This window comes from Taudactylus pleione, unplaced genomic scaffold (genome assembly GCF_031769625.1).
Source record: "Taudactylus pleione unplaced genomic scaffold, aTauple2 ptg000006l, whole genome shotgun sequence".
Taxonomy (NCBI): Eukaryota; Metazoa; Chordata; class Amphibia; order Anura; family Myobatrachidae; genus Taudactylus; species Taudactylus pleione.
In genome coordinates this window covers 14,594,237-14,666,325 of record NW_028284409.1, presented here as the reverse complement: position 1 = coordinate 14,666,325, position 72,089 = coordinate 14,594,237, and the positions used below count along the sequence as shown (strand labels likewise).

The 72,089-nt window shown below is 43.7% G+C and overlaps 1 protein-coding gene across 1 annotated transcript; it reads right to left on the bottom strand.

Moving 5' to 3' along the window:
- Positions 1-25,295: 25,295 nt before the first annotated feature.
- Positions 25,296-60,415, bottom strand: CCDC28A (coiled-coil domain containing 28A). The gene is made up of 6 exons (XM_088453826.1): positions 60,331-60,415; positions 45,797-45,990; positions 41,607-41,767; positions 40,902-41,056; positions 38,784-38,806; positions 25,296-29,545 (listed from the first exon to the last, which is right to left on the bottom strand). The coding sequence occupies exons 2-6, from the start codon at positions 45,952-45,954 to the stop codon at positions 29,491-29,493; spliced, it is 552 nt and encodes a 183-aa protein (XP_088309952.1). The 5' UTR covers positions 45,955-45,990; positions 60,331-60,415; the 3' UTR covers positions 25,296-29,490.
- Between the last annotated feature and the right edge of the window lie 11,674 nt (positions 60,416-72,089).

Sequence of the window (72,089 nt, the reverse complement as noted above, 5' to 3'; positions counted from 1 at the left end):
GTGGCTGCAATCATAAATAAAGAGGGAAGTCCAGGAGCAGAGCAGTTTGTACCTGATGGAACAGGTCATGTTCAGAGCCGTAACTAGACTTTTTGGTGCCCTGTGTCAGAGAGAACATTGGACAACCCCCCCCCCCCCATTTTTTAAATAGGGACATAAGATAGCACACCTGAAAAAGGGCCATGGTCTCATGGGGAAGGACCAGGGAAGAGATAGGGGAGGCCAGGAGATGCTGGACATAAAAGAAGAGGGAGCTACAAGTGAAAATGATAATAAACAGGAAAATTGACAGCTCCAAACAGCGCGCCCTGTGCCATGGCACTGGTCGCATTACCCTAGTTACGGCCCTGGTCATGTTGGAGGGGCTGACATGTATCCACCGAAAGAAGTTTGGTGATGAAGTGGTAACTCGATAAACATGACCCAGGGCTAAGGAAGAGGATCTCCAACTTGACTGTAAAAATAATTGGGGTAAAAGGGCAAAAGACAGAGGGGCAGAAGAGTAAAAAGGGGATAATAGCAAGATATAGGAGGGGAAGGAGAAAGAAAGAAAGAGGGGTTATAGAAATAAGGGAGATTAAGTGGTTAGAGCAGGGATGGGCAGGGGCTGTACACCAGCCCTGGCAGTCCGCCATGTGCGCTTGCGAAGGGGGCATGGTTTAGCTACAAGGGGGGCGTACCGCGAGTCACAAGGGCCTGGACTCACAACACGCCCCCCTCTCTTCCCGGCTCACTGTCACCACCCCTTCCCTCCCCCTGACTGCATATGCTGTATCCGGCAGTGTGGGGTGGAGAGCGGGGGTATTTCCGCCCTCCTCAAACCGGGCCTGACACCATCAGCCCTTCTGGAGTGTCAGAACGAGAAAGGCAGAAGGGGGAAGAAAGAGATAGCACAGGATGACAGATTCTAACTGTAATTTTACAGGAAGTGCTTGAAATATGACAGGAGCTGTTTGGTTGGGACTTTGTCTCTCTCCACAGCTTGATACATCTCTCCTCAGAAAGAGGTAAAAAAAGAAAGCCAATAAATAAGAGTGCTGAAGAGGGAAGAATGAAAGAAAGAACAAAAACAGGCAAAGCCAGGGATATCTAGTATTACATATAGCACAACTCTCCCCAATGGAGCACTGCAGCCTTATAGAGCTCAGAATTTTAAACGCAAGGTTTTCAATTATTTCTAAACATTTCTTTACTGATGCACAGTATTGTTATAAATATGTTCTTCTTCCAGAAGTGGAGGTATAAGCAGCACCTATGATTAAGTATTTAGAAAAGTGTTTACCAGCTCCAGTGACACAGTATTATTGGTTTGATACTTTAATATGCTAGATTTTATTCTTACTGGTGAACCACAACTTTATAACCAGTAAATGTCCCTTACTTTCTAGTCCGCCTGGTTTATTCTCGGAACTTGTATCTTTACTATCCGCTTTCTAAATAATGCCTCATTAACATTAACACAATTATTTGTGTGCAATGTATTACGTTTAATGTTACAAGTTCAAGCCCAACGATACAAAAACGAAAGAAACAACATCTGTACTGTACAGAACCAATAAAGTGCAATATTCATGTTTTGTAAGCCTATACTAACACATAATTAGTGAGTTCCATGCAACCTGTAACTGCACCCGTACTATTATACTTTCTGCACAGGCTGCCCTGCTGCTTGCGGATAGGACATGCCTCTGCCAGTGCCAGCCTTACCTTGCTCAGAGCTGTGTGTGTACTACAGGGGGCGGGCGGCATCCTGTTACCTAGGTGACGTAGGAACAGCTTCCAGATACGCCCCCTGTTCCAGTGCCGGCTGCTATTGGTGTTATTATAGCTGTGATTACAAGATCGTGTTGTTGCCAGGGTGATCAGAAGCAGCCATAGTCTGTCTATACAAAGAAGTGTGCAAACCTTTTGGCTCTGCAGTCAAAAGATAGGATAACTTTTCTAACAACTTTTTATTGTATTAAACATTTGACAGGGAAGTCCCTTTGCAGGGAGACTCGCAGTATATATAAATTAGCAATGCATGGTGAAGAAAATGTTAGGTTGTTGGAAATTAAAGTTTTCATTAAACACCGCTTTATTTTGATAATAACTAGTGTTACTGCAACTAGGGTGGCTTATTTGTTACAGTAATGTCATATGAGCACTGTATTGCCTCTGAGCATGGGAATTGTACAGTTGTTTTTCTTTTTAATAATCAGGCCACATTAAAAAAAAACATGGCCAAAAATTGATATTGATTAAAGTGTAGTGATTGCTGGCACTAAAAGGGAAAAAAAAAACATCAAATCAAATCCCCAGCAAAGTGCATCTGTTTGCATATTTGCATATGTGTGACAGTGTAAAGCTGGCCACACACATAGCGATATTTTACCCGATCTGGCCGATTCTGACACATTGGAACGACAGATCGTGTAATATATGGCCAAATTGAGAGTAAGGCTGGGTACACACCTAAACGTCCGGCAATCGTGCTGATGTACAGGACATCGCATAATTGCCGGTACACACTTGAAAGATTTAATGAAAGACGGAACAATCACTGTTCCGTCCTTCATTAACATGTACAGGTTCATATGCGATATCATGTGATTGATTGTGCAGCACAGCCAATCGCACGCGACCGCAGGAACGCGCAAATTGGGCACACACACTTTATTATATGCCCAATCTGTCATTCCGATTTGGCTAAATCGGTCAAATCGGGCCCGATATCGTGCAGGTGTGTATGCACTCTAAATCGTGAGTCCCCACTCATGATCACAATGCGATGCGTGTGTACATTAGAAAATGTGTGTACATTTGTATGCACGATTGTGTACAATGTGTGTACACACATTTCTACTCACAGCATCCTGCCCGTACCCTTTCACCAACATTTTGTGCGTCTCCATCGCCGATTTACCCAATTTAAAGCAGGACTTAATGTTGTGTCGTTGCTCCATTGCTCTTGGACGCACACTGCTCGGGACACTCTGTTGAAATGAATGCAATGGCAGTGCGGTGGCGGCCTCGGGCAAACCCCAACTGGGGGAAGGTCCAAACATGTCCATGCAAGTTAGCGCGCATGAGCAACCTTGTTGCAAGCGTTGCATACAGGTATATCAGACCATTCACCAAACTTTTTAGACTATATATATAAGTTTTAAATAGATCTTCTTGACCTTATTCAGTCATAAAAACCTGACAATTTCTGAGAGGTTTTTGGAAAAAATATTAGCCAGTTAAGTGGTTAATAAGTTTAATTGTTAAAATGATATTTTATCCACTATTTGTTGAAAAAGGCGAAAATATAAAAAAATATATATAGAAAAGGTGATAAAGATTGAAATAAGTGAAATAAAAACACTGGAACTGATCCAGAGATGGATGGTAATGCAATCGCAGCTGCGATTTTGTATGTAATGCAGCTGCGAAAATATGGTAATAGTTAATAGGTGCAAAGATTACCAGAGCACCCACTGCTGCCTTCTGCGTACGACATGGCGTACCTGCATAAATATCGGTAACATCGACGCACATCAACCACCCACAGACACTGCAGCTCTCCTCGAACGCTGAGAGCTCCCATGCTGCGAATACAATCGCAATGGCTAATTTATGCATGTCCATGAAAAGGCATTCAAACGGTCAGACACACCTGCGTATTTCTGACCACTCAAAACAGAAAAAACCCCAAGCGCTGCCAGAGAGCTGCTAGTAAAAAGGGGATGTCAGCCCCATATAAAGGAAAACATAAAATATAAATATGAAAAACCAGCACTAAATAGATAAGGTGATCACTAAATAGACAGTGGGTCGTGAAAATATTACAATTTAATAACACTAAAATCACAAACACAAATAATGAATGATGAATGAAAAATAAAAAATATATTAAATTAATTAATATTCAGTAAATAGACCTGCACATATTAAAATATGTATGAATGTAATATAGCCACATTAGAATATATAAAAATCAACACTGCTGATCCATGGTAGATACTCCTTCCAAACAAATGAAAACACACAGTCATATGGCCTCACAAAGTCAATTAGGACTTAATCCCTCTAGGCATAGAGTTTTACCAGATTCCAAATAGGTATAAGTCCACAGTCCCTGGCAACCTGCAATGGCCGAATAATAAAGATGGGGCTGCTGTCTTCCTCCGGAGTATGGTAACTCACCCAAATCAGAAGGGGTAACTTGTAGTCCAAGATGTATGGTAGCCCGATAGTGGAAAGGAGAACCTCCAAGTGTCCAATAGCTCAACGCATTTTGCTGACCCAGAAATACATCCAGCTTCTTCAGGAGCATATCTCAGAGTGTTCCAGATAGAGGTATATATATAGTTGCCAATTAAAATAATTAGTGGCATATGTGTGGCTCAATTCATCAATTATATCACAAAATCAATAAATACATACAATAAATACATATCAAACAACCACTCCCCTGTTACCACCCCCCAAACACTGACTACCTGTCACTCACTTTGCGAGTGAATCCTCTGAACGAATGTAATGACAAAGCAATCGCAGCGCATGTGCATTGTGACTTATACGCATGGCAAACAATTGCTCAAGCTGCATAATTATCACTATTGCGTCTTTCTCTGAATCAGGCCCACTGTCGATGTGTCAATTATTTATGTCTAGTTGTGTGTCCCCAGTTCATCTATTTTCAATTCAGATTCCTGTATCATCCACTGGAGTGTTTACTTGTTATATTTCTAGCAAAAGTTGTTGCTATTTCTGATATTTGATACAAGTGTAATACAGACAAGTAGGCTTGTGTGTCTTCTTTCTTCTTGTGTCTCTGTGGGAATTATTCTCTTCAGGGGTTTGGGGATTTAAGATGTAGTTGGTACCTAATAAATAATGATTAATGATATATTTATTTATTATATTTCATACATGGTACCACCAAACATATCATTGAGTGGGGAATCTTTCTTTTATCCCCTTGTTTATGTGCTTAAATCACAATATATCTCAAAGATATTTTTGTCCGTGGGCAAGAGTATGTTCTATATTTCTAGGCCTGATTTAGTTATTCCACAATGCAGTATGCCAGTGGTTCTCACTCGGTCCTCGGGACACTAAACAGTTCATGTTTTCTAGGTCACCCAGCAGGTGCACAGGTATATTTAATAATCACTGACACATTTTGGAAGATCCACAGGTGGAGCTAATTATTGCACTTGTGATTCTTTGAGGAGATCTGGAAAACATGCACTTTTTGGGTCCTGAGGACCGAGTTTGAGAACCTGTGCAGTATGCAATTTGTAAGTATTGTACAAAGAGACTGGAATTAGAAATTTGAGTACTAGGAGAAATCTTTCCCAACATGATGTACCAAAATGATATTCACATGCAGGTCTAACAGATATTAGTTATTTTACCCCTGTACTACTACAAAAGGCGCCCACATATAATATGCCATGTTTGTTCCAGGCAAGTCATATGAAAACATAGACAATATTATTATCCAAGCGGTCTTCAAATCCTATTAATGGCTGATACAAAATGTAATATTGCCATATCCTCTATTTTTTTAAATACTAATATTTTCAGGGAACATATTGGAGCAGTATATAGTACTATACATAGGAACTATGGGGCACATTCAAGTAGGTGCGAAAAGTCCCAGACGCTCGTCCCCGCTTATCCCCGTATTCAAATCGGCGAAAACGGAACCCAGCGAATTCGGACCTGGCGAAAAGTCCTATCAGATTTGGGGAAATCAGCCTGACACCCCCAAAAGATGCAATGACATTGGGGATCACTAGAGATACCCCCAAATAGGCCTACTGAAGGTATTTGGGGTACTTAAATTATCTTAATAGCTGCTAATTAGTGTATTTGCAGAAGTGGTGAAGAATAGCATTTAGCCGTTTTTTTGGTAGAAAATAAGTAGTCCCAGCAAATTTGGGGTACATGAAAATGGGTGTTAGCATATTTTGAAGTTGCTAAAGTGAAGTTTTAAAAGTCTTTAAAAATCCACCTGCCGCAAACACTAGCAATCTTAAAAACACCCGGGGCATACTTGGGGACCCCCCTGGTGTCTATTTCACTAGTTTATAAGCTTGTCTCCCAACTTTGTACTTTTTCACCCCCTTTTTCTAAGTCATTTTTTGGGGTGTTCTTAAGGTTTTTTTAAACTTTTTTTTTTTACACAGTTTACCTTTGGGAGACTGTCCCAAAGGTGCTGGGTGGTTCCCGCATGTTTGTTCCCCAAAACCCCAATTCTGCACTTTTTTTGACAGGTTTCATAGGTGAATCTTTTTCGTCTACTCCAATGCATTGACTTTCCGCACCTGCGAAAAGTCTTGGGAATTAAATACGGGGAAAAGTATTTGCCTGTTTTTTTGCTTTTATGCAGAAACTGACTCTTCGCACCTAATTGAATACCCCCCTTATGTTTCCACAATTATTCACATAAACACATACCATTAAGCAAAAATTGGGCCAGATTCAATTAGCGGGGTTTAAACCTCTGCCTTTAACCATTCAATTAGTGTTGCTACCCAGCAAGGTAAACCTAGATGGTGCACTTAACGCAGATTTTCCTTGCATCCGCAGAAGCTGCTAGCTACCGCACAGCAATCCCTTAGATTCCAGGGCCAAGCACTTAAACCAGAATCTATGGGTTGACATGCGGTAGCCGCGGATTTACTGTGTGGGGAAATTGCCTAATAACTGAATAGCTTAGAGCGTTAAACCTGGAGCTATAACCACCGATGCTAATTAAATCTACCCCATTGTCTGCAAATATAAATGATCATTTTACATTTTCTACCCAATCTATACTATTAATTTTCTAAAACTGTCCAAAAGTAGAACTGTTTTTGGCAAATACTGTAATAGTGGTGAAAAACCCTCTACATTACAAAACCCGCCACCAGATTACTACATTAATAATATTTCACATTCAAATTTTAGAAATGTATACATCTGCAGCACCTTGTTCTTATAGCTGCCCTTGCTGGGAAGGCAGGACAGGGGTCTAATACAAGTTTGAACATGATGTTTTGGTGTTTCCTACAGTAGCTCTCATAAGTCTTGTCAAAGTCAAATAATTGGTTATGATCGTTGTGCAATTATTATCTGATGATCTAATCGTCTATGGTCTGATGATGTTTTTCCACAACGCTACTTTGTGTCGCGCAATCCGATGCGCTAAACTGCGTATTCACAACACACACTGATGCACATAACACACACACATATAAATGTATATATACTTATATACATGGACGCTCATATGCGTATACACATACTGACACATGGACGCTCATTTGTATATAGTTGATTTTTCAACACGCGGACACATATGTGCAAGATGGTTCCCGCACATTATAGTTAATAACTAGAGTTATTAAAGGTATTTTTAGCTAATAATTATGATGTAATATGTACTTAAACGAGATCTAAGGTTTAGAATATAGTGGACATGTCATGTTTGGTATCATACTAAATCCCTGTTTAATTGCAGACATCTGTATCTATCAGCAAAGAAGTCGCATCATGCGTCCGCTAGTTATGGATGATAGGGAGTTATTGGATAGAAATGTTATAACATGGGGGGCGTGGCCTGACTGGCTTACTGGACATCAGCACTTCTTTTGAGTTCCTGGTCCTTGTGCTCTAAAGGGCAAATAGACACTGCCTCCTGCCTCCCTGAGCCTCCTCTCACCTCCAGTGTGTGCCCGCTCTCACCCTGACCCGATTCCTGCACTCTGGCACCATTCTGCGGGGTGCGGGGTTCAGAGATCTGTGGCCTACTGCAGCTCCAGAAGCCGGGGCTAAATTTTGGAGCCCACATTGCAGTACCTGGGTGCTGCCTGCTGAGACCCTGCCAGCTCCTGTTAATGTACAGCTCTCATGTCTCCTCTCTACTCCTGCACCCAGGTTGGTGATTGACTGTTTATTTTTCACTTGCCTTTCTGAAAGGCTGTGATCCCTTGCCTCACCATGCTGTTCTAGTGATATTATGTTACCCTCCCCCATGAGACCTCTTCAGCTCCGGCTCTTCTGAACTTCTGTTACTACTATCCTCCTAATGTGATCTACAACACTCCATACCTACTTGCCGACATATATATCCAATCTCCTCCCTATATATGACACCATAATCCAGCATCTCTAAAACCAACTAACGTGCAGTCTCTATTTTTCTGACACCTGTGCCTCCAACCTCTGAAGACCGTTATGCCTGCCAAACGAGGCAAACTCTCTACCCTTGCACCCCTTATTAAATTTGTTTCACAAAAAACTCCTGACGCTATATCTGCCAGGAAGACCTCGGTAGCGTCCACCTCCATGGCCGCTTCCCCATCCAGTTTGGACCCCACTACTGACGCACCACTTACAGTCCATACGCTCCATCAGATGCTCCCAGCGTTCTGGACAGATCTCACCTCTGACTTCCAAACCTCAGTTAAACAATTATCTGCTAAAGTAACAAATGTGGGTGACCGCACTAACCATTTAGAAATAAAGATGCAAGAACTTCTGTCCTCCCATAACGATATTCTCACCTCCCATAATTCTTTCCTGATGGAATTATCAGCGGTTAAGGATAAACTCGCTGACTTAGAAGAAAGATCCAGGAGAAATAATATTAAGATAAGAGGGGTCCCGGAATCTGTGCTTAATGATGGTCTCCAGGACTTTGCCCTGACCCTTTTCCAGAAATTATTACTGTCTGCTGAGGTCCGCGACCTCTTAATTGACCGCATCCATCGCCTCCCTAAGCCCCGCACAGCCCCTGGCAGTTCCCCCAGAGATGTCTTGCTACGCCTTCATTTTTTCCATATTAAGGAAGATGTCCTAAGAGCTGCACGGTTGGCAGAAGACACACACAGAGGTCCTTAATAATCTCCAACTATTCCCAGATCTCTCGATCCATACCATCAACAAACGTAGATCTTTCCAACCTATCACCAAGGCTGTTTGTGATAATGATATCCAATATCGCCCGGGTTTCCCGGTGAAGCTCTTGTTACGGAAAGATGGCTCCACATTCGTCATTTTGTCTTTGGAGGCCGGTGCAAAATTGTTATCAAAGTGGAAAATCCCTGTCTCTATTGCATCAGCGTCTCCTAATCCCATTCAGTCGGAATGGACTCAAGTTAGATGAAGATTTCCTGGATTTATACAATCTCATTTGTTATTTTATTGGTTGAATCATATGCATTTTCCTGGACTGGGTTGCTACCCGGTAGCTTATTGTAGCACCAACAATGTTTGACCCTTCCGGACGAGACATTCCTATTGTTCCTGTTTCTGTTGGTCGCTCCGCTCCGGGACGCTATGCATTGGTCTTCTTAGCTGCAAGTATATATAGGTTTTAGACCTTGATTTATTGATTACTTTGGCCTATGTTATATCACAGGATTTGCGACTATGGTGCTTGTTATTTTATTACATCCTATTTGCTATAGTAGCTAGGATGTCAGTTTCACGTATAGGTTTTGAGAAATGTCTTATATGTTGATATTGTACTGTTTATACTGTTTCTATTTTATTTCTTGTCCTCGGCAGTACTGATAGTTCTATTTTCCATCATATATGATATATACTGCTAATATTGTATTTTCTGTTTTACAATGTTTGTATGTTTTTATATATGAGGTCTCTGGGTGGGTATTGGAACAGTCCACCCCCACATGTTAACCATTTTGCCGTTTTTTTCCCCCATGGCAACTACTGTGGCCCGATATACTGGGCTGTTTGATTTGATTCTGTTTCACCCTTTTTTTTCTTTCCCTTTTCTTAAAGATATGTTTTTTCTTTATTTCTTTTGTTTTTCATAACAGCTATATCCACGGTGCTCACACAACTGTATGACTATAAATGGTTAAGGTTTTTTCCCTAAATGTCAAGGGACTTAACTCCCCACATAAACGTCGATTGGCTATCTCCACTTTTCATCAACATAGAGCAAATATTGTGGCCTTACAGGAGACGCATTTCTCTTCTGCTGCGCCCCCCATATTTAAAGACCATAGGTACCCTACCCGCTATACCGCTAATGGCCCATCCAAACTGAATGGGGTCGCTATTTTATTTCATGTAAATACCTCATTTGTACTACATAGGATAATTGAAGATAAAAATGGGCGTTTCCTTATACTTACTGGCATTGTTGAGGAAGTTCCAGTTACCCTAGTCTCTATATATGCTTCCAATTCTCGCCAGGTCCCTTTCCTGAGAGAAATGTTTGAAGAAATTGCTAAGGTCCGTCAAGGCGCCCTAATACTGATGGGTGACTTTAACCTAGTCCTTGACCCCAAACTGGATCGCTCTTCCTCGCAGGGACACTCTTCTTCCCCCCTTGATGTGGGCCCCTCACTTGCTTTTAAGAAACTGTTAGCTGAGTTTGACTTGTATGACGCCTGGCGCACCCTTTCCCCAGATGAGAGAGACTATACTTTCTTCTCTTCTGTCCATAATAGCTACTCCAGAATAGATCTTATTCTTCTGGATAAAAGGATCCTCCAGTCCACTAAGAAAATTTAAATTCTCCCTATCACTTGGTCCGATCATGCTCCCCTCCTATGGTCCTGGAGTACTGATAAACATTTTCCCCCTACACGCCCTTTTCGTTTTCCTGACTACCATCTGCATGATCCTGAGATTCTACAGGCTCTTACGGATTCTCTTACGCTATATACTCAAACCAACTCGCCTTCGGACACTTCAGTTTTTACATATTGGTGTGCCCTGAAGGCGGTACTTCGCGGCGCCTCTATCCAAAAAGGTGCTCAACTTAAAGCTCGCTCCCGTAAATCACAAATTGATTTGGAGTCTTCCCTTTGATCCTTGGAATCTCAGAATCAGGTCCACCCTACTAGGTTGTTACATAAACAACTGCAAGAGGTCTGACAGCAGCTCCAGAAACTGTTTATGCTCCGCATGCACTCAGCCCTTACTCGATTACGTCACCAGTTCTATACTGCCGGGAATAAAGCTTCTCGCCTTTTAGCTCATAAACTCCGCGGTCACCAAGCCAAATGCCTTAATCCCCTCGACATTGCCAATCTGTTCTCAAAATACTATGCAAAATTGTATAACCTGTCTGAAGATCCCTCCACCCCTCAACCCACAACCCCTATTATTTCTTCTTTTCTAGATAGTTTGGTTCTCTTCCTACCTTAGATGCAGGTAGCCTGGCATCCTTAAACACCCCTTGGTCACTGGAGGAGATACAGTCTGTAATTAGGCAATTCCCTAAGGGTAAGGCCCCAGGCCCAGATGGCTTTATTAACTCTTTTTACTCTGAATTCAGAGGCGTCCTTTCCCCAATCCTTTTACAGCTATATCTAGAGGCTTCTAAAACTGGCTCCTTTCCAGCCAAAATGGTGGAGGCACACTTGTGACTATCCCGAAGCCGGGCAAGGACCCCTCTGACTGTAAAAACTACAGACCTATAGCACTTCATAACATGGACATTAAAATCTATGCTAAATTAATAGCTAATCGTCTGAACCCACTACTTCCTTAGTTAATACACCCTGACCAGGTGGGCTTCGTTACTGGACGTCAGGCTCCCGACAATACACGTAGGGTTCTGGACCTGGTGGAATGGGCCTCACATAATAAATGACCACTTCTCCTCTTATCATTAGATGCTGAAAAAGCATTCGGCAGACTCCATTGGGACTATATGTGCCAGGTGTTTTACAGGTTTGGACTCCAAGGTGATATCCTTAGCTCCATCAATGCTCTTTACACTGGCCCCTCATCCCGGATTTTTAGCAACGGCTTCCTTTCCTCACCTTTCCAGATATCTAAAGGCACTAGACAGGGATGCCCTCTCCCCCCACTAATCTTTGTATTGGCTATAGAACCCCTCGCCCAAATGATTTGCTCATCCACTGATTTCCCTGGTCTCTCAGTAGGTAACACTTCTCATAAATTGTGTCTCTTTGCAGACGATGTTTTATTGTTTGTGACTGACCTGGAGACTTCGTTGATTCCCCTCCACAATATTTTAAACAACTATAGTGCTGCTTCCTATTACAAATTGAATACAACTAAAACGGAAGCTCTACCTATCAACATTCCCCCTACAATACTTCAATCCCTGAAAGGACGTTTTCCTTTTTCTTGGAAGGACTCCTCCCTATCCTACCTAGGCATTTCTATCCCCTCCTCTATTAGTAATGTTCACATTGTTAATTACGCCCCTCTGCTGATACAGTTGACAACTTTAACCACTGCTTCGATGAATCATGAGGTCTCCTGGTTAGGCTGTCTAGCGGCATTCAAGATGATGTAACTGCCCAAACTGATGTACCTGTTCCGTGCTATACCATACGCAATACACCGTAAAATGTTACAACAAATGCGGAAACTGATGATGTCTTATGTATGGAAACACAAAGCTCCTAGAATAGCTTATAACCGTATGATACGCTCTAGACAACAAGGAGGCCTCAATCTCCCTGACCTACCTAAGTACCATGAAGCTGCCCTCCTTTCTCAGCTGTGTGATTGGTTCCCCCCCCACACTAAGCCCTGGGTGGACCTAGACCGTGCCCTTTTTCAAGAATTCCCTTTATCGGACCTTCTATGGTTACCTAAACAACTACGCCCACAATCCCCATTACTTCCTAAGTCTGCCCTTGATACCCTAAAGATATGGGATGTTAGGCTCCCAACTCATTTTAATTTCACTCTCCCTACTTGGACCATATCCCTCCAAGCATTAGTTAATTTGTTTCCCAATCTCCACATGTTTTACTGGATGCAATTAGGTATTCAGTCCCTAGCAGATTTTCTTTCCCCATCCTCTATTTTACCGTTTTCTGATTTATGTGCCAAATTTGAATTGGGCCCATCAGCTTGGTTTTATTATCTTCAACTCCATCACTGGATAGCTCAATTTAATACCGGCCCCTCCATGCTCCAAACACCACCAGACCAAATTCTAAATAGACTATCTAGATCCTCTTCCTGTGGGGCCATCTCCTTTTGGTACTTACTGTTATCTCCTGCTGACCAGACAACCAAATCTTCTGTTCAGCTTCGATGGGAGGCTGATCTTCAATGTGCCTTTACCCTTAAACAATGGGAATCTATCCATTTAGCCTCTTTTTCCCTATCTAAATGCACTAATCACGCTGAAATGCATATTAAACTCCTAAACAGACTATATTTGACACCTACTAAACTACATGGCATATGGCCATGGTTTCTAAATTTTGCTGGCGTTTATGCCACTCTGAAGGTACGATTTTTCATATTTTTTGGGACTGCCCCTCTTTACGCCCTTTTTGGACAGAAGTATTTACCCTTATACAGGAAGTTTTAGGTCTCACATTGCCTCTAGATCTCTCTCTAGCCCTTTTACATTGGTAACCTCTCACTATTCCCAAACCTGCTCATTATGTTCTTGGTCATATTTTAATATCTGATAGGGCTACAATAGCCCAACATTGGAAGTCCCCTTCCCCCCCATTTGCCAAAGTTGTTACAAAAACTCAATTTAATTTCAAAATGGAGACTAGGGATGCTAGTTACTCTAAGGCTCCATCTTCACCTATTGTAAAGTGGTACCCATGGCATATCTATGTCACTGATGGAAGAGGTGCCCCCCATGTGAGAATTAGCCCTCTGGACCCATTTTCCCCTTGTAATCTAAATGAACCTCCCTAGGGAGATTCAGATGTTTAGTCTATCCATTTGCTATATTTTGTATTGTAGTAATTGTTAGATATTTATGGATGTCCTGTTCATACCTTATAATTTTCATTGTTAATGTGTTTTCTTTTACCCCCTATGCCCCTTTCTCCTTTTTCTCTACCCCATTTTTTTCTATCTTTATCTCAATAAAAAATTATTGATGGAAAAAAAAGAAATGTTATAACATGCATGTAGTGTTGTAGCCAGTATTAACCAGTTGTTCGGCGGGAAGCTACACAAAGTGACTGTTGGAGAACTGAGCCATGCCCCTGATGACACCGTATGAACCGACCAATGACCAGATCAACCAGAAGCAAGAGTCAATGGAAACTTGTCAACTAGTCCCTTTGTTAACTCTGAACTCTGTAAGGTATATAAGCTGTGTCCCGATCCCAGTGTTCAGACATCCTCTTTGATGATCACAGGCTCTGGCTTGATGACTGTATGCTGGAACCAGTGCGCATGCATATGTATCGGCTTGTACTTTATTATTGCTTTTTACTCTAATTGTTAAATCTTTCACCGTGTTATTTTTTCTTTACATAAATAACTTTTTGTGCTTTGGAACCACACGATCGGACTGGAAAGCAATTCTTTCTTAAGCGACTTGCAGCACTAAATAGCGACTAGTGACTATTAGGAATCAATAGATGGGGGCTCGGGCTTGAAGTCACGCTACTGGAAATTACTCAAAGCGACGACCGGATTTCGATTCCTCAACAAAGAGTGGACGCGTCACATACAGGTAGGAACCTGTTTTGTACTCAGTGTTGTGAAATCAAATATCCGTTCTTTGGGTGATCTAAGGAGCACTGATTAGAATCCAGGGACAAGAGAGAAAAGTCTGTTTCTTTTATTGTCACATTTGTGCTGCAATAGGCGATTCGCAAATAGCATATGCGTCTTCCCTGTATTGCTGCCATATGTTTAAACAATCGTTGTAATAGATAGTCTTGTATCACTTGTTAAAATCATCTGAATAGGTATTGCCACTAGGGAAAGCATTTTTCTGGCCAGAAAACAAAGGTATATGAATGTGAACGCATTCTTGTGATGTGATAAAGGAAAAACGGAAAAGGTTTTTGATTGTTGAACTGTTGGTAATAGACAGGGCCGGCTAAGTTGTCCAAGAGGCTGATAGGGAAAGCTGAAGCAGTATACATAGCAGGTATAACTGAGCGAGAAAACGAAGGCACTTTTCTCGGCCGAACCCCCAATAGAAATTGCAAAGTCCATTGATAAATTGTAGTGTGTCTGGGCATGCAATCGGACCGCATGGTGGTGTAAACCATGACTGTGACTTGGGGGGTTGTGGGAGAAAGTCACTGGCAAGGCTAAGTGTTGAAATACTTAGATGCTACCAGTGGAAAGTAACTCAAAGTAGGAAGCGGTAGATGAAGCTTGGTGTAATTGATCTGGAAAGCAGAACTATAGATTTTGTTTCCTCATTGTGTAAAACTGATAAAACATGCTTAGCGGTCATTTGTACACAGTGGGTGGAAGTAAGTGGACGCAGCATGTTGTAATTCGTCCACCGGTCGAAATCTCTAGCGAAAGTAGCCAAAGCGTTGTCCCAGAAGGGTGCTAAGCAGTCACTAGGGATGGTCGATGAGATGCTGCTTATGAATGGGCCGACCAGGTCAGCAAGGTATATAATGAATGTGAAGTATGGAGAGTACGCTACTGCATACTGCGACATATGAGTCAAGATGACCAAAGGATGTGTGAAACCCTTTCTCAAAGTTGGCAGTTTCGATTCGGAGGTATTGAATAATGTCAGAGATAACATATGTTTAGTCAAATCTTTGAAGAAAAGAGTAAAGTATAATGATTGTTTAAAGTTATGGCAGCACGAGGGGAACACGTGGCACGGTGGTGTATGTGAGTCGTGAAGCAGCGTACTCACACCGCTAGGCAGTGTGCACACACCACAAAGTAGCATGTTCACGCTGCAAAATAGCGCACACACGTGGCATAGTAGCACGCTGCAAAACAGCATACTCATGCCGCAAAGCAAGACATCGCCCAGTAGCATACCCACGCTGCGAGGTAGCGTTATCGCGCATAAAGGAGACAGCGCAAGCACACCTCAGCTGCCATATGCGAACGCAGGTGAAAGTACAGCCGATACCAAAAATAATAAAAAAATCATAATAAGTAACTTGTATCCTGATTTAAGTCCCCTCAAGTAAAATGTTTTGGTAGAAGATGATGAACCTACTGTAATTGCAGCCATTACACATGCTGTTAATATATTAGATGTTCCACAGAGAGGAAAGGCAGAGATCCAACCAGCAGGACCAGCAGCTGAAATTGGTGAGACTAGTGGAGAACGTACTAGGAGAGGTAATACCCATAATACCGAAACAATTGTTAATCCTGAGCATAGTGATGTGGTAAGTGCACATCCTGTCTGTACAATTGCAGTTCCCAATGGGAAACCGGCCAAAGATGGTATAGTTCCCATAAGGAATGTAGAAATGCATTGTCCACGGACGAGAGCAGAACTACATTCATTTATGTCAGATTTCCCTGACCCTAGGAAAGAGTTAGCCAAATGCCAGAAATTTGTTACAAAGATTTAGGTAATGCTCATGAGCCAACTAATAAAGATTGGCGAGTGGTGTTAAGGGCCTGTCTCCCCTCCAATACTGATGTGCAGAAGTTTATTAAGGATTGTATATTGGAGGAGGATGAATCCTTGACGGATGAGGATAACCAGGTAAATATAAAACGTATAATAACACAAGCATGAAAATACCAGCGCTTCACGATTAAAAATTACATATGATGGACGGTAGAAATAAATTAAATTTAATACAGAATATTAAAACATATTTAGCACATTGCGCAATAAATGATTTACAGTTGTATATAAAATAAATGGATAAAAATTCCAATATAGCTATTATAATCCACTTGGAAACTCATGTATTAGTTAGAAGGTGAATTTAGGGCTCCTTCCACATAGTCCCAGATGAAAAGTAATTAGCAGCAATGCAACTTTACCAATAATGGCTGAATTAGCTGTCAAGGCGTCCTCTGGCATCCAGCGATAGCGCTGTGAAGGCTGGAGCACAAATCACTAGGAAAACAACCGTGGCTGCAAAGAAGTAATGTATGGGATGGTGGGAGTCCAAATAAATATCCAACAAACAGAAGTCCAAGTAGATGGAGTTCCTCAACGCGTTTCAATGAGCAATGGCCGCTCAGCTTCCTCAGGAGTGTGTGGAGTGGATCAAGCCAGTGGCTTTATATACCAATATATAATTGGAATGTTGAATACACATGTAGTCAATCAGACAAAACATAACAAGAAAAAAACATAAGAAAAAAAAAAACTGTCCATCAAGTTAAAACCTACTATATTATGACATAGAGAGGCAATCCTATTTAGTCCCTATAATGGGAAGTACAATAGATCGTATAAATCATATGGTTTAAATACATCATGTCTTATCCTTAGATTGCTGATTAGATCAGCTGTATCGCAACCCTGATCCCGGCACAAGTATCTAGTGATACAGCCAGGTCCCATGATCCTCATGTGAACAGTGACGCGTTACTAGAACGCTCCACCATTTACATGAACTCCGGTCATGTGAGGATCACAAGTGCAGAAGGAGTGGAGGGTGATAATGATCGTGGGTTGCTAAGGAACCCAAGACACAATCTTAATGATATAATGTGGTCACGTTGTCGGAATACATAAGACTCCGGTCACGTGTTACCCAAGTGTGCAGAAAATACAGAACAAAACAAAAGATAAATAAAAAATATAAGGAATTGTCAAAGCTACCAGCCTTCACAGCGCCTTGACAGCTAATTCAGCCATTATTGGTAAAGTTGCATTGCTGCTAATTACTTTTCATCTGGGACTATGTGGAAGGAGTCCTAAATCCACCTACTAACTAATACATGAGTTTCCAAGTGGATTATAATAGCTATATTGGAATTTTTATCCATTTATTTTATATACCCCTGTAAATCATTTATTGCGCAATGTGCTAAATATGTTTTAATATTCTGTATTAAATTTCATTTATTTCTACCGTCCATCATATGTAATTTTTAATCTTGAAGCGCTGGTATTTTCATGCTTGTGTTTTATATCGTTTATTGGGACTGACGATCCCTTTACCAGCAGCTCTCATTTTCAGTGCATCCCACCTTTCTGTTTTTTAGTATAATAACACAATTGGCTATATATTTCCCAGTGGTAGTTAACTGGAGTAAAATATTCACTATTAAACAAAAAAATAGTGAATCTGCAGCAGATTATTTTGCCTGAGCGCTGCTAGAAATAACCCGGTACACTGGGATAGCAGATGTAAAGGATGATGTACACCACATAGAAGTAGTTGTTACGGTACATATGGATGGTCTCAAGGATAATCTAAAAACTAGAGTGCAAACCTCTCTACCTAACTGGAGAGGAATTACGGTAGATGCACTTAGAGAGTCTGCCATAGAACATGACAAGAACATTTGCAGGAAGAAAGAGGCACTGAGTGAGAAGTTAATGGCAGTGAGCATTCAGGCTCTAAAGGGACCACATACATAGCCAGTCTTACAACACATACCAACAACGGGGTAATACAGTAAGGTGTTTTAATTGTAATAAAGTAGGACACATACAGAAGTACTGTAAATTGAGAAATCGGAGTTCACCTAAGAAGGGAACACCTAGGTACACTCAGAGAGGGCACTCACAAGATTCAGGAAATTTCCAACAGTTCCCGACTCACATAGTGACAGCAAATGCTCTGCTGGAGGATGATAGTCAGTGCTAGGGGTCAGGTCATACCTGTAGTCTACAGCCAGTCAGGTTAACTGAGCATACTAGGGAAGAACCTACAATGACAGTTGATATATCTGGTACTAAATGCACTTTTCTTTTAGATACAGGGGCAACCAGATCCGTGATAACTTCTCCATTTAATTTACAGGTTACCAACAAGACCATAGCAGCAGTGGGAGTAACGGGGATGGTACAGCATTACTCTCTAACCAGATCTGCAGAAGTTACTATCAGGCCACTGCACACCAAGCATTCCTTTCTCCTGGCAGCGGCGGCTCCTACTAACCTGCTGGGAAAGGATTTGCTGTGTAGAATGGGATGTGTCATATACTGTACCCCTGATGGTATATTCCTAGATATACCGGAAAAGGTTGCGCATGAGGTACAGGATATATTGGATACACCACAAAGGTTAATGTTGCACTCTGCCGTTTTAGAACAAAGCACATCTCAGGTAAAAGAAATGTTAGTGCAAATACCGGGTTCCCTCTGGACCAAAGATGGACAGTACACTGGATTGATGGCAAATTTAGCTCCTGTAATGGTTAACTTGAAGAGTGGTAAGCAAGCTCCAAAAATCCCTCAGTACCCATTAAAACCAGAGGTGGAGCTAGGGGTGTATCCCATAATTGAGAGGTCACTGCAACAAGGGATTTTAATTCGTACAGCTAGTCCAGCCAATAGTCCCATTTTTCCAGTGAAGAAGGCTGGGGGGAGGGGCTATAGATTAGTACATGATCTCAGGGGGTTAACAAAGTTGTTGAAAGCCAATTACCCGTAGTGCCCAATCCAGCTGTCATCCTCATGCAGATTCCACCATCTGCAACCCACTTCACTGTCATTGATCTATGTTCTGCTTTCTTCTCTGTTCCTCTTCACCCCGACTGTCAATATCTGTTTGCATTTTCCTACAGAGGGGTACAATATACATGGACGCGATTTCCCCAGGGTTTCATAGATAGCCCCAGTATTTTCTCTCAGGCTTTAGATGACTGTTTGCAATCTTTTCAACCATGTAATGGGTCTGTCCTCATTCAATATGTAGATGATTTGTTGTGCTCTGATTAATTTACGTCATGTTTAAATGATACTAAACTGTTGTTGCTTCATCTCTCACAAACAGGGCACAAGGTTGCAAAGGACAAATTGCAGCCATGCCAGACCAGGGTCAAATACTTGGGACACTGTCTAACACAGGGGCTACGACACTTGACAGCTGACAGAATACAGGCCATACACACCATAACACTGCCGCAAAACCAGCAGCAAATCCGTACCTTCGTGGGCATGTGTGGAAACTGCAGGATGTGCATCCCAGGTTTTTCTATTTTGGCATTACCATTGCAGGAATTAGTTTTATCCTCAAAACCCGACCGTGTCATACACACTGAGCAGACAGAGCAGGCTTTCCTTAATCTTAAGGATAGTCTGACAAGAGCACCTGCCCTGGGAATACCAGATTATGAAAAACACTGAGTTATTTTGTACAGAAGCTGATGGCTGCACAGCAGGTGTCCTCACACAGAAACATGGTGATGCTAGCAGATCTGTAGCATACTACAGTGCACAATTGGACACTGTAGCAAGATCACTTCCAACGTGTTTAAGAAGTGTAGCTGCAACTGCTCTTCTGGTAAATAAGAGCGAGGATGTAGTATTAGGGCATGATACAACTGTCTATACACCACATGCAGTACCTGCTGTTATATTCTGCCCAAACCAGACATGTCTCTTCAGAAAGGTTCACAAAATGGGAACTAGCTCTAATGGCACCTGCAAATATTACCATTAAAAGGTGCAATATGTTAAATCCAGCAACGTATTTACCATATGTGCCTCGAGATGCACAAAGGGTGGAAGGAGGTGAGTTTCTGGTTGAAGGTGAGTTTTGCAGGCATACTGACACACGTGATTGTATGGAGTATTTGAATCAGACCTTTACTGCAAGACCAGACATACGTGACACACCATTAGAAAATGTAGATATGATGTTTTACACGGATGGGAGTTGTCACAGGCAGACGGACACAGGAAAATTATGCACAGGTTATGCTGTTGTAAATGACGAGGATGTTGTAGAAGCTGAACCAATTGGTCCACCTCACTCAGCCTAGGTGGCTGAACTGGTGGCATTAAGGAGAGCGTGTGAGCTGGCAGAAGGTAAATCAGCTAATACTGTATATACACTGACTCCAGGTACACCTTCAGGGTAGTACATGATTTTGGGGCTCTTTGGCGTCTTAGGAATTTTATGACAGCAGCAGGCACAACAGTTGCACATTCACATCACATAAAAGGACTTCTGACAGCACTCCAGCTACCAAAGGCAGTAGCTGTCATCAAATGCAAAGCCCACACATGCGAAGAAGACCCAGTGTCAATGGGCAATAACAGAGCAGATGAAGCTGCCAAATGGGCAGCAGGATTACGCATAAATATGACAACTAACAAAGTGATGGTCTTCCAGACAATCGACACACAGAAATGAATTGAAATGCCAAATTTGTGTTCCCTACAGGAAAAGGCAGTCTGGAGATCGAAGGGATGTGTTCAGGAGTCCTCCGGACTCTGGGGAGTTGGACAAGGTAGGCCTGTTGCTCCCAAGGCATACTACCCAAGCCTGGCTGAGGCAGCGCATGGTCTGACTCACCTAGGAAAAGAAGGTATGTGCAAGATGGTCAGAGCATATTGGTGTGCACCCAGCTTGTCTTCTCAAGATGGAAAGAGAGTGATGTCTTGTCTGACTTGTTTGAGGAAAAATGTCGGGAAGACAATACCTACCGAGCCATCCCATATCACTCTGTCAGATGGTCCTTTTCAGGTAATACAAATTGTCTTCATTCAATTACCACCTTGCAGGAATTTCAAGTATTAGTTTGTACTGATGTATTTTCTAATTGGGTAGAGGCATATCCAGCTGCCACTAATACTGCTGTTTTTACTGCTAAAAAGATTGTTCAGGAGTTTGTATGCAGATACAGTATCCCTAGAATCATAGAAAGTGATAGGGGTACTCATTTCACTGGTGATGTTTTCCAGAACATGTGTAAGCTTATGGGTATCAATAGTAGACTTCACACCCCCTACCGACCACAAGCCAGTGCCAAGGTGGAGAGGGTGAACAGTACTATTAAGAACAAACTGAGTAAGATCATGGCTGAAACTGGATTAGGATGGCCAGAAGCCTTACTGCTAGTCCTCCATAGCATTAGAACCACTCCCAGATCTCCTCTTAATCTGTCCCCCTTTGAGATACTGTTTGAGAGGCAACCTCATTTGATTATAAGTCCACAGGATGATTTAAAGAGTAATAATAAGGTTACTGTAAAATATCTTATAAAAATGAGTAGGCAGTTGACACAACAGCAACAGAAATTGAAAATGTCGTCACCTGATATGCCAGAAACAAACTGTCATGATGTTGAACCTGGAGAATATGTTAAAATCCGAAATTTCTTATGCTCAGGTTGTTTAACAGACCGGTGGGAAGATCCGTATCAGGTGTTGATGGCAAGTACCACATCATTGAAGGTAGCAGAAATGGATACCTGGATCCATTCCACTCACTGCAGAAAGGTCAACCACCCGAAGGAAATACAAGGCGGAGTCGAGACAGATAACGTGGACCTGTCGATTGTGAGCCTGTTCCGGGAGAGCTAGAGATTGCAGTGAAAACACCTGAGCCAGAGATGTGTGCAGACCACTATTCCAGCAATGGAGTAGCGGGCTGTTTTTGTGTCTTTATTTTATTCCAGGGTTCTCCTTATCCTTGTTTCGGGATTTCCTATTTCTGTGACGGAGGACAGATAACGGAGAGGGAGGTCGATAGTGATGTCGATGGAGTGGAGTCGGAGGAGGGAGCAATAAAACAAAACAGGGCACCCTATGGTTAAACTCAGTTTAGGAATTGTTAAGAGATCTGTTAGCCATGTAACTCGGAGACAGTGTGAGGGGTTATTGTCTGATGAATATTGTATTTGCGAGTACTGTGGGTCCCTAGAAATGCATCCAACGATGCCAGTCCAAGAGTAATCTGGGCGAGCATCCTGTAGAGGATTACCATTCCTTAGTGGGTAAGGTTTAAACCAGACAGAAGGTTGGGTGTGCTCACCTCAAGGACAGAGTAAATCGGGATTAGTGCCATACCCATTAAAGTTAGCAGAGGTACTTGAATTACATGGGGGAAGACCGGTGGACAAGAAATTTAATATATCTAAACCCCCTAGTCTTAAGCTCCACCAGCACCAGGTCAATATATCCCTGGTATGCTTAAATATCACAAATTTCAGAAAACCAGGAAATTGGGAGGTGACCTGGAACAATCAGACAATGACTTATTCACACCGAGCAGATGAGTCTATCGATTCTGAACTTGTACACAGAATTGTTGCAACTGCAAGATACTTCCGGTATAGGTACACACATAGATACGATACAGTAATGGTTGGCAGAGTATCACTAGGGTACTGTGCAAATATTATACAAACAGAAACATGTACAAGTCAAATGGGGGAAATGGGAGCAGGATTCTTTGTAAGAATGTGTTCAATGATAATGATGCATTCTGTTACTTACGTTCTCCCAGATGATGTGTATTTTATATGTGGAAGGAAAGCGTACAAGTGGCTCTCTCCAAGTTCTGAAGGATTATGTTATCTTGGGAGGGTATTACCAGAAATCATGACCCTTACACATGATGAAATAATTGGTATCCATAAAACCGCACCACCTCCATACACACACACACAGTATGAACATCGTGACAATAGTGAAACAACTGGCTTCCAAGTTTTGGTAGCATTAGATCCCACCAGGATCACTCGGGGAACTTTAAATTTAAGATATATCCAAGACCTGGCTAAATTAATAAACAACATCACCGAGATGTATGATGACACTTTCAAGTCTGCAGGTAGGGAGCTACAGGCTTATAAAAAGGAATTGGTACAACATAGATTAGTGTTAAACTACCTGACAGCTGTTACAGGTGGATATTGTGTCACTTTGGCCACCCAATTTGGTGTCAAGTGCTGCACGTACATCACCAATAATACTGATGACCCTGAAGAAGAAGATGATACTGAAGAGGTGATAGACCGGAAAATGGATGAAATCCTACAACTGAAGTGGGAATTTTGGAAGGACCATAATACTTCCTTGTATGAGACTGAGGTAAAGGTAGAGAAATGGTTCTCGTGGGTAAACCCGGTCAAGTGGTTCACCGGTCTGGGAGAGTGGGTACACGAGATGGTTGCTAGTGTAGGTAAGCTTCTTATACTTGTCATCTTAGTAATTGGTTTATGTGTCAGACGTGTTCTTACTGTGGTATAGTGTGGAAAATGTAACACCAAGGTAAATCGTGAAAATTAGATCATGATGGTGGTGAGTGGTGGTGGTATAAGTACTAAGGTTAATGAAGAACTGCATTACAATCCTGAAATTGAATGTGCCATCAGATAAATAACATGTGAATAGGCTTGGTCATGTATGATAAAATATTGTAAAATGTTCCGTTAAACATCCTAGATAACGTAGTCTCAGTTCCCCCAAACTTCCTTTATAGGTTCGATGAGGTCCCACATCTTATCAATGGTCCCCTATAGATCTGCTGAGTGCGTATAAGGGTTGTTTTACCCTTTCTTGAAACACATTATCGACGGTTCAGTTACCAAATTAAGTCACACAGTCTAGAACATTGAAGAATAATTTTGCATGACTACGTAGGTTAAGAATAGAATGTGATAGTGTTTGCTATCAAAGGGTGGACTGTCAAAGTCAAATAATTGGTTATGATTGTTATGCAATTATTATCCGACAATCTAATAATCTATGGTCTGACGATGTGTTTCCACGATGCTACTTTGCGTCGCGCAATCCGATGCGCTAAACTGCGTATTCACAACACACACTGATGCACATAACGCACACATATAAATGAATATATACTTATATACAGACGCTCATATGCGTATGCACATACTTACACATGGACGCTCATTTGTATATAGTTGCTATTTCAACATGCGGACGCATATGTGCAAGATGGTTCCCACACATTATAGTTAATAACCAGTGTTATTAAAAGGTATTTTTAGCTAATAATTATGATTTAATATGTACTTAAACGAGATCTAAGGTTTAGAATATAGTGGACATGTCATGTTTGGTATCATACTAAATCTCTGTTTAATTGCAGACATCCATATCTATCGGCAAAGAAGTCGCACCATGCGTCTGCTAGTTATGGATGATAGGGAGCTATTGGATAGAAATTTTATAACATGCATGTAGTGTTGTAGCCAGCATTAACCAGTTGTTTGGCGGGAAGCTACAGAAAGAGACCGTTGGAGAACTGAGCCATGCCCCTAATGACACCTTATGAACCGACCAATGACCAGATCATCCAGAAGCAAGAACCAATGGAAACTTGTCAACTAGTCCCTTTAACTCTGAACTCTGTAAGGTATATAAGCTGTGTCCCGAACCCAGTGTTCAGACATCCTCTTTGATGATCACAAGCTTCTGGATTGATGACTGTATGCTGGGACCAGTGCGCATGCGTATGTATCGGCTTGTACGTTATTATTGCTTTTTACTCTAATTGTTAAATCTTTCAGCCAAGTTATTTTTTCTTTACATAAATAAACTTTTTGTGCTTTGGAACCACGCGATTGGACTGGAAAGCAATTCTTTCTTAAGCGACTTGCAGCGCTAAATAGCGACTAGCAACTATTAGGAATCAATAGTCTGAAAAACAGCTGCAGACCTAACCTTTGTTTCAAATGTGCATCGACATAAACCTACTGAAGTGCATGAATAATGGAAAAAAATCTTTATTTTTAAAAGTACAACAGATCTGATAAAGACAACAATTATACAACATAGAATGTCCTGCATAAATAACATGGTGGACAGGTTAATCACAAAACAGTTTATGGTGTATTTGTTCTTCTTGGCCTGCAATGTGTAATACAGCCAACATATGTGAAGTCTAAGAAAATACACACGTTGGTTATTAACACTAGTATGATTGGTCAAGTAATACAGTACACATATTGTAAGTCATTGTCCAAAGAAACAGTAGCACAATACATAGGCTTGGAATTTATATTCAGATGCTCATGTTCATAAATGTTTGCTTTACAATGCACCCCAGATTACTTCCTTCAGGGAGTTGGTGATGTTCTGTACCTTAGAATCTCTGCAGATAGTATGGACACGAAATAAACTAAAAAAAAAATCTGTCTGCAAAGATCAGCACTAGGGCTCAGAAGACCCATAACTAGGCACAGTGTTGACTATTTCATGTTCTGGCAGTAACACTTTTGGTGAAGCATTAAACTTCCAAAGAGCTTGAGGGAAAAAAAAAAAAAAAAAAAAGGATGCCACATTTTCAAAATAACCATAGATGAATATCTTGATATTTTCTATATATAAACTTTTTTTTGTTTTACTGAGGATGAGCTTTTGAAGACATAGGGGATAATTCTAATGTTTTTTGCACACCCATAAGTAATGGACACCTGACGGAGCTATTAAATTGTTTAGCCGATGGGCATGAGTGCCGCAGGCACCCATTATTTATCATGCACATACAGTATGTACGGGATTTAGACACAAAGTGGCTACATCCATCTAAAATCCTGGTTGGTAGAGAGTGCCCAAAGGACAATTTGGGCACCCTAAAGACCGACAATTTGCGGATTTCTGCTCGCCACATATTATGAGCAACATAATTACCCTTGCAAAGCAAATATGTGAGTTATATTATAAACGCATAACAAATAATAATTGACAATTCTTCAACAAAGAGGACCTAAGACCAGACCTGACAGATAAATTGTAATCAGAAAAAGAGAATACATTTTGGTATACACTTATACAGGTAGCCAGGCTATTTAACAAAATATTTTGGCTGGGAGAAATACATTTCTGTTTTCATATTTTGCCTGTTCTTGCCTATATGATGAGTAATAAGTGGTTGTTTAATTGAACACCAAAAGAATGCCCTGTCTGTCCTGAAAAAAAAAAATCAATGGGTGCACTATGAGATTTGAAAGTTAATCTCATTTTAAGAGGTCTGTTTAGTATGAAGTGCTGAGAAGAAAGATTTTCTATTGCCGCTTAGAACAGTGAAAGGAATGTAGTAGTGCCGCATTTATTTAACAGATGTCACCGCGCCAGCTGACTGATACTCTGCTACATGGCAATACTGGTTGGCAGTGGTTAGGAATCTTCCCATTTCACCAGTCAGTCCTGCATCTGTGCGCATGTGCAATGAAAGTAATTATATTAATCTTAGGAAAAATGCTTAATATTAATCCCCTCCCCTCGCCCATAAGAGTCTTATACTATTGCCATCCTGAATTAAAAACAGGAAGCCGGTGCCCGGCGTTACTTATTATAATAAACAAGCCTGTAGGTGACAAACACGAATGCTGTGAAATATTCTCTAGTTATAAAGCTGCAAAATACCCACAGTCACTAAGAGGTGAAAACCGTCTCCAAGCTATCTGTAGTAAACACATATAAAGATATAGGTGCATAAAAAAGTTTCTTTACTTATCTAATGCTGGGCATACACGGCCAGATAAAATGCCTGTCAGACCGACAGACATTTTATCTGGCCGGCTGCCAGCCGCAGATGTCGCCGACATACACTGTGAGATTTCTCTCACAGTGTATTCGGCAGACATCTGCGCTCCGCCCCCGGGGGAGGAGACATTTCCATGTTCCTTCCGTAGGAAGGAACACAGGAAATGTCTGTCTGTCGCGGCTGGGCATACACTGCCCGATGCGGCCGACAGTTTACCGGGAAATATCGCATCGGACGGGCATGCTGGACAATACGGCATGCCTAACCTAGCAATATTTAACCCTCGGTCGCCGTCCCACACGCAGCAATTACCGATATCAGGCGGATCGCCCCGATAATTGTAGCGTGTATGGCCAGCATTAGAATTAAGATGAGCTTAAAGCTGTATGACTGCAACATAATATTAGTTACCACAGATTTATTAAGTAGCACAAGTGCAAAAGCTGGCATCTGAAATATTGGATTTTATTATAAAATGTTTACAGGTTGGCATATGTTAATTTATATCATAAAACATACCTAAAGATCAAGTAAAAATCATTGATCATCTCATAGTAACAACTTAAGACCCAACATTTTAAATAGAACATTCAGCAAGAATGTAAAATTATTGTTTTTATTTTGTGACCAATATAACAGTTATTCTAAAATATGTTGTACATCACATGAAGAATAACTATGATTGGTATCCAAATAGGTATCACAACCATTGATATTACCTTTTCCCCCCATTACTAAAACAGCCTTTGCAGTAAATTTTATGCAAATTAAAGCCTTTTAAAATCTTGCAGTTTTCACTCCAACTATAGATTTTACATATATTTGGCCAATATGATCAAAGATTAGAGTCATTTCACCATATTGGCATATTTTGCAACAAAATTAAATATATATTATCAAAAAATTTATTCGAAGCAAATCACATAAAAAATATATACTTTTTAGCCTGCATACACAAACTATATACAATGGATGCATAGAACATTTTGTTTAAAAACGTACAGTCCCACCCACACAAGAAAATATATTAAACACAGTAGCATTTCGATTGTCAACATGTAAACAATGAAGATAAATAAGCTGGTCAGTGTACGACACCTTAATTAATAAACAAGGCAATAACTTTGGAGCATAACATACATATAATAATAATAAAAGCATCAAGTTTAACAAACCCTGAAAACTTCACATATTTGGACAAGTTACCCAGTAGACCAGGCCTGGACATCCAGCGCCTCTGCAGGGGGTATATTTACTAAAGGTCAATTTTACTTGATTTAAAATTGATAAATATCGATGTTGTGTTTCTGGGGCTAGATCACACATTTAATAATACTTAAAAAAACAAATAAAATATTGTCTGTTAGTAAATGTGTGATATGTACCCCTTTCAGACAGAAACACAAATTACCAGGTAAAACATTTCAACCCGGTAATTTGCTGATCAACACGGGTCATTTTTTTGTCTGAAAGGGTCTACCCAGGTCGAAAATCCCGGATTTGACATAGGAAGGAATTTACCAGGGTCGGAGACACAGGAATTTCAACCTGGGTAGAACCTTTCAGACAGAAGAAATACCCGTGTTAATCAGCAAATTACCGGGTTGAAATGTTTGACCCGGTAATTTGCTCTTCTGTCTGAAGGGAGTACTAGCAGGGACTGACAAAACAACTCGGCATGCAAATGCCGGGTAAAAGCCGGGATTTCTGCTTTATCCTGTCTGAAAGTGGTATTAGGGGTCTATATACTAAGCCTTGGAAAGAGATAAAGTTGACTGATAAAGTACCAACCAATCAGCACCTGTCACTTTACATGCTGTGTTTGAAAAATGACAGGAGCTGATTGGTTGGTACTTTATCTCCATTCACTCTCTCTCTCTCCCCAAGGCTTAGTACACAGACCTGTTAGCCCTAGAAACACAACATCAATTAAAATCGACCTTTAGTAAATATAGTCCCAAGTGTTGTGAAACAAGTTCCAGCAAAACCTACCATCTGGCTCAGCATGCTGGGGCTTGTAGTTTCACAGCACTTGAAAAGCACAGGTTGCCCAGGCATGCAGTAGACTTTTCCAGTGCAGTTTATTGGCAACGTAGACATGTAATTTCTTATTCACTAATGAGATAGGAATGGTATTAAATGGGTTTCAGAACAGTCAAGGGAAAAAGTTGTTTTAGTTCTAAACAAGCCATGTGCTAGTACAAAATTTGCAGGCTTAATCCACAAACATTTTTGACTGCACTTCGATCGCGGATGTTGAGGGGTGCCACAGTTAACCGCCCACATTACCCCGACTTTCTGAACCTGGAAATGAAAACGGCAAAACCATAAAATCTATTTCACAAATGTGAAAGTATGAGGTATTGAAGATGAGAATGTGTAACGTCACAAGGCAGTCATAGGCGATAGCGTCTCTTCAGTTAGCTGTAGTTTTTGGGATATCTTGGACATCTGCCAGGTGAAGCTTTTGTCTGAATCATACTGTTAAGGTTATTCAATAAATATATATGGTTATGTCAAATCTCAATGATGATGGGACACTGGACCTCATTCAGAGGCGGTCGTTAGTTGCAAGCGTTCGCCCTGAATCAGGGCGGCCGCTTGCATCCTGAACGACCGCCTCCTTGTCGATCGCTAAGATGCGGGTTAACACCCACAGCTCTAGCGACCATCGGGGCTTACTACCAGACCATAAGGTTGGGTGTGGGCACTCGTAAGCCCCAGGGAGCTTCCTGCTCTGATCGAGCAGGAAGCTGCCCACTGACATCAGCAATTATGTCAATGGGGCCGCCCCGAAACGGCAAGCGTTCTGGCGGGAACGCCTCCATTTGGGCAGGCACGCCCCCTGCACGCCTCCCAAACAGGGCGAGCTGTCACTCACCACTGCCAGCTCACTCCGTCTGCTGCGAGACCCCTAGCAACGGAGCGTCCGTTGCTAGCCGGGTCTCGCACATGCGCACAACAGAGCCGGCTCCGTCGTGCGCATGCCCAGTGGGGCAAAATCGAGTCGGTTGCGAGCGCTCAGCGCTTGCGACCGACTCTGAATGGACCCCACTGTACTGAACAGCTCTCCAATATTGCATTGTATGCCATATGCAGTGCTATAACCAGGAGGAACCATTGAAAATACATTGCAATGATTCCCAAACTGGATGCCCTAGGAACCTGGAGCATAGCAGTGTATTTGCAGGGGTGCCATGGATAGTTTGTTCCAGTCATCAAATGGGCTGGCATTTTTGTAGACTGGGCAGTACACTGCTAGTTGATTTACAGAATGGCAATACAGGATTATTTACACAAGCTGCGCTGTTTAGGTTTAAGCTTGTGCATCCCCACCTACTCCTGCACTTCCCCTCTATTCTACTCCTCCTCTGTATGGCTTCCTACACACAGTAATACAAGTAGGGTCCTATCTCTTCCATTCTTATCCACATCACCAAACTGTATGTGCACCGGTCTCTCTTTCTCCCCATGTTGGCCTTTCTTTCTTCCCTGTGTGACTGTATAAGTCTCCCATTGTCCCCCCATTCCATCTTTTTTCTATTTATTTTCTCACATTTGCTCCCACAACCCACTTGCACTACACCTTTCCCTCCATACAGGGCCGGATTATAGGCGGGACAGACATCCAGCGGCCTCCACACATTGTGGGTCCCCACACTCAGCAAACATAGTACTGAACTGGGCCACTCTGGACCCTCCCTGTTCCGGCTGCTGGCAGCATCACAGTGTCACTGACGAGGTGGACTTTTGATTGAAGTCTTTCAAGACGGAGACAGCTTTTCTCCGCCTCTGCACTACAGTGGGTGGCCGGGCAATGACTGATATCTCTAAGCCCAGCACCAATAACACTGCATTTCGCTGGTGTATGGTAGCAGGCAGGGCCTAATGCAGTGACCTGCCCCCTGGGTGTGAATGTCACATTATGCCCCGCCCCCTACACCCGCAAAGTGGCATCATCAGCGTGGGGGTGGAGCTTAGAGATAATCAGTCACTGCCCAGCCACCCAATGTAGTGTAGAGGCTCCTGTCTTCCTGTCAGGAACATCATGAAGCTACAGGTAGTGTGTATGCTCGCGGTCTCACTCTCTGTCTCCCTCCTTTTTCCCCCTCTCCTGCCCTCTGTCTCTCTCCTTCCCATGCCTCCCTCTCTTTCTATCTTCTTCTCACCTTCTTTCTCCCTATCTCCTTTGCCATCTGTTGCTCTCCCTCTGTCTCTCCCCCCTTCTCTTTCTCCCCCTAGGTAAAGGGCATAATAGTGGCTGCGGGGGGCCGTGGAAATTTTATTGGTAGGGGCCCCACAAGCCTTAATTCGGCCCTGCCCCATGTCTTCCTCTTCTCCCCTCTTCAGAGTTTTCCTTCCTGCTCTGACTCAGTTGGTGGCTGAAAATCAGAAACTAAGTGGACAAACAGAAATGCAACCATGTCCACTCCCACATGCTGAACCTAAAGTTGGCAGGTAAGAACAACTGTTGTAAGATTATTATCACCTCCTCCGGGAACATGGACAACTTAGACCTAAATAGATTGTAAACCCAGTAATGGAAAATAGTGTATATGTATACCAGAGTATTTCTAAAATAAAAAAATATTAAGTTGCTTTCGCTGATTATGCAGAGCTGTGCAATATAAGTGAATAATAATAATAATAAAGATGTGCAGGTTAGGATTCCTGGAAAACTAACACACCCGAACTTAGAGGGTCTTTCCGCTATGTTAGGATCTCAATACTAGGCAAAACGTAATCTTCCTGGCGTTGGATCTCGCGTGTTTTGGATTGCATATTAAAGTCCCTCCCTCGTCATCGGGCACCATTTCACACTTGAGACCAGAGGGAGGTGGTGTGTGGGTATAGGGGCACTGTAATAAAAAAAAAAACATTAGGAGCACTATTAAGTTAGGGGCACTGTGTACTGTGGGCTTGGCTGCAGCACTCTGAGGTACATACAAGAAAAAAATACACCATAGGAGTGGACTGCAGCACTGTGTTGTTGTTCGTTACTAAAACATAAGCCTATTGGGGCACTGTAGGCTTTAAAAAAAAAAAAAACTTAGGTGCACTGTAGAGGCACAAAAACCGCCACAGGAGTCAACCGCAGGACTGTGTTACTTAAAAAACCTACTGGAGCACTTTTTTTTTTTATTAAAAAAAATATTATAGAAAGTCATCATTACTACTAGGGTGCCACCCTTATACTAGGAGCGCTGTGAGGCAGTTTGGTGTGTGCTCAGGCACGGTAAAAAAAATGTTTAATATAAATCTTGTGTTAAAAAGTATAACATCATTAGTATGGTGCCACCCTTATACTAGGAGTTGAAATGGATCAGTCGATAGAAGAGCAGGAGCAGGAACCCAGTATTAATAATGCAGCTGCTGCCAGCAGTCATGGAATTACTTCAATACCTACTAAAGGTGGTCCAAGGGAAATAACGTTCAATAAAGGGCATCTGAAATCTAAACTATATTTTACAATGTTAAAGTAAACATCACCTCTAATAAGAAAATGAAAAATTACTGCGGAAAGACGTCAAACGATCATACACCACACGCATTGGAAAGCCTTCCTTTGCGAGTGGTGGTCCTGCTACTGATGTTTCATGCACTAGTATTCCTATTGCGGAAGCCGGGACCAAACAGTCAGGCATCTTCCGAAACCTCACACGAAACACCTTCTCACTCTACAGCTACATGTTCACCTTTAAAACAGACAAAATCATCAAAATTCATCAAAACAAAACGAAGGCTGAAGAACAAACTGTGGGCCTGATTCAGAGACGGACGCTCTGAAAGAGCACTCGCTCTGAATCAGGGCGTTATTTTTTTTTTTTGGAGCGGCCTCCCGGCCTCTCACATAGCTGTGGGTGATCACCCACAGTTATAGTGAGCGGCCAGGTTGATGGTCGCGATGGTCAAGATCATCGCGACCATCGGGCTTGCGACGAGACCCTTGTGGTAGGGTCTCATGGCCGCAAGCCCCAGAGAGTTTCTGGCTCTAATAGAGCCGGAAACTCTCCCACTGACATCACTGGTGATGTCAGTGGGGCCGCCCACAAACGGCAGGCGTTCACTTGGGAACACCTGTTTGCGAAGCCACCCCCCGGCCACGACTACCAAACGGGGGAGCTGTCAATCACCATCGACAGCTTGCCCACTTTAGTGCGAGACCCGGAGCAACGGAGCACCCATCGCTAGCCGGGTCTCACGCATGCGCACGACGGAGCCGGCTCTGTTGTGCGCATGCCCAGTGGGTATACATCGACCCAGTTGCGAGCGCTCAGCGCTTGCGACCGGGTCTGAATCTGGTCCTGTGTTCACACAAGCCTGAAGAGAGTCACAAGTGTGTCCTCAAGTGCTGTGTGTGAGTGATTTCTGACACTGTACTCTTAGAGAAACCTCCTTCCACTTTTATCCTTTCCCCCTGATCTCCTCCACTTCCTCCTCTGTCTGCCTTCCTCCCAATCGTCTCCCATTACTCCACTTTCATTCTCTTATACTCCACCGGGGTCCTGCTACCTCACTGCTAATCTTTCCACTCACCCTCCTCTCCATGTCACTTTACCCCACCTCCATCCACATCTCAATAATCTACCTCCCTGCCCACCTTCTACAGGTTCCCTTCCAACCAGTACACCTCCAAGCAGCTGTCATTTACCATCGCCCTGGCCCTCCCTCCAAGTTCCATCCCAGCTCCCTCACTTTCTCTCCTCTGACCTTCCCTCCATTATCCTAGGTGACTTCAATATTCCAATTGATATCCCCATAGAACCATCTGCCTCCTAACATCTTCATTTGGCCTCTCCCAATTGCTTGATCTGGTCTTCACTCACCATTGCAATATTTCTGATTACTCCAATTCCCCATTCCCCCTTTCTGACCATCACCTTCTCGCTTTTAACCTGTCCCTCTTTCCTTCTTCTCCTCTACCTCCAAAAGCCACCATCACTAAGCGTAACATTGAGGCTATTGACACTTTCTTTTTCTTCCCAGCTTGACTCACTTCTGTCCCCTATCCTCTCTCTCTCCCACCCTGAACAAGCTGCTTCCCTTACACAATGTCTCCCTTACTTCTGCTCTGGACTCTGTTGCTCCGGCGATCACTACTCACACTCGCAGATCCACTCCTCAACCCTGGCATTCCAAATGCACCAGATACCTGCAAAAGTGTTCACGAACCACCGAGCGACAGTGGAGAAGATCACTCTAAGGCAGTTTTTCTCCATTTCAAATTTATGCTCTCTTATCTACAGTGCTGCCCTTTCCCTCTCTAAACAGTCATATTTCAGGAACCTCATCTCCTCTCAGTCCTTTAATCCACAGAGTCTCTTCACTACTTTCAACTCCCTCCTCCGCCAACCCCCTCCCCGTCTTCCCTCCTTGCCCTTGACTTTGCTACCTACTTTACATCCAAAATTGATTAAATACATCAGGACATCATATCCAACCAATCTCCCAGCTCTACACCTACTCCTTTCCCGGATCACCCCTCCCCATCCACTTTACCAACTCGATTATTATTATCCTCCTTTATTTATATGGCGCCACAAGGGTTCCGCAGCACCTTACAAAGTACAGAAACAAATGAGCACACAAGACAACAGTTATTAACAGTACAGACAATGCAGGACAAGTACATGATTTATAAACAATGCTGCATAACACCTAAATAAGCAGCAGGGTGTCAGTAACCAAGTTTTAGGTGCCATTGTAAATGAAAGTAAAAGTAAGGCAAGAAGAAGCACGTGAGGGAAGAGGGCCCTGCTCGCGAGAGCTTACATTCTAAAGGGGAGGGTCAGACAAACAGGGGTGACACAGATGGGCTAGATAGTGAGAAAGGAGCATAGAGTAGTGGGTTAGGATGAGCCCTGGAAAGCATTGCGGAAGAAATGGGTTTTGAGAGCTCATTTGAAGATTAAGAGCCAGGAAGCCAAGTGATGGAGGAATTTTGAGCGAAGGCCAGGAAGAACTGGCCATCTGGAGAGGAAGTCATGGCCCTCATCTGGTCCCCCCCCCCCTTCCATCTTCCCTCTTGATCCTGTCCCCTACCGCCTCCTCCGTTACCGCTCTCCTTCTGCCTACTCCAATCTTGCCCACCTCCTTAACCTCTCCCTCTCATCAGGCTCTGTCCCTTCTGCATTCAAGCATGCCCGTGTCTTCCCCATTCTTGAAAAACCTACCCTTGATCCTAACACTGCCTAACTACCGACCCATCTCTCTCTCCTCCCTTTTGCCTCCAAACTCCTTGAGCGTATTGTCTACAGCCGCCTTACCGCTCTGCTTACCTCCCACTCCCTCCTTGACCCTTTTCAGTCTGGCTTCCGTTCTCTCCTCTCCACTGAAACTGCTCTCACGAAAGTCAGCAACAACCTCCTTACTGCCAAATCCGAGGCCATTAGTCTCTGCTCATTTTCCTTGATCCGTCTGCTGCTTTCGACACTGTGGACCACCCTCTCCTGCTCTAAATCCCTCACTCACCTATTCTCCCTCTATACGTCCTCTAGGTGAACTCATTAGCTCTTTTGACCTCCATTATCATCTCTATGCTGATGATACTCAAATCTACCTTACATCCCCTGATCTCTCCCCCTCTCTTCTGGCTCGTATCTCCAACTCTCTCTCTGCTATCTCTTCCTGGATGTCCCAGCGATTTCTTAAACTTAATATGTCTAAGACAGAGCTGATAGTCTTCCCACCCTCCCACATAATCTCACTTCCCACTATTTTTTTATCAATTGGTGGCACAACTATCTCCTCTAGCCCCAAAGTGCACTGTCTTGGAGTTATCCTGGACTCATCTCTTGCCTTCAAACCACATATCCAGAACCTCTCACAGTCCTGTCGTTTCCATCTCAAAAATATTTCCAAGATCAGACCCTATCTCACCCAGGATGCTACTAAAACCCTCATACACTCACTGGTCATCTCCAGATTTGGCTACTGTAATCTCCTCCTATCTGGCCTCCACAAATCCCACCTCTCTCCTCTCCAGTCTGTCCTCAATGCTGCTGCTCGGCTCATCTTCCTCTCCAAATGCTCTACATCTGCCTCTCCTCTCCTACAAGCCCTCCACTTGCTCCCCTTCCCTTTCAAAACCCAATTTATGGTTCTCAAGCTCGCTTACAAAGCCCTCAACCAATCTTTTTCCATTTACATCTCTGCTTTCATCTCCCTTCACTCATGTCCGCCCTCTTCGTTAAATTAATGCACGCCGACTTTCATGCCAACTTATTACTTATCCCACCTCCAAGATTTTGCCCGCACTGATCCCCACCTTTGGAACTCTCCCCTTCTCCCCATCAGGCTCTCCACCTCTACAATCATTCAAACGGGCTCTCAAAACCCACTACTTCATCAAAGCCTTCCAGCTGTCATCCTAACTCGCAGCTACATGCTCCTTCCTCCCAGTCTACCCTATTCCAGCCAAGGACCATCCCCAGGGCATCACACGAAAAGGGGAAAAAAGGTGATAGTGAAGTGTAAAGGATAGATGTGTAAGGATAAATCAATAAGTGTTAATGAAATGTGAAAGAATTAAAATGACATAAATAATAAACAAACAATTAGAATGTAAGCTCTTATGAGCAGGGCCCTCTACCCTCTTGTGCTTCTCCCTACTTTCATCTACTTCTTACTCACCAATAGGGCACCTAACACTTGGTTGCTTATGCTTGGCTGCTTATGTGGTTGTTATGGTTGCTAATGTAGCTATGTATATTATCCATGTCCTTGTCTTGTCTTGTTCTGTAAGTCACTGGTCACCTTTTTGTTTATGTACTTAGTAAGGCGCTGCAGAAAACTTGTGGCGCCATATAAATAAATGATAATAATATACAACATATTGGTGGGTTGGCGGGCCCCAAGAACAATTCCATCGTGGACCGGTTTTCATTTCATTATGGGTTGTTTAGGGGTATTGGTGATGCGCTTTTATTTTTATTGGTTAATGCTTTAAACACATAACTCATTTGCAACACATTTTAACCAGAAATGTGGTGCCTCACAGTATAGAAAAATGTACAGAATTATGAAGCATATTTAGTAATATGAACAAGATGATACAAGGCCAGGTCTCATTTAAATTATTTTAATTGATCAATCGCTCATTCTATTTTACCTGCCTTCCATTACATACATCACCTCCATTTCCCTGTACTTCCCTCAGGCCTCTGAGCTAGCTCTCGTCATACTCAAGTCTCTCTGGTGCACCTCAAAAATGTACTACAGGGGTGTGTTACCCAATTATGAGGGGGGGGGGGGAGTAGTACGGCCAGCTACTTTTGCAACCCTTTTATGGCTTTTTTTCTTTTTTAGTTGCTGGAAAACAGCTCTTGCAAGGTCACCTATCAAAACTTTCTTTAAATCAATCAATGCTTTACCTGCCTTCCACTACATATTCCACCTCCATTTCCCTGTACTGCCCTTGGGAACCTATGGGGTCATATGGTTTATTAAACTGCCATCCGGTCTTCCACTGCTATGCTGCAATGTTTCATAGATGCGCTATATTCTTTTAAACTGCTGTGTGTCTGTGCCGCTGCTCCGTTGCTTAGTTTAGCCTTTGGACAATATGGGTGACAACAATATTTTGAGCTGTGAGTGGTCAAAATTGACTGGAAATGACTGGAAATTAATGTTATTGAGGTTCATACTGTAGGAACAAAATCCAGACCAAAATACAGAAAACCAAAACACGTGAGGGTGGTTTTGGCAAAACGAAAACAAGACAATGAAATAGAACAAAAGACAAAACACGGGGGTCCACGCACATCTCTAATAATAATGATGCCTAAAATAGTGCACATGGTTGTCTATTCTGACTCCTTGCTGATAAGTGGCAACAAGCAAGATGTGGATCTTGAAGATTTCAGCTATGAGGACTGATGCAGAGTTGAATGTATGTTTGTTGTCAGAGCTTATCGTGCATATTTTTGTACTGCAAATGGTCCGGAACCTAGCACATATAGGAGATTGAAATATATATGACTTTCAGTCACTGACGACTGAAGAGGTGGCACTGGGCTGTACAGAGACAAAGTTCATGAACGACATGGCAACACAGACCTGGGTGTAGGTGTACATTTGCCTAGTTCCAGACTTGTATTTTGCAACTAGTATAGGGCTGTGATAATGTAATGTAACAAACCAATTATATGGATTTGGGGCGGGTGCAATGCAAGATGCGTACAGCTCTGCATATGAACAAATATATACATTTCTTTCTGTGCACGCAATATGGGATCACGGGCTCCTGATTTTCATCCAACTGAGTATCAGGCCGATGGTATGCACTACTTCCAAGTGCTAGCAACATATGTACACAAAATGTGTGTGTACTATACTATAAAGATTTGAGTTAGAAAATCTAATGCACACAAGGGGGAGAATATACGAAGCAGCGGCTTCTGTAAGCCGCTGCTTCCCGGCGGGTTACGGGGCCAAAATTAAAATGGCACCTGCAATCAGTGTAAAGCCCGGCGTGCTTAACACTTACTCTGGGTGCTATTTAAAATACTCACTTGCAACCCACCGGGAAGCAGCGGCTTACAGAAGCAGCTGCTTAGTAAATTCTCCCCCTTGTGTGCATTAGATTTTATAAATCAGATATTTATAGTATAATTCGTAAATTCTCCCCAAGGTATGGCAAATATAACAAAGAAAACATACAAGGTAAGACATTGAAAACAATATGGTTCAAATTGTACAAAAGGATACATAGAAGAATTTAGCTCTTCCAGCTTCAAATAAAAAGAAGTACAGTAGTTAATACACAACACAATCCAAATTAATGTCATAATGATATCACCAATGAGAATAGGCTATGAAATTTGTTACTAGCAGCTAATAAGACTGCATATCAAGGTTTTATATGAAATCACAGGAACTATTCTACTTGTTTGTTTTCCATAAGAAGCAACTGTTCGTAATCGGTTTATACTGATGTTTTTTGTCTTTAATACTTGTTAATGGCAGAAAATATGAATTAAGATCCCTAGTAACTTGGAATATTACATAGAAAATAGACTGAAGCTGTGGCTATTACTACTTTGGGAAACTAAAGGGCCTATAAATATTCGTGTGAAGGAGCATTTAAATAAGGTCTCCAATCACAGTCTACCTAGACATTTCACTCATGCGCATAATTCCAATTCCCAGGGCGCAATTCAATGCGAATGGAGTAGCGCTGGGAAGGAGCTCCCAGAGTTTTGTTGGATTTCTGCTCGCACCCCAGGAGCGCACTCAATTGAATAGCTGCAGGAGCTCTTTCCTGGCGATATTCATTTTGCGTGAATTGAGCCCCCACTCCTTTAAGTTTACTGTATTGGAACATATACCACCAGATTATTACGATATTTAATATTTTCTAGGAAAGAATCATATTGGATATACATGTATGATACCCGCATTTGGTTGTCTCATGGCCAGTGTAACAACACTGCTTTCTTTCTGAGCCAATAAGAATACTTGTTCAATATTATTGTATTTTGCATTCTCATTTGATGGTTTGATTAGTTACAGTGCATGTAAATTGGTGGATGACATATTTACACACACACACATATATATATATATATATATATATATATATATACACACACACACACACACACACACATACATACATATACACACACTCTACTGGAAATAATAATGCTTGTTGGATATTTTATTGGATTTTTAGAAGAATAATGGAAAATATTTACTTGAATATGGAAGGTGCAACCAGAGGCTTAATACTGTGACATGTACCAATTATTGGCTTCAGTCAATAAACACATTTGGTGTGACTTTTAATTCGCACTATTATTACATCATTAGCATTTTTAGAATATATGTCCACAGCATTAATGGACATTTTATCAATAATATAAGCAACTTTTGGTGTTTATGAAAAGATTTATTATTATTTTGCTTTGTTATTCTTTCATACTTTTAGTCAAGATTCATTATAACTTTATTTAGTAACACTAACACTTAAAACATAAAATATGTAACTAAAGGCGGACATTTTCTTTGGCGTCTTATTTCCTTTTGTTAGTAGTTTTATTTGAAGTCATTATGATTCTCATAACCAGGAGGGTTTTGATTGGCTCTAGTTGATTAATAGCCCTATTTAAGTACCATCATGAGCCCATGTATCAAATTCTTGAGGAAGTTTGGTTCAAATGAAATGTGTTGGATGAATCTGTGCTTTGATTTGTACACCCCAATCCAGGAAGGACCATGGTGAATAGGAGTACCCACTCTATGAGTGCAACCCGTGATGGATAAAACATCTGTTCCAGTCCTAGGATTCTGGTTATCATATTATTGTTATCTAAATTTTATGTGCACAAGTTTTTAACAGATTTGCAATATACTAAATATATTAATTATTACATTGAGTTTCTTTGGTGCTGGGCTATATTTCCAGATAAAAAGATCTTTAAGGATAAGCTCATCAGCTTTGTCATCCAAGAACACTTTGGTGAATTTTATATTTGGAGTGGAGTAAATTCAGATAAGTGCATTATTCTCTGTACTAAGTAAGTTTAATACCTATTCATTTTTCCATTTAGTGGGGTCATATATACTACACTATGAGTGCCTTCTTGTCTGGTTATATTTTAGGTTTCTTAGGTCCATTCTGGCGAGGATCATACGAGCGGAGCAGTCACACTAATCAGTTTATGGTTTTATATTGTTTCAGACATTTAGAACATATAGAGTTTGTGTTTTTAATATACTTTTTGTTTAAAAGGAGTCAGTTCTATTGATATCAATTAATACACAATTCCACATTTGTAATCTATATTACTAAATAGATTTTGATATATGCACATAAAAACGTACATCAGAAAGGAGACGGTCAAGATTGGAATCCCTGGCCATTTTGCGTTTGTCTTCAGTCATTTCCTCCAGTTCACCGTACAAGTCTAAGTGCAGACGAGCAAGCTTCTCCTGCAGCCCCCGGACATGTTCCATCTGTTCAATGGAACATTCATTGCCTACGAAAGCAATTGTACAGAGTTCTGACACTTTAGCTTATGTTACATAAGATCTGACACTTAACTCTGGCATATAAGAGCTGTATTTACACAGCATATCAAAATTTAGAAATACAAGCCCAGTCTTCTCCCTCACTATCAATTAGATGTATACTGCAAGTGTTGGAAGCACAGTCTCTGTTGTATTTTCATTATGTGAATGTACATACAGTAAAAGGATTGGAAAAAACAGAACTAACCTTCACTCCCCAATAAATACTATCTGGAGAACAAACTCAGGATTAATAATATCAGATGTATTAAAGTAGCTCTATCACGGAAGCCATCATTTTGTGTGTAGAACTAGCATCAATTCTCCTGGAACCAGTGCCTTGTTCTTACAGATGCTGCTAGTTCCTAGTGAATGTATAAGTTGTATTCCTATGAATATTGATTCATCCCACAGACTGGCCGTCTCCTGGGTGTAAGTGATTCAACTCTTAATAGTAGCAGTATTCCAAAGCATTTCATATTCATCATATACAAAAATAAAAAATATATTTCTTTTTACCAAAAGCTTGAAGTTTGCCTGAGTGGAAGTCATTGAGAAGACTCAGAAGACCTTTCTCCATCTCCTGCACATCAGACACATCTGTAAGGAAAGAGTGCTGAATAGGGGCAGAGGAAGCGCCTTTGCCTTCTCCCTGAGATTTAGATTTTTCTTTAATAGCTCTTCAAGGAAAGAAAACACAGAAAATTATGATCATTATACATTTAGCAATTTGTACCATATCGGATCCACTTGCACTTACCAAAACTAGTAATAATACTCTATATTTACCAACAGAACCGTCACTAACGAGACCTATTTTCGCTTGCAGCAGTATCACTGGAAAATGTTTTGTTTTTAAAGTAACACTAAAATCCCACCTTTAAAAATTCTAGATATTAACAATGAAGATAAAATACATGTTGTATTTTTTTTATCTACTACAAATCCTTTCATATCATTAGTCAAAAATAATGGTACAGCTCAAAAAGCCGAGAAGTCATTGACGTTGCTGTACATGAATATTTCAATCCACACAGTGCATTTCTGCATAGCAAATCTGTCTAGTAATAATATTGTGCCATTTAATCTAATTTAGCTTGGATCAAGTAGTACTAGCTTCCACTGGAGACCAGATTCTATTCTCCCATTCATCTATCAGGCATGCCTATTCTGCATAACAATCATTGGTAAGTATAACCAGTGCATTTTTCTGACGGTACACACATTATGCTGTCAACTTTTTTTTTTTGCAGAATTTTTAATTCTTATAACTAGTTCCGTAAACAGGAAGCTTGCAGTTATATAAGTACATGTGGCTGAGCGTATGTGAAAATATCTTCGGGAAACATGTGAGATATTAACCACTTAACTGGATAATATTTTTTCCAAAAATGTCCCCAATATTCTAAAAAAAAAAAAAATATATATAATCAAATTCTGTAAATTATACCTATATAGCGTTCCCATTAGGCTGTTTTAGCGGGGCGCGGCGCCCTGCCCTCTTTCTGGAAGGCAAAAAGCGCCCTGCCCTAACAGCCTGCGGGAACTGTCTTCACCTGCGGGTCACAGTGTCCCGCAGGTGAAGAAATGTGCGGTGACCCGGTCACCACCGGAGAATAGACGCCGGGCGCATGCGCCCGGTATCTATTCTCCCTGTCTGCAGGGCTTGGGGGCTGCCCGGCGTGTCCGTAAGTGCCGGGCACGCCCCCAAGAGTGACGAAAAGGGGACGCACCTTATAGACACGCCCTCTTTTCGATGACCACGCCCCCTTCTACGGCGCGCGCACGAACGTGCCCTCTCTAGCTCCGGCGCCCTGCCTCGCGCCGGAGCTAGAGTGAACACTACCTATATAAACCTGATTTAGTGTAATTTCAATAACAAATACTCAAATAAAATTATACTGAACTGGGGATAAATAGATATTATTTAAATAATTTGATCACTTACAATAATCCACAATTTTGGGACGTTTTTTTTTCGTAAAAGTTTTATACAGTTAAAAAAAAAAAGTAATTTATATTTTATATTATATATATATATATATATATATATATACACACACGCACACATATATACACTGTAAACTACAGATGTGCCCCCTTTACATCCTTGCTAATCGCGCTACAGACGTGCGCACGCATCACGCCATGCGATTACCTGAACCAATCCTATGAAGTAGAGTGTGCCAACGCAGTGCGTTTATCTACTCGCAGGCACACGATTTGCGCCATGCGTGGACCGACATCAAAGATGTAGGACACATCTGTATTAGATTTTTTTTTTTTAAACTATATAAAACATTTTACCCACACTCTCACTCCACGACTTACAGTTCCTTGAGCTCAGGGTAGCAGCAGTTGGGCAATCCTTTTAGGCACTGTTGTGCTGTCCTGCGCTACAATGACAACAGGACAGACAGATGTGGAGGTACCCTAACAGCAGATGCTGCTTCTATCTACTATCTGAGAGCCATTGTGCTCTCAGAAAATAGATAGCGCTCCACTCTTTTACCTATACCACTATTCTGACACAAGGCTAAACATGTTATTTGCTAAGCACTATTACACTATTAAATGTGATAAGTGTTCTGTGTGTGTTAGCAAATGTATATGTACTGATTAAGCATTACTGTATAAGAAATAGATCCTGATTATAGACTACTCTCCTGGTAGGCCAAAACCTGGGATATACTGAAAACATGTATTATCTACTACAGACAATATTTTGTGAACGAAGTGGCATGCTCATACCTGGGATATACTGAACAAATACTTGTGATTTACCTGTGACTCACAATTGAAATACGGTAGCACAAACCTTTGATATACTGAACACCTGCTTTATGTGCATATATTTGGTCCTAGTTGGTTTAGCAGTACCCAATAAGCACTCTATTTAGATATGGATCCTCATTACTTTAGTATGCGTTACCCTGGGATATACTGAATACATACTATATCTGCAACATCTGGTTTCCTGTGATTCTCTTATGAGTCACATGATGTAATATGGTATGCCTAGACCTGGGATATACTGAATACATGCCTAATGATTTTCCTATGATTCACAGGACTAAATATGGTATTTTCAGACTTGGAATATACAGATTACATGCCCTATTTGCAACATATTGTGGTTAATGACCCCACACTGCTGATTAACTTATTTATTCATATTTATTGAACAACCTAAACCTTATAGACTGTAAGGCAGTGTTTAACGCAGATATTTTGATTATGTTTGTGCTAATTTGATATCTAGTACCATTAATTTGAAAATTTATTGCACAATCATTGACCGAGACACACATTAATTGCTCATTTTGATACATATTTTGCGAGTTCGTCTTTTCTTGGCGTCTTCTTTTAATCAGAGTGCCCTTTGACTTTCTTTATCTTCTTATTATCTTCAGACATATTTTTGCTGTCTTTCACATATCGCATATTGCTCTGGCTTTGAGAAATTCTTTTTGAGTTTACCAATAATGAAACTAGCCCAGGGTTATACTGAGATTACTGTCGATATCTGGATTACTTTATCTTAAAATGCATATCCACTACACAATATAAATGGACGATTGAACGATTACGAAATCGTTATCGTTCATTAATCGTGCAGTGAATATGCCAGCAACGACCACCGATGTGTGCTCCTGCTGGTCTGTCATCGCCTGAACATACTGCCCAACCTGCCGATAGTCAGGTAGGTTGCTCTAATGTCCACCTCAGCTAAATTGCCTTGGCCAGTGAATCTACATTGGAAGACTCAGTCTCTGGCTTTGGCATGATCCAAAACCTGAGGAGACAAGCTCAGTTTTCAAAGTCACGACCCGTCTCTGCCCCCAAACGCCTGCAACCTATCAATCAGGCTGCGGCTAACAAGACACAGCGACTGGAGCCGCAGCACCATCGCAACACATGCCCACTTCGGCTCCAGAGCATGCGCACAAAACATCGGTCATTTGCCACCAAATCGGCTCTATGTCCGGATCTGAATCAGGCCCACTGTGACTTAGGTAGGTATTTCAAGTGGCTGGCCTAATATTGCAGCCTGTGCAAGCTAAAAACAAGTCTGATGCACAATAATAATCTGATCAAAAATTGCATTTGGTAAAATGGTTGGAAGGTGTCCACTAATGGTCTGTGAGAGAGATCATCTTCCAACTGCACAAACTGGTTCTAGTGACACTGGAACCTGGGGAGGATGAGATCACAATGGGGCCAATATCCACGTATCTCAAATGGCAAGTCTTTGCATACAGTGCATGCAAAAAGGTGAATTTATACTTTTTTTTTTTTTGCACATGTCCGTCCTATTCTGAGTTGGACCTGTCTCTCCACCCTATCTCACAAAAAAAAAAAATCAGCAAAATAGGGCGTTTTGGAGTGTGAACTGAACAGTGGCAAAGCGATCACACTTTACCATCCTGACTACAGCCACAGACTTGCAATGCAGAATCAGCCTCAATATGTGCAACTGTTCGTAATAAACAGGCCTATAGATGTAATGGGCACCTTCCTTTCCATCCATTGCATGTACTCTCACTCCATTATGCTCCCGTTATCTATATGGACCGCTTATCTCTAACACATTCTCTGTTTATACGGTTGATGGAGCACAGGTACAACACACCTTGGGCCCATTTGTACATATTTAGAATCTGATTGGAGCTTTGCTATATTAGCAAATCTATAGTATGTAAGCTCACCTTTTCAGCTTTGGTTTTTGCACAGTTGGCTGTTGCACAGCATTTGAAAATCCAGCACTTTTGCTGAGTGGGACAGCGTTTTTCTTGGAATTCACTAGTGGTGGAGGATGACTAGTAGAGGACTTAGGACTCCTCCTTTTCATCTTCCTCTCATCCATTGAGGCAGAGCTTTATTCGCTCTCTGTTTTTGTAACCTAAAAAAATAATAAAAAAAAAAATACATCAATACTATTACACAGAACAGATGGTCTGTATAAAAAAAAATAATTCTGAGTGGTTGATAATTAAGATACCAAAGTTCCTGTTAAAGCAGACAAAAGCAATGTGTGTAATTTGTTACTTACTAAACTGTCCTCAGCCACACACATGCCCTAATCTAAAGCCATCTTTATCTTCTATCTAATGTTTTTATGCACTTGCCCGGTAACACGTTACAAATACTTCAAACAAGGTCATGTCATTTTATTTTAAAGCCACTCTGAGACTAAAGCAGAATTTGGTCTACTACAGTGGTTCCCAAACTGCACCGTGGCACCGTAGGGTGCCTCGGGACACTTGTAGGGGTGCCTCAGGTTGGTGGTCCAGCACCAAATAATAAGAGTTATGGTGGTCTTACCATTGATAACTCTTTTTCTTTGAGGTCCATAAGGTGCACAGGGATAATGTGGTTGGAGTGATCCAGGCACCAAACAGTTAAAGCTTTCAGCTCCCAGGATGCCTCTGGTCCTCCTCCACATATAGCCCGCCACAGGCATTCAGTTTTGTAAACAAGCCCAAGGCAGGGGAGGAAAGCGGAGAAGGAAGAACAATCGTACACCGGAAACTCATACAAGATGAGGGAATCCATGACCGCAAAAAAAAAAAATTACCAAATGTAGCCAGGTGCGTCAGGGTGGGTGCCCTGTGGTCCATGAAGAATAAGAGTTATCAATGTTAAGTCTGCCATAACTCCTATTTTCTTCTTCAGGTTCCATAGGAATCCACAGGGATACCATGGGGATGTCCTAAAGTAGTTCCCCTAAGGGTGGGGACGCTCCTTAGCAGAATAGTGAACCTTGCTGAATCAGGCCAAGAGTTTGTACGCTCCTCATAGAGAGAGCACGAGCCACATCCAGGGAAGCTTCACCTACAGAAAGGTCTGAAGACTGAAAAGCTGGAACCACAATCTCTTCATTGACATGAAAACGGGACACTACCTTAGGAAGGTAATCCTTGTGGGGAGACAGGGCCGTTGAGAGCGCTGCCGGGCCCCGGTAAAGAGGGGACGTGGCCTAATGGTGGGAGGCGTGGCCACGCCCCCTCGAATAAAAAAGTAAAAAAAAGTATACATTTGCAGCGCCGCGTAGCACTGCGAGCCCCTCAGCCCGGCGCAAAGCCAGGGGGGGCGCGTAAGTGTGATCGCTCCCCCCCTCAGGCATAGGAGATTGTTCGCGGCTGCTAAGCAGCAGCCACAGCAATCTCCCACTGCATCTCAGCACACGCTGTGTGCTGGGAGATAGTGAGGAGGGAGGGGGGGCAGCGCCGGACCCGGGCCCCCGCCGGGCCCCTCTGGAAGTCCGGGCCCGGGTAAATTGTACCCGCTCCCCCCCCTCTCGGCGCCCCTGTGTGGAGAACAGCTCTATCCTGGTTAAAAAATAAAAAATGGGGAGAGACAAGAGAGCACTGCCAAATCAGAGACTCTGCGTGCAGAAGAGATAGCGAGGAGAAAAAGTGTCTTCGCTGTCAACCATTTCAAATCTACAGAGTCCAGAGGTTCACATGGGGGAGCTTGTAGCCCCTTGAGAACCAAAGACATCCTATGGTGCTACTGATGGGACAAAATGAGGCTGTACTCAGAGAAACCCTTGAAAAAAAAATTCTAACATCTGGTAAAGAAGCAATCTTTTCCTGGAACCAATAGTATAGTTAAAAAATGAGAGGAAGATTTCTCTTTTTTTTATCCATCCCAGTGCTAACAGCATGGTGTCTGTTCCAAAGACAATAAAAGTTTTAATAATCATATTCACAATGTAGTCACAAAAGTATAAAACCAATGAAAAAAAAAATAAAAACAATTCAATCAACAATATGTAGCATGTGATGCTACACGAAGATAAAATCCAAATTAGATCTATGATAGACCCAGTATATAACATATATAAAAGCTCTACTTCAAAATTATAAGGAGCAGATGAAGTAAAATAGAACATACCCAGGTGTTGTGCAGTGGGATCCCTAGGTCACCGGTTCCCTTGAAATTCCTGATGTTTCTAGGGGGTCATACACACAGAGGGCCTAATTCAGACCCGCTCGCGAGCGGGTCGATGTTGGCCCAGTGCGCATGCGCACGACGGAGGCGGCTCAGTCGTGCGCATGCGCGAGACCCGGATAGCGACGGTCAAACAGTCGCTACGGGTCTCGCACCAAAGGGAGGCGTGCTGTCGATGTTGAGTGACAGCACGCCCACCAGGGGCGTGCCTGCCCAGACGGAGACGTTCCCATGGGAACGCCTACCGTCTGGGGCCGGCCCCACTGACATCACAAGTGATGTCAGTGGGAGTGCTTTCGGCTCTGTTTGAGCCGAAAGCACTCCAGGGCTTGCAGCAACGAGACCCTACCACAAGGGTCTCGTCGCAAGCCCGATGGTCGCGATGGTCTTGACCATCGCGACCATCTTCCTGGCCGCTCGCTATAGCTGTGGGTGGTCACCCACAGCTATACAAGCGGCCAGGAGGCCGCTCTAAAAATGAAGAAGGCCGGCCCTGATTCAGAGCGAGCGCTCTGTCAGAGTGTCCGGCTCTGAATCAGGGCCAGAGTTCCAAAGCTTACAGACGTCCTGGGAGGTTTTCTTAAAAAGGTCAACACACCTGCCACCGCAGGTCTGTAAGCTTTGGGACCCTGTGTGTATGACCCCCTAGAAACATCAGGAATTTCAAGGGAACCGGTGACCTAGGGATTCCACTGCACAACACCTGGGTACGGTCTATTTTACTTCATCTGCTCCCTATAATTTTGAGGTAGATCTTTATATATGTTATATACTGGATCTATCATAGATCTAATTCGGATTTTATCTTCGTGTAGCATCACATGCTACATATTGTGGATTGAATTGTTTTTATTTTTTTCATTGGTTTTATACTTTTGTGAATACATTGTGAATATGATTATTAAAACTTTTATTGTCTTTGGAACAGACACCATTCTGTTTTTTATCCATCTCAGCGATAAGAGCAATCTGCCTCACATTTTTTAACTATACTATTAATTCTGATCCTGAGGTGAACAGGATTTGAGGCAGTGCACTAGCTGCTGTGGGAGTTTAGCACCCAGGAGTACCCCATTTTTTACCTTTGCTTTCTCTGGAACCAGATTGACCGTGCAGAAACCTGCACTCTCAAAGTGGCCAGGCGGAGACCAAAGTCCAAACCAGCCTGGAGAAAGCCAGTACCCGGGAAACCCTAAACACCTTAGGGTCATATTTTCTGTGGGAACACCATTGACCAAAAGAATGCCAAACTCTGTAATAGATTAGGGTAGAGGAAGACTTTCGTGCCCTAAGCATTGTTTGAATCACAGAGCTGGGGCAACTCTTGGCTCTTAAGATTGAAGACTCAAGAGCCACGCCGTCAAAGACAGGCGAGGTAAGTCCGGATGCAGGCAGGGACCCTGCGCTAACAGATCCGGCCATAGAGGAAGAGGATACGGACTGTCTATGGATAGATTCCGTATGTCGGTGAACCAATGACGTCTGGGCCAAGCAGGAGCTACTAGAATTATTGCCCTGGAGCAGGTCCTATGCCACGAAGTGTGATTTGTATACTGCTCGAAGCTCCAGAATGTTTATGGGCAGATGACTTTCCTGATTTGTCCATCTTCCCTGAAAGGTGTGATGACCTGTCACTGCCCCCCATCCGCGAAGATTGGCATCCGTGGTGAGAAGCACCCAATTTGGAATCCAGAATGGACGACTCGTCCAGATGATCCTTTTGTAGCCACCACAATAGAGAGACGAATCTCTGAAAGGATCCTCTGGGACCTTATTTAATGATACTGTCCGTTCCACCTGGAGAGAAACAAGTTTTGCAGAGGCCTGGAATGGAACTGAGTATATCCACCATGTCAAAGGTGGATACAATTGACCCCAGGACCTGCATCGCTGATAGAATGGATACCCTTCGCTTGCATAGCAATTTGCGTATTCGCAATGATAGGGCCACAATCCTGTTTTCTGGCAGAAATATCCTTTGTGCCTGAGAATCCAGAAGTGCCCCCAGATGTACCATCTTCTGTGTTGGAGAAAGAGGATGTCTTCCAATTGATGATCCAGCCGTGCTTAGGTGGGCAGGCAATGGTCAATTTGAGATGGTGTTGTAAAGCAGCTGGAGACTGTGCCAATATCAGAAGGTTGTCCACATATGATAGTATTCTGATTCTTTGAATCCTGAAGTAGTTCGTCATAACCGCCATTATTTTGGTAAAGACCAGAGGGGCCGTTTATAGACCAAAGGGTAGTGCCTGAAATTAATAATGTTGTTGCAGGACAGCAAACCATAGAAATTGCTGGTGGGATGATGCAATAGGCACATGCAGATAAGCATCCTGAATGTCTAGGCAAACCATAAAATCCCCAGACTCCATTGCCAAAATAATTGACCGAAGAGTTTCCATACGGAACTTGGGTACATGGGCAAATTTGTTGAGGGTTTTCAGATTTAGTATAGGGCGATGAGACCCATTCGGTTTCTGAACCAAAAATAGATTGGAATGATAACCCCTTCCTTGTTCCAACACAGGAACAGAGATTATTAATAACCCCTGCCTACAGCAGGGAGTAAATAGCTTCCTGAAGGGCCACTGCATCTGATGGAGGATTTGTGCAAAAAAACTTCTGGGGAGGATGCCTCTGGAAGGTGAGGGCATACCCCTGAGAGACCACTTCTCAGACCCAGGCATCTGTTGTTTGATGCCAGCACTCCGCAAACTAATGAAGTCTGCCTCCCACCCTGGGATCCCTCAGGAGGAGACCCCCTCCCATCAGGCCGAGGGTTTGTCATCTGGCTTAGAAGCAGGACGTCTGGCCAGCCGAGACCTCTTAGTTTGTTGCCTGGTTGTCCTGCGAAAACTAGACGACCTGGAGAAAGATTGTTCCTTTGCTCATCCCTGAGGACGAAAAGACCGAAAAGAAAAAACTGCCTGGACTTTAATGTAGCCGTAGATGGCAGACCTGCAGATTTTGAAGCTGCCAGAGTAGCTATTATCTTATCTCACTCTGCTTCATAAAGTATATTCCCATAAAAAGTTAAGCATTCCAGAGCCTTCTTTGACCCTGTATCGGCTTTCCAGGACCTTAACCAAAAGGACCCTATGAGCCACCACTTAGATTGCTGATACGTTAGAACAAGAGTGAGGAAACTTTTTTACTGCCGAGAGCCATTTTGATATATATATATATATAACATTATTCACAGGCCCAGTGCAGGCCACGCTCCCTCCATGTGATATCACACGGGGCAGGACCACAATCGTCAGGGATTACTGCAATGCCCGGAGCATACTGAGGATGCCTCGGGGAACTGTAAGGGCAGCGGTGTGACCGTCTGAAGCGTCCCAAGTACGCTCCTGGCGGCACTGCTGCATAGATTCAGGCTGCAGGATGCCATTCTAGGCACCCTCCTAACCAGATGAGGCTAGCAGAAAAAGCTCAGAGGGCCAGACCAAATGACTCCACGGGCCTTATATGGCTCCCGGACCTGAGGTTCCCCATCCCTGTTTTAGAAGCTAAGAATCCCGCATCTATTGCAGCTCCTCCCAAATAGGAGACTGCTTCCCGTGTGTGTGGGAGATATATGTGAGCTGTTTTCTGGTAAAGAATCCTCCAATGCCCCCTTCCATTCTTCAACCGCTTTGGCTAACCAAGCCCCAGCCATAGCTGGATGAGTAACAGCTCCAGATGATAAAAATATTGCCTTCAGACATGTTTCAATTTTCCTATCTGTAAGATCTTTGAGAGAAGATGCTGACAGAATAGGCAACGTAGCATTCCTGAATAAGTGTGTCACATGAGCATCCACAGTAGGAGGGATTTCCCACTTAGTACATTCAGAAGCTGGGAAAGGAAACAACAATGCTAATCTTTTAGTAATATTAAACAGTTTATCCGGGTTACCCCATGCCTCTTAAGTAAGTGGAGTGAGTTGCTCGGATTTAGGAAACTCAGCTTTTACCACCTTCTGGTGTTTAAACAATGGAGCCTTCTTACTAGAAGCTGGTTCATCATCCTGTATAGCTAGGATTGATTGGACCACCCTTACCAAAGAAGAAACATCCACTGTAGAAGGATGGTCCTCCTCTGCCCAAAGAAGAACCCTGCGCATCATCTGATTCCTCCGATGAGTCTGAATCCATATGATGAACAGACCAACCAAAAGATAACTTCCATTTAGGCGCCTTAGTGACTACCGGTCTGCTCAGAACAGCTGACTAACTTGAGTGGGCATAAGCATCCATCCAGGAAGGATGTATAGGAGGTGCAAACATAGCATGCTGTGGGTACCCCATACAAGGAGGCAGCGTGGGAACAGCCATATGATCCACAAACTGCTTCATTACCTGAGACAAGGAGGATACCCAAGATGGCTCCTGTACAGCGACTGGTATACTGGACTGGTGAGGTGGCTCTTTATAACAGACAGCGCACAAACCATCCTTTTTAAAGTCCTGAGAGGACAAGCCTGCCAAACAGGATTTACATAAAACCAGCACAGGGGCCTCCCCCTCCTGAATCCCTTTACTATTTGACATATCAATTATAAAGGTAACAATGCAAACTAATGTAATGCGATAGCCTTCACAAATAACAATTAAATATGAAGTATAAAGAAAAAAAACCCATACACCTGCAACAGAGGGATGAGGAGAAAAACAGTGATAGTTATAACTGAGTCAGAAATAAAAGGCAGTATCAACAGAGCAGCTATCAAACAGTCACATACAATGAATATGCAATGGGCTCCAAATCAACTACTCAAAACACGATGCTTGGTAGGATATAGAGCACTATATACCTGACCCATGGGAGAGGTATACAGGGAGACTGACCCAAAACCTCCTGAGACCAACAGCTACAGCAGCGCACTGATAGTGGAATGTGAGCATCTCATATACACGAGGCGGGTAGGAGGAGCGACCCAGATGCGCGAAAACCTTTGAAGGAACTGCGTCTGGGTAGTAAACTGCATTAACCAGCTGGATACACTTGCTTCACGGCAGCAGAAGTATCTGCTCCCGATCCCCGGCGTCAAACGATAAGGCCCCGGTGGCCTAGGGAGGACACGGTCGCTTCGGGCCCTCACAGAAGCGATTTCCAGTGCGTCTCCGGAAGAAAGGACTGCCGCGCGGAATTCCCTGTAAGCAAGGAATCGCTTTACCTGACATCTCCATGCGTCCAGGCCCCAGCATCGCTGCTAGGAAGCTCTGCCGTGACCCACCAAAAACCCAAGAGATGTTACTTTGGACTGCCTGAGCAGTCCCGTTACAACGGTGCGTCTGAATCCTGCAGCACCAGACGAACAACTGAATGCCTGTGGCCAGGGGCGGGGTATATGTGGAGGAGGATCAGAGGCATCCTGGGAGCTTAAAGTCTTAACTGTTTGGTGCCTGGATCACTCCAACCACATTATCCACATGGTATCCCTGTGAATCCCTATGGAACCTGAATAAAAAAATAAAAATGTATGGTCAATGTAATGTAAGTATGTGGACAAACACAAGCTTAAACCGGTCAACCACCACATAACTGAAAAGGATGACAGGTAAGCACAATTTACTTGACTACATTTTTTACAGAATTTCTCAATAACAAACTTTTGACTTAGGGGTGCCATGAAAACAATGCTGATACTCTAGGGCACCACGATTCAAAAAAGTTTGGGAACCACTGGTCTACACTGTAATTACTTAACAAATGCAGCAGTCACATCTTACCAAAACACAGTGGCGAGAGAAGTTTGTGAAACGTTTTATAATTATGTGCACTTCTATGCCAGGTTTACAATGAATATGATCTGACCTTCATAGGTCCCATTAATACAGGGGTTGGGAACCTTTTTTCTGCTGAGGGCCATTTTGATATAGATAACATTATTCGCGGGCCCGATGCAGGTCACACTCCCTCCATGTGATGTCACACAGGGGTGGGGCCACAATCGCTGGTAGATAACAGCAATGCCCGGAGCATCCTCAGGATGCTCCGGGGAGTTGTAAGAGTAGCAGTGTGACGTCTGAAGCGTCCTAAGGACGCTCTTGGCGGCACTTCTGCATAGATTCTGCTGCAGGGTGCCATTCTAGGCACCCTGTTAACCAGATGAGGCTATCAGAGAAAAGCTCCGAGGGCCAGACCAAATGACTCCGCGGGCCTCATACGGCCCCGGGCCTGAGGTTCCCCATCCCTGCATTAATATATAAAATATTATTGGCTACACAAATAACAAAAATATTTACTTTTATGTGTCATTCTTGTAACCGTTGTTTGCATATTTCGCTTTATTGGTAATTACAGTTTAGTGAATCAACCCATCTAAATATTAAGTTTATATAAAATTTCACATATCAGCCCAGGCTCAGAGGAAGTCCGGTAGGTAACAATCACCCTTTGTTGCATCTGACCAATGTAAATTAAATAAAAAAAGAAGGAGAGGATGCAACAGTCATCAGCAGATATTTACATCATGTAAGGCGCATGCAGCCAGTTTCATATTAATTTTCACAGGTTGTATGAAAGAACAATCATCTCAGTTACAGAGCTCTATATATTACACACTTTCACTGATACACTCACATGCATTGCGGTCTACACTAAGGAGCTGATTCAGACCCGGACGCCAAGCTGCGCTCTCATGCTGCAAAAAGGGGCCGGGTATGCAAATGCCGCCATCGCACTGAATGGCTTAAGGACGCCCTCTATGCCTTAGAGAGCGACGGCAGAGCGAACGCACGCCAGTATAAAGACGCCCACCTTTCTTTCTTAGCACACGTCATCTCCATGAAGTGTGTGAATAATCGGTAACATCAAGAGCCATCGGTGCTGCACGCAGCGCTTGAGGTAGACCCTACCCCACCGCAAGCAGTGATCAGTGCTGGCTAAAATTCAACCAAGTGACGTGTACAATGACGCTTCTTTGCTAATTATGCACAGCCCTAAAACGCCCCGACACGCCTGCGTTCGCACATCCACTCCTCCGTTCACAAGCACCTTCCCCTGTTACCACCCACAAACGGCGCTGTTACTCAAATTAGTGTCCAGTCTGTGTACTACGAGCGCACAATTCCCAAGCACAGTGGGTGACTCGCACATGCGCATATTGACGCATACGCAAACGAGAGATTATCGGACATAGCATGCTTCCGCGGCCTAGCTTCCAGGTCTGAATCAGGCCCTAAGTTTCATCACTTTACACTTAGCTCCTATAGCAACTTTTAACGGCATTTCTTAATAGGTATAATGCAATTGATATCGTATGCTGGTCGTACAAGTGTATGGCCAGCATAAAGTTAAGATTCAACTTATGTTTTCCCTTGAACTGCCTGGCAGCTCCCTGGCAATCCCAGCCACACGATTGACACACGTTGTACATACGATCACACGATACTATGCATCGTTCGTCCGTCCCCTGAGCAGCGTCATTTGTAAAAAAGGAAAGAAGAAGAAGGACTGATGCATGCATCTGTCTTTAAGAAAATAAACAGATGAAGGGATGGTTGAGCGAGTTCCTAGTGTGGAACTACAGATACCAGCGGGCCCGTAATGCCCCGAATGCTGGTACTTGTGCTTCTCCAAGTACCAGCATGCGGGAGAGGCTTGCTGGGACTTGTAGTTCCACAGCAAGAGACAATATTTTTAACTATTGCAAATGCACCACACTACATAATCAACCCGGCACCCACCGCCCAGGAGTGCCGGGGATAGCCCCGGGCTATCAGCCTGGGGTGCCCTGGAGGGGGGGACCCCAGCTCCCCAGGGATCCCTGGCCTGGGCTGACTAGCGGTCAGGGTTATTGCTTCGGCTGAGGGGCCCGGTGAAGGGGCTCCCCTGGAGGGGGACTCTATGCATTTTTCCCCCTGTATTTCCAGAACCGGATCAGAGCCCAGTGCCGATTGTGCAGAATACAGGGGACCCCTACATCGTTTGTCCCCTGTATTTTGGCAACCAGGAACTAGCCCGGTGCTGGCTGTGCTTACATAGGACTTTTTTATTTTTTTTCACAGATGCACGGATGGTTCTCACTGAACCATCCCTGCTTCTGTGCTTATTTTATTACAGACAGATGCATGCATCACGGATCTCCCTGTGTGTGCATAATTTATTTGAATTTTTTTTTAACAAATGATGCCGCTCGGACGCACGATGCATCGCATGGTGAATAATCACGGCACGGTCGGCATACGTATATGACGGATCATATGGGCTGCACATCTGATCATACGATACATTTTAGGAGGTTCGGGAGCGCGCATCGGATCGTATCCAACTTAAAAAATACAAGGATTTCTACACGATTAATCGTACGACGCATTGTAAATCGGACAATCGTGAAGGTGTATGGCCAGCAGTAGAGGTGCAATTTACATTACACCAGCTGGAAACGTTTTTTTTCCTGCGCAAACAGATTGTATTACAGTTTCTTTTAAACTAAGGGTGTAATTCAATTCGGCAGCAAGAACAAGAATGGAGTCCGTTGTGAAAATTCCTTTGTGACATAAACTCATTAAAATTGTGAATAGAGGGCCTAATTCAGAGCCGGACGCTATTTGCGGATGGTCGTTCCAAAAAAGGGGCCGGCTATTTAAACTGAGCGCTCGCTCATTGCGGTTTGTTGACGCCTTTATGTCTGAGCGAGCGAAAAATAAGCTCGCTATTTTGTAAAGACGCCCCTTTGCCGTTCGCATCACACGTCATCTCCGGTATTTATTTGATTAATCGGGTACATCGAAAGGCATCTTTACTGCTCGCAGTGCTTGTGGTAGGTTTTTCCTACCGCTATCACTGCGAGCAGTTCAGGCTAAAAGACAACCAAGTGACGTGGTCGATGACGCTCCTTTACTAATTATGCACTCCCATTAAACGCCCTTTTTACCGTTAGGCACGCCTACGTTCGGATCTCCACTCACCCGTTTTCAAGCACCTTCCCGTTACCACCCACAAACGGTACATTCTGCCAATCAAATTAGCAGCCCCTCGCTGTTTTGTGAGCGCACGATTTCCAACCGCAATGACTGGTTTGCGCATGCGCATTATGACCCATACGCATGCGCAGCTGTGCGAACATCACTCATAGCGAACGAGCGGCCGCTTACGAGTGGCTCTGAATCAGGCCCAGAATCTCTAGTGAAACATTGTACCACTCTTAATGAAGAATATCCTCATGCTGCTTTGGCAAAGATGGACAAGAAAATCTGGGCCTGATTCAGAGATGGACGCTCTAAACGAGCGCTCGCTCTGAATCAGGGCGTTTTTTTTTGTTGGCCTCCTGGCCGCTCGCATAGCTGTGGGTGACCACCCACAGCTATTGCGAGCGGCCAGGGCGATGGTCAAGACCATTGCGACCATCGGGCTTGCGATGAGACCCTTGTGGTAGTGTCTCGTGACCGCAAGCCCCAGAGAGCTTCTGGCTCTAATAGAGCCGGAAGCTCTCTCTCTCTGACATCACTGGTGATGTCAGTGGGGCCGCCCACAAATGGCAGGCGTTCGCTTGGGAACGCCTCCGTTTGTGAAGCTACCCCCCAGCCACGCCTACCAAACGGGGAGAGCTGTCAATCACCATCGACAGCTCACCCCCTTTGGTGCGAGACCCGGAGCGACGGAGCACCCATTGCTAGCCGGGTCTCGCACATGCGCACGACGGAGCCGGCTCCGTCGTGCGTATGCCCAGTGGGCAAACATCGACCCGGTTGCGAGCACTCAGCGCTTGCGACCGGGTCTGAATCAGGCCCTCTGATCACAGTAGTTCGATGTTATGCAAGTCTGGTGATTGTGCTGACCAGGGAAGATGCTGAAGTTAATCTTCATACTCCTGAACTCTTTAGGCTGTGGCAGCACTGTCATCTGGGTAAATTGCATCATTGTTGGAAACAATGCCTTAATGCTTTAAGCGGCTAAACCGTAATTGGGTGTGACATGCACATGGTATATATTCACCGTGAGGAGAGAGCTTGGGGGAACCCTAACACCTCTGTAAGTGCTGGGCACACCCCCAAGTGTGATAAATTGGAGGTGTGTCCCAAGGACACGCCTTCTCCCCATCTGGCGTGCGAACAGACTGCTGACAATTTGAAGGTAAAAATGCCAGAAACTTTGGCTGTCACTGTTAGTCTGCTTTCCATGACATTGTTTGAGAAATGTGTGGACTTCAGTTAGAAAGAGCTGTAAAGGCATAAGGCGGGCCTCAATTGATCCACATCCAAGCAGAAACAAACTTTGGGCTAGACAGTGTTGAGCCTCAATCACAGCCATAGAATGCATTCACTTAAAAGACTTCAATTATGTATGCAAAGTGGCAAATATTGCATTATGTGTGCATCTCTTCACTAACATTATATGCCCCGGCTTATGCCAGGCACACATCAAATACAATAGAAAAGGAGTGCCTTAACGGGCATGGGAATGGTTAGAAGAAAGCAGGTGTGTCTGACTGTTTAAATGCCATTCGTGGGCGAGCATAAATTAGTCATTGCGATCTCCTGTGGAGCATGACCGCTCTCTGCGTGTCAGGAGAGCTGCAGTGTTTGCGGCTGGTAAGACTTGCCTTGTGAGACTGCCCGATGTGGGTCAATGTTACCAATGTTTACACTGTTGCACGTTGTCAGATGGATATGAGAAGGCAGCAGTGAGCGTCCCTATGCTCAGCTGTGCTTTGGAAGGCATTAGCATATTTTAGCAACTGCGATCATCAAGGGGTGAGAAGCACAGTACCCTTATCACATTTCTCTGCTTGTGGCAGTTTCTTTAGAAGGTGAAAAGTTGCAAGTATTGCCAGGCACACATCAAATACACTTATGCCCATGATCTTAATCTTTTATCCTGTTTGTGGACTACGTATTCACTATTAGGCTTAAAAGAAAAGTAAACCAAAATTCTTAGGCTGCGGGGAGGGGAGGGGTTAGGGACCACCGGGGAGAGATTAGGATTAGAGTATTTACCTGATTTTCGGGATTCTGCATGATCGAGATGCCAGCGTCGATATTTAAACCATCAACATATCATACCCTACCCCTTGCTGTACTCTGCCTACGTGTACATGTCCTTTCCCGCACTCATCCCACCACTCCAGGCGCAATTGGACACTCTCGTTATTCCACGGAGGCCTGCAGATTTATTGATTTTACATAAATTACATTACAAATTGTCGTAGGTCTCACTTTGCATTAACTCCTTAGTTTAAATGTTCAGTACCATTATATTTTCCACTACTCTGCGATGTGACAGAACCCCTTGGTAACGACGAATGTCAGTGCTTATGGCATACATAATTCAATTAGAAGCAAAACAATTAACAAAAATATTGCATATGTGAGATACCAATGTGATAATAACTGCTCTCCAAATGAAAAAAAAGTAGATTTCCATTGTATGCATACCAATAACGACCTACTGAAATAGTCAGTAGGAAGTGGCCTGCAGGCAGTTGGGACAGCAGTGGAATTTTTTTTGTGTGAATGAGAAAAATGAAAGGAGACCAAACACTAGATCCCAGGAACCTGAGAGCATGCAGTGATTCTGGCAGCAGAAGTAATATGATCTCAGGTTGCATTGCAGCCTCAGGTTCACCATCACTGTGATGAAACCCTTATGGAAAAGGAGGCGATACCAGCTAAAATATTCAAAAATAAAATACCTTTTTTTTTAATAAAATAGTGAATAATTGATCATTGTACATTACTTGCGTAATTTAATATTATTAACTCTATGGTAATCATTACATTTACAAGCCTAAATTGTTCCAACGCCATAGCCTCGGCAGTCAGAAAAAAATATATAAATCAGTAATCCATGCTGTATACATGCAACAAGAGGATTGTCCTAATTTTTTTAGGAATCCGATAAAGATCATAAATTCAGTAACACAGATATTTGGATTTTAATAAAAACACCCCCTAGTACCATAGGTACCTGATAAGGGCACAGACTGCAATCATACCATCATTACATTTTCCAGGTACAGTAATACTGCAGCTTGCTATGTAGGTTACAACAGTCTATAGCTTGTGAAACTACAGGTCCCAGCATGCCCAGTGTTACACCTCCTGTAAAGCAACAGGTGCCCTAGCTATATTCGGAAGCTATCTTAGGTAAGTAGCCCTGTGTACATGAGGGCTCTGCTCGGCACTGTGGCCCCATACAGTAGTTGCAGCCATTACACCGCACTGTACAGCAGAAGGGGATTATACACACACAGCCAGGAACTGACAGAGACCTCACTACAATACATGTGTTTATGGGACCAGGACCGCAGCAGTACATCAGATGTATACCCACCCCCAGCTGTGTACACACTCACCGACATTGGGCACAGCAGAGTCCCCTCCTAATACCCCGGATGGGAAACGAATGCCGGAAAAGAAAGGTTCCTAGGAAAATAAGTTACCAGACGTGAGAAAGTAAAACTACAGAGTATGGCCCCTAGTGGACTAAAATGTGAACTGCTATATAGATAAAGAGTAGAGCGGTGATTTTATATATATATATATATATATATATATATATATATATATATATATATATATATATACACACAAACACAGTATATAGCCTACGTATTTGTGACTGCTGCCTTCCAGTTGTAAAGCGATGCTAAGTATGCAGGTGCTTGGTGTCACACAAGTGTTATTAGTGATTACTAATCAACAAACTCGAGGTCATATAACCAAATTTTCTACTACCACAACGATTTACACAATGACTTTCCACATATACAATGGATTTAAAGCTATAGTGATCAATAATGGGAATAGGGGTACCCCTGTCTAACGCATGCCTCTGATCTGCTATGATGATTGCTGAGGAAATAAACTCTTGGATGGGAAGAATCATTTGATGTTTCATCGAAAACATCGGTCTGATGGTTCCAATGTTCGATGTTTAACCCTGCAATGGTGATAATCTAATGTTTCATCACCATCGATTCGCTAGATTTCTGTCCCGATGTTTCCCCGATGGTTTCCAATGTTTTTTTGATGTTGTTTTTTTAATTCTGTGGGTGCTTGCAGTTACTGTGTGTGTGATGCTGACATTTCAGTACACAGTTTACACATACTGCTGCGTTCGCGCATGCTCCTGGGGGCTGTAGCTAACATAGCGAAAGACACTCTGGACAGCCAATTAGCAACAGCACATACAGCAGTCCCATCCCCGGCTTACTGCCACTGGTGCTGCTCTCAGTGACTGACTGGATGCATGTGTGCTGCTAGGGGCGTGGCTGACCGTATCCTGGCACAAAGGTACAGCACTCCAATAAATAAGTGTATTTAAACCACCATTAATACATACAGTCAGCAGTGTAAGTCGATGTTTTGATATATATATATATAAAGAACGTCCTCAGGACAATAATGTAGCAAAATAAAAAACCCGAAGCCACAAATAGATGCTACTTACCCCGCTCTAAATAGAGAAGATACCGACCCAGTGAGTGACCGCCGGGACCACGAGGAGCAGACAGCGAGGAGCTCAAAAATTACACTACGCAGTCTTCCAGCAACACCAGCTGTGGCAACCACTGATACGGCCGTGGTGCTAGATGCCTGCGTCCCGGCAGCACAAATACCACATTTAATGCCAATGTTTCATGGGGACTGCTTGTAGTATGCTACCTAAGAAGTACCAGGTCTTTACAGATCTTATAAACACACTTGCCTACTTTTTTTGAGATGCCCGTGGAGGAGAAGCCAGTGGGTTGCGACGGGGGCGAAGCCTGATGAGTCGCAACATTAAGCCCCGCCCCTTCACTGTAAATTTACATGATTGGCGCAAATTTAAATAGGGGGCAGGGATAAATGACACGATTCTTGAAGACTTGTGTCATTAAGCCCCGTCCCCTACACGGGGACCCGCGATCGCCGTGGAAATTCTCTCCATGCTGCCCACTTCACTAGGAAGTGGGCAGAATGCAGGAGAATTGCCTACTCTACCGAGGGTGCGGGGTGTTGCCTGAAAAATCGGGAGCCTCCCGCGACTTCCGGGAGAGTAGGCATGTATTCTTATAAAGGAGTTTTGCATTTTTTAAAACCTCTGAGTGCCGCTGTTTATTTGAACCGCTGGACTGTAAGCCTCTATCAACTAAAAATATGTATGACTTCAGGAGTTTATTAGTATATTATATGTTTAAGTAGGTTGTTTACATAAAAAAATAGAAACATCGGATAACATGAATGTTCCAGAACTAATGTTTAGGACTAAACAATGTTTTGTATCCAATGTTAAAAACATCGGTACTTCCAATGTTTCTTTCGATGTCCCATCCAGTCCTTAGCCATGAATGGGGTCTATACATGTATAACATGAAGTGGCTACCAGTAATTTCCAATACATATCACATCATACTGGTCCAATATATAGTAGTTCTAAAGTGGAATTCTCAAATACTTGTCTGGGGAAGCAGTCCGAAAAGCAGGCCCCTCCACGATGCTGGAAAGAAGTACAGTACTTCCAGATATAGTGAGGCAGAGCCTCCCGTCATACTCCCTTTCAGACTGCAGAGTTTTGACTATAAAAATGATTAGAATAATACAAAGAAGATATTTATAACTTACAAAAATTGCAGCACACCCTAGAAATACAGGGAGAGATGAGGCAATAAGAGCTCAGCCTCACCTCTGATAACTCAGAGACTGCCTGGAGCTGGGGGCTGGGCTACAAAGCTGCCAATAAAACACATAGAAAAGAGCTAATGGAGGCATGCCTCACTGTGAGGGGCGTGACCTGAGCTCTGATGGACACCTCTGACGATCAGGTGACCAGACCAGGAAGTACTCAGGCATCGGAGCTAGGCAGCAGCACTGAGGAGTTGAAGGAAATTGCCATATGCAGACAGAGGAAACACACAAAGGAGAAAAAGGTGAGGAGGGTCCGCTGCTAAGGGGAAATCTGTGTGTGTGAGGGGGTAAGCTTTTGTGCTAGGGGGGAATCTTCTGTGCTGGTGGGAGATATGTGTGAGGGGAATCTGTGTGGGGGGTAGCTGTGTGAGGGGGAGATCTGTGGAGCAGGTTCATACATGTCTGTAAATCTGGCTCTAATGCTAGCCAGTGCCTCCCCATCCATTGACCTCACCGCACATCCCTGCTTGGCTGCATGTGTGCCGGCAATGCAACGGGCAGACACTGACAGCTGAGAGACAGCCACACCAGGCACCGGGCTGAGCTCGGAGCATTTACCTTCCTCTCCTGCTGCGTGCCACCCTCTCCATCTTGACATGGCAGCAGGGCCAGCACTAGGTTTCTCGCCACCCAGAGCCATCCTGTTCTACACTCCCACTGCCTTGTCCTTCTGCCCCTTCCCTCCCACGCTCCCTCCCCCTGAGGTTGTATACTTATAATTTCAATGTGGAGGTGAAGGGCGGTGTTCACATGGTGCCGGCCAGATAGCGGTCCTAGGGTCCTTGTGCGAGAGCACTGACAGATCATGCCTCGAGCCGGCCCTGCCGGGCAGCAAGAGTAATGGTAGGAATTTCTTCCACCAGGAAGCACATGTTTGCCCCCTCCTTGCGGACCCGCGAATCGCTGTCTTTTCCTGTGATGAGGCAGGGCCTAATGACATCTACAGTTCGGCCCTGCCCCCTGAAGATGTTTGCAGAATCTCCTCTCCAGGCTTCTCCCGAGGAGTCGGCAAGTATGGTGCCGGATGAGGGGTGCTGTGCTGGGAAAGGGGTGCTGGATGAGGGTGCTGTGCTGGGATAAGGTTGTGGGATGAGGGGTGTTGTGAGAGAGAAAGAAAGAACAATTTTGTGTCCTCTGACAGAAAGGCAGATAAGTGAAAATTTATGTTTGAAGAGGTGGGGAAGAGTTTCTGTAGAGTGTGGTGTGGTGGCATTATCTGCTAGGGGGCACCAGCCAAAATCTTGCTAAGGGCACCAAATCGTTTAGGGCCGGCTCTGTCTAAAGTGCTTTGTGAAACAGGGCTTTTCACTGCTGCGTGAATAGACGCTTTTATGTGAAAGTGTCTATATAAATTCTCCAAGAGTTTTACTTTGTGCTCCAGGAATAATAATCTATGTTGTCTCAAACAAGTTATCCAAAATCATTAAATCAAAAGCCTTTCTACCATCAAGAGATAAAGATTGTATCACCTATTCCAGTCGCTTGCAAAGACTTGGGGGCATATTATTGTCTTTCATAAAAGTAAAGTTAGCAGATCAGTACAGATTGTGGGTAAATTTACTAAGGATCAGTTTTACCGTCTATTGCAATCCAATGGACATGCTAACCATCGGATTTGAGCGTCAATAGAAGTCTGATGGCGATGTCCATCATATATTTTCTGTCTATAACCTCGGTGGATTACCCCTTTCTGATGGCAAACTGCTGTCAATCTGCGGCAGATTTAAAGCACTGCACAGATAGGAGCCTTCCGACCATTTCGGGAGAGTAGGCAAGTATGGTTTATACAGTGGTGCTTGAAAGTTTGAACCCTTCAGAATATTCTATATTTCTGCTGAAATTTGGCCTAAAACTACCTCAGATTATCACACAAGTGCTAAAAGTAGATATAGAAAACCAAATCAAACAAATGAGACATGCTCATTTTTATTGAGGAAAATGATCCAATATTACATACCTGTGAGTGGTAAAAGTATGTGAATGTTTGCTTTCAGTATCTACTATGCAGGGGTGTATCTAGGGATCCGAGCGCCCCCGCAATGTAATGGACTGGCGCCCCCCATAATTTCAGGACGTGCCCCCAGTAGTAGTCATCTTATGCAGTGCCCCCAGTAGTAGTCATCCTATGCAGTGCCCCCAGTAGTAGTCCCCTCTATGCAGTGCCCCCAGTAGTAGTCCCCCTATACTGTGCACCCAGTAGTAGTTCCCCTATACAGTGCCCCCAGTAGTAGTCCCCTCTATGCAGTGCCCCCAGTAGTAGTCCCCCCTATACAGTGCACCCAGTAGTAGTTCCTCTTTACAGTGCCCCCAGTAGCGGCCATCCTCCCCATAATTTGCCCCCAGTAGCAGCCCCCACAATACAGTGCCCCCAGTAGCGGCCACCCCCCCATAATGTGTCCCCAGTAGCGGTCCCCACAATACAGTGCCCCCAGGTGCGCCCAGCCCCCCCCCAACGTGCCCTCAGTAGAGGCCCCCACAATACAGTGCCCCCAGTAGCGTCCATCCCCCCCATAACGTGCCCGCAGTAACGGCCACTCCTTATACAGTGCCCCTTGGCGCCCCCCTCATTTTCCAAAGGGACATAATGCACCCTAAAAAGGGCCATGGCTTCAAGGGGAAGGGCCAGGGAAGAGATAGGAGAGGCCAGGAGATGCTGGGAATGAAATGAGAGGAAGCTACAAGCAAGAATGATAATAAACAGAAATTTGACAGGCCCAAACAGCGCCCCCTGCCCTGTGGTGCCCTGTGCGATGGCACCGGTCGCACTACCCTAACTACGGCCCTGCCCCCTAGTAGCCATGCTCCCCCCACCTGTGCTGTGCCAGAAAAGCAACTTACCTGATCCCTGCCTCTGCCGACGACCGCCGCTGTCCACTCCTCCAGGCCCGCTCTTGCTCTGCACTATGGGATGGGAGAAACAGACAGCTGCCGCTGGCGGCTGTGTGTTTGTAACTGTGTAGGGCTTACCGCTCTCACTGCGGTCTGCCCTACACTTGGGGCCCGGGGACTAGCGGGACTAGTTCAAGCCCCTGGGGTAGTTCACCCATTGGCTGCTGGTGGCACTGGCTGATGGCGCCCCTCCCTTTGGCCGGCGCCCCTGGCGAGCGCCATCCTGGCCAATGGGTAGATACGCCCCTGGTACTATGACCCCCTTGTGCAGCAACTTTCAAGCACCACTGTAGATGTGTGCAATTTTATCTGATTTTTATGCTTAAATATAATATACTGATTGTACAGATATGATTTATTTATATTAAACTTATTATATATACAAACCAACCGTTGTATTGTAGATTCTGTCATAGTATTTTTCATTTCTATTTATTTACATTTTGTGGCACCACTCAATTCAATTATTGTGTTTTTGTGAAGGAGCGAACAAGATGCCATTTACTTAAAATTGAGAGCTAAATTTTAAAAACATTTTTTTTCCGTTTCTGCTCTTTCTTCCTTTAATGCAGATTTAAGGGTATATTTACTAATGTGAGGGTTTTTAGAATTGGAGATTTTGCCTATAGCAACCAATCAGATTCTGCTTAACATTTATATAGCACCTTTTAGAAGATAATAGCTAGAATCTGATTGGATGCTATGGGCAACATCTCCACTTCTAAAAAGTGTCACTTTAGTAAATATACCCCTTAGTGCCTGATTGCGTAGTATTTATTTTAGCTCAAAGTGTAATAAGGGAAGTGTCCACAAGATGGAAGTGTGGTTCCACAAAATATGATCATTTCAATCCCATATATAAATAATAATAATAATAATATTAATAATAATAATGTTATTTATATAGCACTTTTCTCCTAAGAGGACTCAAATAACTAAGAAAAGACTATAAAGCCAGAAGAGTATGAAATGTAGATCTCAGTAAAGAGTAAATTTAGCAAGCTGCAGGTTTGAAGTAATTTCAAACCCGCCGGAATCCACAGCAGATTGATAGCGGCCTCTGGGCCTGAATCAGAGATGGACGGTATTGTGCAGCCGACCAGAAGCGGCTGTGCAATACCATCCAACAATGTAGCAGGAGGTGTCAGTATGAAATTGACACCTCCTTGCTGCATTTACATCCGAGTCCAGCAGCTGCAGGCGCTGCCTCGGATCACTATCACAACCATTTGGTCGCGATGGTTGCTCCATTGGCCAGTCTGTGTAAACTGAGCTTACCTCAGCGTGGCTGGTGCCTGAAAATGTTTATCTACTTTTCCCAGCAGTTTTAAGTCACTGATCATGACCCCCCTGATCGCGATCCCACAGTGATCACTTCCCCCCCTGGCTTTGCGCGGGCTGAGGGACTCAGCGCCCCCTTCCCCGGCGCGCTGCAAACATTTTACCATTGTTTAGCCTAAGGGGACGGGCCTCCATTGATTAGGCCACGCCCTTTCCACGGGCTTGACGCCCCTGTATACATGCTGCGGCTTAGGGGGCACTGCGACCACCAACACAAACACATATCGGCACATGCGCAGTACAGATCCTGTGCATGCGCAAATTGGCCATAAACAGGTTTGCATACAACTCTGAATCAGACCATACATTAAGAAGTATGACTATAAAAAGCATTCATGCTAAGGGGCTAATCTGTCACTCTTATGAGATTCAATATATTATTACTATGGGCTGTTTTGAAATCTGCTCTGGGCTGAATCCCCATAACTGACTAAAATGCAATGGAAACTTATGATACATTGCACCCTGAGGGGTCTATTTATCAAGCAGTAAAGAGTGTGGAGAGGTGGACCAGTGGAGAAGTTGCACATAGCAGGGCCAGTGCTACCATTAGGCAGCTTTAGGCGGCTGCCTAGGGGAGCCGGCCACTGGAGGGCACCGCTGAGTCCACAAAAAAAATGAAGGATGTCTCTTTCAGTCCTTGCTGGGACTATGGCTGATGCAGGTGTGTGTAGGTTGTGGGGGGCTTGTGTGTGTGTGTGTTAATGAGTGCAAACAGGCTTAGTGTGTGTGGGGGTGGTGGTGGTTTTATTGAGTGCTGACAGGGTTAGTGTATCTGTGTGTGAGTTTAATGCATGGTGGCAGGGTGAGATGTATATGTGTGTGCGTGGGGGGGTTAATGAGTGCTGACATATATTGGGGCAAGGATGTGTGGCATAAATATCTATTGGGGCATGGATGTGTGGCATAATGTTTTGGGGCACAGCTGTATGGCATATAAATAACTATGGCATATAAACAATGTGGGGCACATGTGTGGCATGTATATTAGGGGCATTGTGCAGCATATTTAATTGCTATATGGCATAGAATACATTTGGTGCATAGCTGTGTGGCATATGTATTGGGGACACAAATGTGTGGCATATTATGTATTGGAGGCATTTATGTGTAGCATAATTATGAATTGGGGATACAGCTGTGTGGCATATAATGAATTTGTGGCACAGATGTGTAACATATTATGACTTGGGGGCAGTGTTATGAGGCAGAGTATGATTTTTGGGCTCCGCTGTGTGGCATATTAGTTGGGCATATTTTATGAATCTGGGACACTGCTGTGCAGCATATTATGAACTGGCAACACTAATATGCGGCATAGTATGAATTGAGGGAGCAGGGGCAGTGGATGAAATTTTGCCTAGGGCGCCCAGACAACTTGCACCGGCCATGCCCATAGCAACCAATCAGCTCCTTGAAGAAGGCACCTGTGCTGAAACGCATTGGAGACCCCCAGACACCTACTTATCTTGAACCCACCTGCATCTACATCCGCCCCAATCCAGGCACATGAACGGCAGCAGCGGCGTTTAACCGGACGCTGCTCACGCGGACCACTCACACCAACCCCAGCCTCTGCCAAACGACAGGGCTGCACACGCTCATCACACCACCGCACGCAGCACAGGTTTCACCTGCACTGCATCCACGGACATGAGCCACTGAAACAGTGCACGTCCCCCACCACGGCATCATACTGGACTTTGAGAAGAACTGATCCCACACCAACGGACCTGGGCACCTACCGGTAGGTCAGCACCCATTCTCCTCACCAGTGCGGGACGCCGCAAAGTGGGAGCACCCTTGATCACCTCTAACAGGGCATCCCAATTCATAAGTCTGTCGACCATAGGTCCAGCAGGGAAGCATGCAGTAGTCAGGACCGCATGTTAAGGAGCCCCCTGAAAGGGTTGACCCTACTCCCCACACTATGGATACGCCCTGTCACCCCAAATCACCAACAACTGGGCAGTGTGTGCTGCCACGAACCATCTAAGAGACATGTATCTTCCAGGAACGCTGTGCCTCCTACTGAGCAACTACCACCCCCTATGTGCACACACAGATACAAATAAACGTATTTGTTTCTTCCACCATCCATCCAGCCTCCAGTATTTCTGTTCTACCACAACACATCCACCACAACACAGCCATCTGCTCCCCCCAACCTCCCCCCTTTTTTTTCACTCCTCCCTCTCCCCACCAATACACACACACACAACCAAGGAGCGCACGTACCCTCCAATCTTACCAATCAGCTCCTGCCTATTATTTTATAGACTGTACTTGATAAATGCTACTTCAAAGCTCATTGGTTGCTATGGACAACTTTTCCACTGGTCCACTTCTCCACACTTTTCACTGCTTGATAAATAGACCCCTAAAGGAGCCAGCTGACATTCCAGGCAACATCATCATGATGTAATCATATTACATCAGCATATTACCTCAGTTGTCACACTACAAGTGTTTGTATAGGGAGACATCAGGGGCGTATCTATAATGGGTGCAGTGTGTGCGGGGCCCTGCACCTCACACACTGCACCCATTTTTTTTTTAAACTTACCTGTCCGTGGTCCCGTGTCGGGTGTCAGCGCTGCGCAGAATGCTGGAAAATGGCCACCGCGGCCATTGCCCCAGTGTTCTGTGCATGCGCAGTAGACTCCGGACACTAGTGTGGTACCACGGTTCTGGGAGTACCACTTCTGAGCCACAGTTGAAAATCCCTGTTCATAAGAAATGTAAATATTTATTGTATATGTATTTATGGTGTTATCAGACTGTACTGTTGATGGTATTTATGTCCAGGAATGGCATGTGTATGCATTCTTGTGTATTAGAGACTATGCCCTAAATCCCCCCCTGGTATTGTGGACTTACCCCCTGCCTTGAACTACTAAGAATAGCGGGGCACGAGGGGAGGACTTCCCCAACGGAATTGAGAGGGGAGCCCTGCTTACCTTTAGTGCTAACTGACAGCCCCTAGTAACTGTCCTGTACCACGTGACCCGGAGGGAGCTTATAAATAGAGGACTGCTTAAGTGACAGTTGCTGAGTCCTGAGGTAATGCCAGACAGTGCAGGGTCTGAGCACTAAACTGGGAGCCCACCGGAGACTGTGAGCGGGAGCCGCAGCAAGGAGAGAGCTGGTCTGCTGTTCCGGACACTTCCCCTTGTGTGCTGCAGGAAGTCTGGAGGCTGCTGGGAAGAAAGGTGGGCCCGAGTGAGTCAGAGGCGGGCTGTGGGAGTCGGCAGGTGTTGGAGGCTGGTCCGGAGGCAGGAGGCAGGTGTCTGAGGTGGTGATCTCCTGAGGATACCTCCCATCGTGACTAAAGCTGCCAGTGGAGGTCTGTAGTGAAACACAAAAGAAATCACCTCACACTATAGCAATACTGCCTTAGTTCTAGCACACAAGTGGACACTTAGTTAAAACAGAGACTGAAACTGTGCCTGTTAATTCCAGTATAGCAGACCCTAACCAGCATTAAGGCAGGCAGTGGAAGCACCAGGTGCTGAGCAAGGGCAGTGACAGCAGCCCTCCTTCTTTTAACTTGTCAGCTGTTAGAGTCAGCGCTCAGCATAAAACCTTGCCAGGACTATTTGCCCTTCATAGCAATTTATAGGTGGAACCCGGAGGAGTTCATTAGCCTTAAGAGCAGAGACTCATTATTAGGAGCAATTACCGATTCAAGAAGGAGTCACAAGTATAAGCCTATCATCTTGCACTATAACCCATCAGCAGGGTCAGTCGTTATATACCTCCGCAGTGAAAGCTAGAGACAATCTCATTGCAAGTTGTTTGTTACTGCACAAAGTTATAATACCTGGATTGCAGCAAGTGTTAGCAGAGCCTATTTAAGCTGCCTCAAAGACTATCTTCCCACCAGCACTAGCAACACCTATTGAACACTAGAAAAGGACTCCTATATCTAGCCATCAACATCAGTGCCCTTCAGCAGGAGTACAATTAATAACAGTGTAATAACTTAAGTGTTGAACAGTTTTGACTTGAAATTGGAAAAGTGAGAAAGGAAGTGACAGGATTTGGTCACTCTGCTTAAGTGACTGCCGTTTACACCTGTCAGTAAACGCATGCCCCCAGCAAGTCATCTAAAGAGCACCATCGTACAGGTATAGCTGGCCAGCCATTCATAGACTGTATTGAGTTAAATAGACTTATAGCAAGAGCAGCAGCATAGGAAATGTTCATGGTTAAAGGATAGGTATAGCAGTTGTGTATATTTGTGTTTTAATCCTTCCTTCATAGCGGAACAACGTTGACGTCAGGCGGTTCCAGCACAATAAAATACCCACCTGGATACGTGTAATTCTTTGTGTGACAATTGCTATGAAATGTGTTACATGTAATGAACAACTATTGATGTCTTGTATTTGTTTTAGTTGACATTGATGCTAGAAGTTTCAGTGTGAATAAATATAAACTTTCTTCACACCAACTACTCAGATGTGTTAAGTGTTAAACAAATAATCTTCTGAGGTAAACTGGAAAGAGTAGTGAACGAATAAGTGTAGAAGGTAAGACTACCTTACGCTCCACCCTCACTATACACTCACATACTCTTAGTGTGGGTTTTACACTAGAGTGCGCCCGGAGTCTACTGCTCATGCGCAGAACACCGGGAAAATGGCCGCAGAGGTCTTTTCCGGCGTTCTGCACATGCGCAGTAGACTCCGGGCAGACTCTAGTGCCTGGAGTCTACTAAGGCTCCGGTGGCTGGCCAGCCACGTCAGTGAAAGAGGAGGGGGCCCTGCACGGTGAGTGCACATGGGCCCCCTCCTCTCTTAAGACACCCCTGGGAGACGTAGATACACTGTATCATGAAAGAGGCACTCTAAAGTAGGGATGAGCAGTTCAGATTCTGTGGAATCCGAACCGCTCCGAACATGTGAAATCCGAGTCCACCCGAGCCGCCGCTCTGGTGTTTTCGCCTGACTTGGATTCCACTGCATTAAGTTGGCTGTGCACTGCAGACTAGTGGCTGACGCTTACGTGACTGTAGGGGGCACACTGCACGCAGAGTTTGCTGCGCTACTCTGCTATTAAAGTGGCTGTAGTAGCCTGTGTCCAGACTCCAGGGGCTGTGCTGTTAAGTGACTGTGTATAGGGGGCACACTGCACGCTGATGTATGCTGCGCTATACTCTGCTGATTAAAGTGGCTGAGTCCAGACTCACAAGTGGCTGTGTGTACAAAAA

What these genes read in the sequence shown, in the direction of transcription:
- CCDC28A (XM_088453826.1), bottom strand. Translation starts at nt 45,954, where the DNA reads ATGGATGAGAGGAAGATGAAAAGGAGGAGTCCTAAGTCCTCTACTAGT. An exon ending in AGGCAAACTTCAAGCTTTTG is followed by an intron (nt 41,057 to 41,606) that starts GTAAAAAGAAAT and finishes TTGCTTTCGTAG; the next exon opens with GCAATGAATGTTCCATTGAA. An exon ending in GAAGAGCTAAATTCTTCTAT is followed by an intron (nt 29,546 to 38,783) that starts GTATCCTTTTGT and finishes AGTATGATTCAG; the next exon opens with ACAAAAGCTTCACCTGGCAG.